At 30.1% G+C, this 72,089-nt stretch overlaps 4 protein-coding genes across 8 annotated transcripts; 3 read left to right on the forward strand and 1 right to left on the reverse strand.

The window, feature by feature from the left end:
* The first annotated feature begins 1,982 nt into the window (after positions 1 to 1,982).
* On the forward strand, positions 1,983 to 7,080 carry LOC108323898 (uncharacterized). 4 transcript variants are annotated; one of them, XR_008246626.1, is made up of 10 exons: positions 1,983 to 2,437; positions 2,550 to 2,736; positions 3,403 to 3,536; positions 3,631 to 3,743; positions 3,849 to 3,972; positions 4,733 to 4,882; positions 5,021 to 5,176; positions 5,814 to 5,897; positions 6,038 to 6,117; positions 6,233 to 6,284. XR_008246626.1 is itself a non-coding variant. In XM_017556712.2 (10 exons), the coding sequence occupies exons 1-10, from the start codon at positions 2,051 to 2,053 to the stop codon at positions 6,916 to 6,918; spliced, it is 1,521 nt and encodes a 506-aa protein (XP_017412201.1). In that variant the 5' UTR covers positions 1,984 to 2,050; the 3' UTR covers positions 6,919 to 7,080. The 4 variants fall into 4 exon arrangements, 3 of the variants coding, with proteins under 3 accessions (XP_052728053.1, XP_052728054.1, XP_017412201.1); XM_017556712.2 differs by lacking the exon at positions 5,814 to 5,897 and adding an exon at positions 6,779 to 7,080 and having other exon boundaries at positions 1,984 to 2,437; positions 6,233 to 6,282; XM_052872093.1 differs by lacking the exons at positions 3,631 to 3,743; positions 3,849 to 3,972; positions 5,814 to 5,897 and adding an exon at positions 6,779 to 7,080 and having other exon boundaries at positions 6,233 to 6,282.
* A 13,252-nt stretch (positions 7,081 to 20,332) lies between these two features.
* Positions 20,333 to 26,654, forward strand: LOC108346093 (protein CROWDED NUCLEI 4). 2 transcript variants are annotated; one of them, XM_052872095.1, is made up of 9 exons: positions 20,333 to 20,763; positions 22,037 to 22,246; positions 22,351 to 22,604; positions 23,115 to 23,385; positions 23,473 to 23,556; positions 23,648 to 25,443; positions 25,558 to 25,906; positions 26,056 to 26,133; positions 26,268 to 26,654. In XM_052872095.1, the coding sequence occupies exons 1-7, from the start codon at positions 20,578 to 20,580 to the stop codon at positions 25,898 to 25,900; spliced, it is 3,144 nt and encodes a 1,047-aa protein (XP_052728055.1). In that variant the 5' UTR covers positions 20,333 to 20,577; the 3' UTR covers positions 25,901 to 25,906; positions 26,056 to 26,133; positions 26,268 to 26,654. The 2 variants fall into 2 exon arrangements, with proteins under 2 accessions (XP_052728055.1, XP_017440561.1); XM_017585072.2 differs by having other exon boundaries at positions 25,558 to 26,133.
* Positions 26,655 to 35,059: 8,405 nt separating this feature from the next.
* LOC108340681 (transcription factor RAX3) lies at positions 35,060 to 36,671 on the forward strand. The gene is made up of 3 exons (XM_017578202.2): positions 35,060 to 35,348; positions 35,525 to 35,654; positions 35,826 to 36,671. Exons 1-3 carry the CDS (start codon positions 35,213 to 35,215, stop codon positions 36,520 to 36,522), a joined length of 963 nt encoding a protein of 320 aa, XP_017433691.1. The 5' UTR covers positions 35,060 to 35,212; the 3' UTR covers positions 36,523 to 36,671.
* A 19,329-nt stretch (positions 36,672 to 56,000) lies between these two features.
* On the reverse strand, positions 56,001 to 58,042 carry LOC108341300 (1-aminocyclopropane-1-carboxylate synthase CMA101). The gene is made up of 3 exons (XM_017579000.2): positions 57,777 to 58,042; positions 57,380 to 57,672; positions 56,001 to 57,258 (listed from the first exon to the last, which is right to left on the reverse strand). Exons 1-3 carry the CDS (start codon positions 57,921 to 57,923, stop codon positions 56,295 to 56,297), a joined length of 1,404 nt encoding a protein of 467 aa, XP_017434489.1. The 5' UTR covers positions 57,924 to 58,042; the 3' UTR covers positions 56,001 to 56,294.
* Positions 58,043 to 72,089: the final 14,047 nt, after the last annotated feature.

Consider the following 72,089-nt stretch of genomic DNA (forward strand, 5'->3'; position numbering starts at 1 on the left):
ATGTCAAATCTTTTGGCTCTCGCAAATTCCAAATTGAAACCCAATCAAATTGTATCAACTCAACCTTCTGATGGTATTTTTCTTTACGGTTTTTGTTTCTTAAATTTAGTGATTTGAGTGGCGTTATTCTTCAATCCTCAAAGTTTTATGAATCATTAACTTAAATATTATTTAAAAAATGACATTGACATCTCATATTAGAGAAAAAAAAATTCGAATTGCTTGATTGGAAATGACTTACTAAATGATGAAGAATAAAAGAAAAAACAAAAGTGTAAAATAGAAATAATGAATGGCCCAAAGCCCCTTAGGCTTTGTTCTTTTAGAGTGATTTGGGGGAGATGATTTGAATGGATTTGAGGGTAATTTTTTAGTTGTTGTTTTGAGTGGATTTGTGGGTAATTGAGAGTGGATTTGGAAGTAAAGTTTGTGAGAATTAGTTTAGAATTTGATTGATGTGATAAATTTTAAAAATTAGTTTAATTGGTAGAGATTAAAGATTACCAAAATGCCCCTAGTTATAAAAGTAATATAAAATGTTATATTTAATTGTAAAAATGTTTATAAAGAAAAAAAAATTATGAATAATTTATAAAATTAATGTTTAAAAATTATAAAAATTAAATAATCAACTTATTTTTAATAAATTAGAAAATATAATATACCTAATTTTATTAAAATTACATCTTTTTAAATTATAATATTAAAATAATTATAAAAAAAACTAAAAAATATATATTGCGTAACCGGTTACGCGTGTGCAAGCAAAAAATCATTCTTCTCTGTAACCGGTTACACTCTGCTGTAACCGGTTATTAATGTGCAGAATCGAGTAACTTCGTTATTTTTGGCTGATATTTTTTGCTGATGTATGGAAGCAAAGATGGGTATATCAGTCTTTCCCTCGTAAATCATCGCAAATCTTCCCATATTTGCGAGATGAGCTGAACAATGCAATCCCGCAAATCAGCGGATATCTGTCTCACCAAATCGGCGCAAATCCACCAAAACGAACAACGTTGCTTTTCGTAATCCATCGTTGCTAATTTACGTGAATAGTATTTTCCCTCCAAACAAACACAGCGTTAGAGCTTAGATAGTGTATCATTATTCTGCATCATATTAAAGAAAAAAAAGTAGAAAGAAGCAAAGGAAACTTAAAGAGATATAAATGATAACAAATTGCTTTAATCGGAAATGATTTGCATGATGTTCCTATCCCAAATATGATTAATTTTTTTTACAGGCTATCCCAAATATTAGAGCGGTTAAAATAGATCACAATCCACGAGTTTAAAAAAATTGTATTTTTTTTATGCGGATCAGATTTCAACCTGACTCATTTAAACCCGACTCATGCGGGTTGAACCCGTGATGGGCCGGTTAGCCCACCAACCCACCTACATTATTTTATTTTATTAAAATTTAATTTTAATTTTATAAAAAAATATTTATTATTTTGTTTTTGCTCAAAAAAATTATTTAAGTTCCTTATTTTTAAAATTAATTAAATACCTATGTTTGCAGTGAAATTTGTTTAGATTTGAATTATAGAAAGTTTGTAATTTTTTTATTTAAAAAAAATTATAATTAAGTGAGCGAGTAAGACAATCTGTTTACCCACCAACTCTTTGGTGGATCAAGTCGGATTCGAATTTTTCTGATTCGTTAATAAATGAGTCAGGTTGAGTTAGTTCACTAAATAACCAACCCGTGGTAGGCCGGGCCGAGTGATCGGTTATGACAGCTCTACTAAATATGATTAGCGCTGATAAAAATAATTCTCAAGTATGATTAAATTTTTGCTAAGGGTATTCTTGTTTTTCTGCACTCTCACTAGAAAAGGATATGGACATGAAGGGGTGCAAGAAGAATGAGCTCATGCACGTGCAAGGATTTTGGGTCCACAACAACTTTTGCATGGTTTCGAAAAAAAAAGGGTAATCCTAAGGCCCAAACTCAAACCAAGGTCCATACCCCGATTGTCTGGTCCTAGAGGATGTGACTTTGCAATTGACTGGGAGTGGCAAGCTGGTTGAGCTTGGCAACAATGGGAGAACACAGATTGAATTTGAGCACGCTTGTGTTCAGTGTTGCAGTCATCATCGTGGTCTCCCACTCAGCAGGATCACTGGCGTTGAAGCATTCCCCGCGATTCCTAAGAAAATCGGCAGCAACAGGAACCGATTTCGCGCCACCGCAATTTCACTACGAAACCAGGTACTTCCAACAGCGCCTCGACCACTTCAGTTTCTCGGACCTACCCACGTTCCCGCAGCGTTACCTCATCAGCACCGAACACTGGGTGGGCCCCCAGCGCTTGGGCCCAATTTTCTTGTACTGCGGCAACGAAGGAGACATCGAATGGTTCGCCCAGAACACTGGCTTCGTCTGGGAAATCGCCCCTCGATTCGGGGCCATGGTGGTTTTCCCCGAAGTAAGCCTTCCGCTTCCTTTGCGTAATAAATTATCCACCTTCATTTCAGTAATTGTTCCCAAACGAAATTTCTCGATTTTACAACTTGTTTCTACGCGTGTGAATGTGGCAGCATCGATATTACGGCGAGTCCACGCCTTTCGGAAGTGCTAAGGAAGCGTATAAGGATGCCACTACCTTGTCGTATCTCACCGCTGAACAGGCGCTCGCTGATTTTTCCGTTCTCATCACTGATCTGAAGCAAAATTTCTCCGCCAATGATTGCCCCGTTGTGTTGTTTGGAGGATCATATGGTGGAAGTAAGTAACACTATTACCGGAGATTTCAGGTTAGCTAGTGATATGGCGAGATAATTGAACTGCTAAATGAGTGGGGGCAACCCTCTGTTATGTTATGGAGCTGACTTTCGGTTTTCAGTATGTCTAAATTCAAATTCTAACGTGGTACTAGAGTCCAGTGGTTTCTGTTGGAAGTCTCCTAATTCTAAGTTGTCAATGAACTATTTGCAATGTTCAGTCATGGAAATTTCTTACTCGAGGTGTTCAATCCTCTTTGAGATTTCACATTAGTAATACCGTGTTGTATGGGGCATTACTACCAAGTCCATAAGTAAGTGGTATTTCTCACATCTAATCCTCTATAAGAACTACTAATAAACATGCAAAATGGACGTGTTTATCATATAGGGATTTGTTAGTCCACTTTATTTGAATAAGTAAAGTTACGTCTTTGTAGAAGTGGGAGTAACCTTTCTCTTCTGCAAGTCTACGGCATTCTAAAAAGCAAAAAATCTTATTAATATTAATAGGTAAAGAGATAGGAATTTATGAAACAAACTAACTGCTAGCTTTTTGGACATAGTTACAATCGAAGAGAAAATATATATATGATTTGAGCAAACCCAAACAGGTCATTGTGAATGGTGAATAGTTAGTTTTATAACCCTTTTGAACATTGTTTTGCAGTGTTGGCTGCTTGGATGAGACTCAAGTATCCTCATATTGCTGTTGGAGCACTTGCTTCTTCAGCTCCGATTCTTCAATTTGAAGACATCGTGCCACCGGAAACTTTCTATAACATTGTTTCAAATAGTTTTAAGGTAGGTCAACGCGTTACGCCATAGTTCAGGTATTTGTCAGTATTGTGATTAGTATACTATACTAACGGTTTTAGTCCATTGTTTATGTCCACAGCGTGAAAGTTTCACTTGCTTTAACTATATTAAACAATCTTGGAATGAAATAACATCTACGGGTCAAACATATAATGGTCTTGAGCGCCTGACCAAAACCTTCAACTTATGTCAGTAAGGCATTTAAAAATGTCTTTTTCTGCATGGCACGATTGTGAGTGGTGATATCCATGTTTTATTAGTCTTTTTGTTGTACTAATTTAGTTAAGCTAATTGAAGGAAATTGAAGAGTACTGGAGACCTGTATGACTGGTTGGATTCTGCATATAGTTATTTAGCGATGGTGAACTACCCATATCCTTCTGATTTTTTGATGACTTTGCCTGGACACCCTATCAGGGAGGTTAGTATGGTTTTTGATTTCAGAGTATGTGTAATCATATGGCTTACTAGTGACAAGTCTTTTAGTAATAGAAGACAATTAGGCATTGAAAGCTTTCATAATTTAAATATCCTTGCATCATCATAACCATATAATGAACTGCAACTTTGCCTAATAACACGAAGGAATCGTGATCGGCTTTGCTTTATATATTTAAATAATAAATGAACGATAATTGAAACAAGAACATAACATGAATAAAGGAAACAATATGAACTGAAAATGGAATAGAAAATGGCGTGAAATTTAAAGAACAATAACAAGTAATGTAAGTAATGAAACTACAAGAAATAGAAAAGCCGGAGAACTGAAAATGGAGAATACGTCACTTAAGATGAAACTCAAGATAAGTGTATTGGAGAATTCCTAGGATTTTAATATAATAGTCAAAGAAGATTATCACTTCCTCATGAGACAAAAGATAAAAAAACTCTGAAATTTCCATCCAATCCATTGTGCATTACAAATAAAGGAGACGGCTATATATAGTTATAGATGTTCTGAAAATTCAACTTTAAATCTAGAGTTTTCTCCAATGTGGCTGTCATCTAGGAGGTGTGATACATGCTTGGGTCATGCTTTCCGTGCTCCTTGAGACACCATCTTTTCCATGCTCACTTGAACTCTTCTCTCCTTTCACTTTGGCTTAGAACTTGAGGATACAATTGGGCTTGATTGAGTCTTCACCAATCAATATGATTATAAATATGGTGTTTTATAGGTTTGTAAGAGGATTGATGGGGCTCCTGCTGGAACTAATATTCTGGAGCGGATATATGAAGGAGTGAATGTCTACTACAATTATACTGGAAAAGAAAAATGTTTTGAACTGGATGATGATCCTCATGGCATGAGTGGTTGGGATTGGCAGGTTTACAAGAGTTACTTGTTTTTTCTCCTTTTAATTTCACTTGTTGCTGAATAAGCATTGAGGCCTAGTAGCACAAATGCTTGAGTAATGTGTCTTCTTTAATCCTAGTTTGTTCCATTTTTCTTTTTCATTGTGTAGGCTTGCACTGAAATGGTTATGCCAATGTCTAGCAACCAGGATTCAAGCATGTTTCCACCGTATGAGTATAATTACACTTCTGTTAAAGAGGAATGCTGGAATGATTTTGGAGTGAAGCCAAGGCCAAAATGGATTACTACAGAATTCGGGGGGCATGTAAGTAAATAATTACTGTTAAATTTTAGTTACATTTCCATTATTGAGACTAAAAAATTTTGCCATCATTTCAAATTCTGGTTTAGTTCATAATTCCCTCCCCCTCCCCCTCCCCCCTCCCAAGAAAAAAGTCAATTTTAAAAGTTTTAGGGCGTGTGGAAAGGCTGAGATAGTAGTTATTTATTTTTTGATTAAATATGTATTTGGTTCCTTAATTTTTAGTGAAAATTAAAATTAATCTTTCTTTAAAATTTTTTACTAAAAGTTAAGGAATCAAAAACATATTTATCTTTTTATTTTTCTAGTTGTGAAATAGTTTGGTGACATGGTATTAAATATGACTTGGACGAATAATTGATCGAGGAAAAGAGGAAAAATATAATGCTATGGAGCATAGTGTAGACAGTGATTTCGGGTGACCTAGTAAATAGTGTGCTAATATAGAAAATCTTGTCTATATGGTATAACATGCATTTTCTGTGACATTGTCACTCTGATAATAATGAGATTTCCTTCTCTATAGAAATGTACTCTTGCATGTATTAATGCACACGCTAATGTGTTAACCTGCAATATGATTAACGAGGTGACTGCAGGTCACTTTTTTTGTTCTTGCTTGACTACGTTGCGTTTGTAGATCTGCCTATATCAATTTTCTCAGAAGTTTCTTTCAACTTGCAACACGAATTCATTCTGCCAGAAAATGAATGAAAGATAGCTGGTAGTTTGAAATAAATGGTCCTATCCCTTGGTGATTTTATTCAAACAGATTGATTGCATGATGCATGATCAATTAAAACTAAAAAGCAGTATTCTGATAAAATGCTGTTTTAATCTAATATCTGAGCAACTTGTTTGAAGGATATCCATACCACCTTGAAGAAATTTGGAAGTAATATAATTTTCTCAAATGGTCTCTTGGATCCATGGAGTGGTGGAAGGTGATATATTATTTTATTCTGCAAGTATCTTGGCTACTATGTTTTATATTTTTTCCAAGAAATTATCTTTGAGAGATGTTATCAAGTTCCAACACGCAAATTGTTTCTGGTACAGCGTTTTGCAGAATATATCTGAAAGTGTTGTTTCACTTGTCACTGAAGAAGGTAAAGACATTTATTATTTGCAATTTGTTAATTTCCTGTTGTATGTATCCGAGTCTATTCTTTTGTTTATTTTTCCATACGTGTCACTGTTATAAGTTATAACTACTGTTATTTTGGTTTATTGATTAAACAATTACATGAAACTTCCTCATAAAACTTTTAAAAGATAGAGTGCTAGTGAGTTCCTGAGAGTTCTCAAGCTTGTTGATAACATTAAAACATGAAAAAAAATGTGTTTTTAGTTCTTATACTCTTAGTTAATCATTATCAAGGGCCTTTTACTGATGTTTGATTGGTTTAGGCTCTTCTAATAATAAATTCTCAGAGAATATGAACTAAAGCCAAATGTTTTTTAGAATTTGAGACCAAATTCATCAATATAGGAACGATATTTACGTTTGACCAAAAGCATAAGAACTAAAAAACATATTCTTTTCCTTGAATAATTTTTTGATATCAAAAGTTACTTATTTTTTTTTCTTAAACTGTTCCTCAGGTGCTCACCACATAGATTTACGCCCTTCGACTCAAAATGATCCTCGTTGGTTGGTAGAGCAGAGGGAGACTGAGATAAAGCTAATAGAAGGGTGGATCAGTGACTACCACCAGAAAAATAAAGCTGGTTTTGATATGTAACAGAATCTATCTACTGTTTGCTTCATAGCTATTCTGTATAGCCACGTTTTGTACACACACGTACATGTATGTATTTTCTAACTTCTTTTTTCGTTTCAACGTTATACATATTATTTTCCATACGTTATTATATAAAAGTTTATACTTTTAAGTGCACCCAAACGAACTAATTATTTTAAAATGGTGGTTTTAGTGATTTGTTTAATTAAAATTAATTATTATCAAATATAACCATGATAGATTTATTATTTTGAAATTAACATAATAGTTGCCTTAAGCATATACTTAGTATCTAGTTTTCAATCTAGAGTCATTGTGATTCCTCAAATCTAAGACTTAGGCCAGGGCTTGACGAGCTTTTCGGTAGTAACCCGAGATTCAGTCAATAGAACTTGGATTATTTATAACAATGAATCTCCTACTTTTCGGTAGTAACCCGAGATTCAGTCAATAGAACTTGTGTCGTTGGATTATTTATAACAATGAATCTCCTACGTGTCTATAAAAATAGAAAAAAGATAAAAAATCAAAAGTGTACCTTTAAACGCGATGTCTTGTTTCTTTTCAGTTCACTCAAGATCTTTTATCTATGAAAGTAATTATGTTTTACAAATGTTAGTGAGTTGAGTTTCCTGTTAAAATGACAAATAAATTTCTCGTATTGTTTAAATCCATTTTCGTTTTAACGGAAACTTTTGCATTAATCAGGTACGTGTATGTATATAAGTAATATTTATTTTTTTTCAATTAAGTATGAGAATAAGAATGATGTGCATTTTTATTGAGTTTTCATGTTTATAATTGTGTCAATATATATTTTGTTATTATCTTATTCTAATTTAAATTACTAAAATATTCATAACTTATTATATTTTATTATTATATTATTCTCGTTTAAATTATTAAAATATTCATAATTTATTAGATACTTATTTATATATATATATATATATATATATATATAATATTATTCTTTACATAATTTTTTTAATTGTTTGACTTATTTTACATTTACAAAATTGACACATATCTTCAAATATTTTTTTCTTATCACAATCTTAACTTTTTTCTTTTTGCGTAGTTATGTACAAAGTATGTATTATCAATTTCAGTAAATACAATAAATTTTAGGCTCCACATGTAATTATTCTTACTCTTTTTTTAATAATTTAATTATTTCAATAATTATTTCAGTAATTCTTACTCTTATAGATATTCTTTTTACAAGAAAAAAAAAACTTCAAAAACCAATAAAATGAGATGAATAAATAATCAAATAGTTAAGGTCAACAATGATTACAATAGAAAAATTTATCTGTCCTTGGGGAGAACATAAATTATGCAATAAACAAGGTTATAAAAGTGTTACAACTTCTAGAAGTATCATAAAATATATAGTGAAAGTTCTACTTTATGAAATTGATGCAACTAAAGACCCTAAATTGAGTACATTTAAGATTATGAGCACATGTGGAGCATAGAACTAATGATGATATACTTATTTTTTTTAATGCTATAATTTCTGGAACAATCATTAGAGTTTCATTCATCCTTCCATGTTTGGACATCAATAACGTTAATAAGTACTCAGTGTTTATTTGGCGATGTTTATTTGAATTATAGTACTTAGTGTAACAAAGCAAACTGTATTGTTTGCCTTAAATTTTGGTTTTAACAATTATAGGGATCCAAGTAAAGAGATTCAAACAACATCCTAACATACTGAGATAGGTTAGGTTAAGATAAGAGAGTTTGAAAGGAAAAACTAGAGTATTCAAATTGTTCTACAATTCATTCATATCAGCTACAACCCTGAAATGATTTTGGGTCAAAAGTGTCTTGGCAAACATATAATTATTGTATGCACTCATTAAATGAAAATTTTCATCCATTGGGTCTCTTGTACTGCCTCTTCAGCATCCTAATTGAATTAATCCATGTTGTACACTACAAAAAAGAAATTATTATTTTGTGGAAGTTATTTTTCAAAAGTTATAAAAAACCCTCATTGATTTAGAATGATTATACTGGACTATCTAACTAACAATAGTGAGGTTTTTAATTATTTCTAAAAAGAGGTTTATAACTTTTTCAAATAATAATATATCTTTTACATCTCTTCCTCCTCAAAATTTTACATTTAAAGTTTTTTTTTTACAAAATTACAAAGTTTTTATTTTCTAGTCATCTTTGCCTAAACATAGCCTTCTCAATTTTTCGACCCACCATCGTTCCCCCTAAATCCCTTCATTTCTTTCAAAATTTTAGACTGCGCACTTTGTCTCTTTCAAAGCATTCGTTTTTTCTCGTTCTTCTTTCTTCCATTTTCTCTTCTCATTCACTTCTTTGATTTTTCCTTTCGATCGTCCATTTTCCATTTCTCTCAATTTTTCAAAAGACCATCGTTTCCCCCAAATTTCTCTCTCTCAAAATTTTTGATTGCCTATGCTTTGTCCCTCTCAAAGCCATTGTCCTCTTCGGTTATTTTCTTTCATTCTTCCTTCTTCCATTCTTCCTTCATCCATTTCCTCTTCTCATTTACTTCTTTCATTTTCCATTTTTATTGTTCATCTTGTTAAGACAAGATCATCTATAAGACTAAATCGTCTAACATCCTTATATGTTTTTAAGTTTAACAAACAACAATAAATGAAATATGTATATGACAAAGTATTATCTAAAATAACTAGTGTTAAATCTTTTCCAACACTAGCGCGTTCAAAAAAAATTATATATATGAATAATTATGTTTAAAAAATAGATATATTTGACTCTTTATATTGATTACTTAATTGTAAATATGTTGTTATTTTTGTAGTAATTACACTTATATAACTATCTAATTTTTCACATAACATTGTAATTTTCATTAGTAGTTAATTATCCTTATAAACTACGCGTGATTTTATTCATTATATTACAAACTCAACAATGAAATGAACAACTTATTGTAAAGGTAAACTTTAAGTTATTTTCAAATATATTTGATTTTACATATGTATTGTATTTAATTAGAGTAATGATTGATACCAATATTTTGAGTAGAAGAGCTAGAACTAAGGTTGGGCATAATTAACTTAGTTACAGTAAATTATAGATAATCTATACTATTTTGTACTACAAAAACTGAACTGTTTTTATAAAAACTGAATTATGCTGTTTTTTAGTGCAGTTTAGAAAAACCAAACTTTTTCTATTAAGAGTATAGTTAACTGTTTTAAACTCTGAACTGTATTTTAGGTTTAATTTGAAACTTTTACTTCTTTGCTTTTCTTTTCAGCAACATAAAAAAATAAGAAACAAATATACATGTCCGAATTATCTCCGAATTATCTTTTAGATTATATATATATATAAAATATGGACAAATAAATATATAACTGTTTTTAAAGTTCTTTAAAAAGTTAACTATAATAATTATTATAATAAAATAATATTTCGAAATTTTGTTTAAAGTTCTTTAAAAAGTTCTTTAAAAAATTTTGTTTAATAAAACTTATTTCGAAAGGCTTCGTAATAAAGAAAACATATCATAAAAATTAAAATGGTCATTTCAAAAATTATAGAACAACAATTAATAATTATAGGGTGTAGTGAGCAAAAGTCTGACACTTATTACCATTCATAAACAATTTACAGAAAGATTTGGATCACTGTTGTTAATTTTGGGCGCAATGCTAATATTTAAGGACAGTGCCAAAACATTCTGTTAGTTTGAGTTAAAATAGTTTACTAAACTAAACTATAGTTAACTAAAAAAATACTTAATTCAATTCAGTTAACTAAACTATTTTTAAGTTCACTATAGTTTTCATAAACTAATTTATAGTTAATTATAAATTTGTATAGTGCAGTGAACTATAGGGCAGTTTGTCCACCCCTAGCTAGAACATTAAACTTCTATTCATAAACCAATTAGAGCATTTATAAAATTTTATAATAATTTTATGTGATTTAAATTTTATTTAATAAGTAAGATAATTAATTTCAATATGAATACTTCCTTACATTAAAGGAGGACCATTAATGGTCCAGGTAATACCAATTCCTAAATGGAGGTAAGGTAGATAATAAAGTTAAAACTTGATTCTCGTCATATTTGTACATCAATCTCAATTCGATCATTTTGTTTTAAATTATGTTAATTGGGTCCTCAATTTTGAAAATGTGATACAATTTAGCTCTTTTCGTTAATACAGACATTAACTCAATGTCACGTGTCAGTCCATTTTTTAATTTTTTTTTAAAAAGACTGTCACGTGTCAATTGAGGATCATGCCACATGACATAGATAGTGTGCCATGACAGCGACAGTAACATATGTCACAATTGGTAAAAATATCATGTGAACTGAATTTAGTTTTTTATTTGTATTATGTCTCACTTTAGTTCATTTTTTTTAAAATTAGAGAAATTTTGTCTTTCTTCAAATTAAGACTAAATTTAATTTTTGTATCCATATATAATGATATTTTCACTAAAATTAATATTTTTATTAAATATTTTGAACAATATTAAATTTATATTTTACATTGAACTTTATTTAAATTTTGATTCAAATATTAATATATTAATATATTAATAATTTTTATACAAATTTTAGAGTTGGTTTAAAAGTAAAATATTATAAATTTAAATATAAAATTCTAAAATAGTTTTAGAACAATTTAAAATAAATATATTTAAAATTTCAAAAAAATCAAAATAAAATTTAGTGTAAAATATTAATTTAAATAAACTTAATCTTATTAAAAATATTAATTAAAATATAAATTTTAATAAAAATATTATTATAACAATTATAACATTTGTTAGAGGTGGTAAAATTGGTCAATATGAAATATAAATTTAAATAAATTTAATATTATTAAAATTTTATATTTGAATTTATAATATTTTATTTTTAAACCAACTCTAGCCTTTGTATATAAATTATTAATACATAAATATTTGAAACAAAATTTAAATAAAGTTTAATGTAAAATATAAATTTAATATTGTTAAAAATATTTAATAAAAATATCAATTTTAAATAAAATATCATTATACATCTATATAAAAATTAAATTTTTTTGTATTTAGGAAAAAAATGAAATTTCTCCAATTTAAAAAAATTAAGATTGAGATGAGACAAAATACAAATAAAAAGCCTAAATTGAGATTTTTCACACACTATCTTTGTTACATGAGAGGATCCTCATTTAATACATGACAATTTCTTTTAGAAAAAAATTAAAAAATTAAAAAAATTAAATTAAAAAAATAAAAAATCACGAATTAACATATGATATTGAATCAACATCATCAATTCTATACTAACAGAAATTGTCATCACATTTTCAAAATTGAAGATAACTTAAAACGAACTAAATTAAAATTAGGTTTAAATGTTTACTTCGTCTTTATGTTAAGAGGTTAATTTCTGTTTAATTTCCGGTTTTAAAAGTGTAGAGATTAGATCCTAAAGTTGTTAAAATTGTATGAAGGAAGTCCTGTTCGATAGTAACCACGTTAACTTCCTCTGCACTTTCCCCCTCTCTCCTGTGCTCTTCCTAACACCCAACTTTTTCTCTCTTCTCTCTCTTCTCTCTCCTCTTCACCTTGTCACCATTCTCAGGCAGCACACCCTTTACAAGGTACCAAAAGCACCATGACCAATGACTGTATTAGCACTGAACCCCTTAGTGGCAAATTTCAGGCAACACACCCTTGTACACCGCCTAACAGCACACTCCTTCAACCGTTTTCCAAAACCGATCTAGCTGGTTGCCAAACATCTTACCGTGGAAACTGTTCTTGCCTTGTTATGTTGTTCTAGAGAAGTTCGTGGAATTGTTTCTTGTTGGACAGTGTGGGAAGCTTTCAGAAACCTGCTTTTGGTCCTGGTTATGTTTCATTGCCTAACTCTCTCGGTTCCACCTTTTTAAAACATCTTCCTCTCTTCTCTGATACGTTGCCACTCTAACAGTGGTATCAGAGCCAGGTTTCGAATCTGGGAGGTGTAGTCAAGTAAAGAAACTCTGCAGCAAAATAGATTTTACGCTGAAGAATGGCAGGGATGATCCAAAGTAACCTACCGTTATTTGACGGAAAGAATTTTAAAGATTGGTGCGTAAAGATGGATGCTATATTGGGTTTTCATGAGATCGATGAAATTGTCAAAGATGGGTTTAAAGATCCTGCAAAGAATGCTACAGATGAAGAAAAGAAAGCGTATAAAGAGAACAGAAAATTAGACTGCAAAGCACGCATGATCTTGCATCAATGCATCTCGTCGGCGATATTCCAAAAGGTGTCAAAGGCGACAACGACCAAAGAAACATGGGAGATCTTACAAGATGGGTATGGAACTGCTGGAAATATAAAGGAGATTAAGGTACAGTCACTACAGCGGCAGTATGAGCTCCTGAACATGGGGGAACAAGAAACCATTCAAGGGTACATCTGTAGGATCCAAGTAATTGTCAACGCAATGCGTGCATGCGACAAGGTTGTCAAGGACAAGAAGATAGTCCATAAGATCTTGCGTACGTTAACGCCCCAGTATGATCACATTGTTGTGGCGATTGTAGAAAGTAGAGATTTGGAGAAAATGAAAGTCGAGGAGTTGCAAAACTCACTTGAAGCTCACGAACAGAGACTGCTAGAAAGGAAAGTCGCAGAACAAGATGCAACACAGATCAGCCAAGCATTACAAGCCAAAATGCAAAAGGGTCGTGGATTTGGTAGAGGAAGAGGCAGAATGCGAGGTGGTCGTGGAGGCCGAAACGGAGGAAGGTCCGCTAATAACCAAGATCAGAACAAAGATGACATTAACTATGATCAAAAGGAAGGAAACTTCAGAGGAAGAGGTGGCAGAAACAGAGGAAGAGGTGGCAGAAGAAATGTCGACAAAAGAAACGTGCAATGTTTCACATGTAGTAAATTTGGCCATTATTCGTCTGAATGCTGGCATAATGAAAATGCCAAGAAAGAGAAGAATGACGAAGTTAACCTAGTGAAAGACGAACAAGAATCAGATTCTGATCACGTAGTGCTAATGACTGTTACAACGCAAGGAAGAAATACTTATGAGAGTCGTATTACTCAAAGAAAACAAGTACTTGAGACAAGCGAAGTTGAAGACAACTGTACAAAGAATGCTGCAGAAAGAGAATACGTGTCTCTTGTTGGGAAGACGAGCCATGCAAATGAGGAATCATCGTGATATTTGGATATAGGGTGTTCCAACCACATGACAGGAAATCGAAATTGGCTGATCGATCTTGATACTAGTGTTAAAAGCATAATACAATTCGCTGATAATAGTACCATAAGAGCTGAAGGCACGGGAAAGGTATTGATTGCGCGTAAAGATGGAAGGCCAGTATACATGCATAATGTTCTTTACGTACCCACCATGAGAAGCAACCTTCTGAGTCTTGGTCAGCTACACGAGAAAGGATACACCATGAAAATGGAACAAGGACACATCAAAGTGTTCGACGAAAAGCAACGAATGATACTCAAAGCTCCTATTGCTAGCAATCACACATTTCGTGTAGATCTGAATACAGCGGAGATACAATGCATGAAAGCAACAAGTGTTGAAGGAAATTGGCTGTGGCATTATCGTTACGAGCATCTAAACTTTAGAAGCTTGATGCAACTCAAAGAAAAGAAGCTTGTGAGTGGAATCTGTACAATTGAGGCACCTAAGAAAGTTTGTGAAAGTTGCACCATAGGAAAGCAAACAAGATCAGTATTCAAGAAACGTGTCTACAAGAGAGCGAGACAGCTGCTAGAAGTGGTGCATGCTGATGTATGTGGATCATTCGACGTGTCATCTCTGGGAGGTAACAGATACTTCCTACTTTTTGTGGATGAGCTTTCTAGAAAAATTTGGGTTTATTTGTTAAAAGGAAAAGGTGAAACTTACACTTACTTTGTTAATTTTTGCTCCATGGCCGAGAGGCAATCGGGCAAGCAGATCAAAATTCTCCGCACTGATGGAGGAGGTGAGTTCAACTCAGGAGAAATGTCGAAATTCTGCACTGAAAAAGGGATTATACACGAAGTCACAGCCCCCTACACTCCTCAACATAATGGATTGGCTGAGAGGAGGAATCGCATGCTTCTTGATATGGTCAGATGTATGATCAAAGGAAGGGGTCTTCCGCATCATCTGTGGGGAGAAGCAGTTTCAACTGCAGCATACTTACTGAATAGAAGCCCAACCAAAGCTTTGCCAACTAGCACACCGGAAGAAGCGTGGTCTGGAAACAAACCTGATGTGCGACACCTGAAGGTTTTTGGATCAGTCTGTTATAAGCATGTCCTAAGTGAATTGAGAAAGAAATTGGACGATAGAAGCGAAACTTTCGTTTTTGTTGGCTATCATCCAACTGGAGCATATAGACTCTATGATCCAGTGAAGTCAAGAATTGTGATATGTACGGACGTGATTGTTGATGAATCTACTGTCTTCAAGTGGGACACATGTGAGACTACCCCAGATGATCCACCCAGTACTGTGATTACTACGTTGTTTAAGGAGAGAAACCATGACCAAGACACTCCGACAGTTAATACAGAGGATGTAAATAATAGGCGGTCAAGAAGAACGTGTTTCCCATCGACAAGACTGGCAGATCACGAGCTATTCCGAGACAGTGACATTGCAGACACAGGTGATATATTGCATTATGCTTTACTTACAGGTACTGAAACCATAGCATGGGAGAAAGCTATCAAAGATGATAATTGGAAGGATGCTATGATTGAGGAGATTTCAGCTATCGAGAAGAATAAAACATGGACGTTGATGGACTTACCTGCCTACAAGAAAGCCATAGAGGTGAAGTGGATATTCAAAACTAAGTACAAACCCGATGGGAGTGTGGCAAAGTTAAAAGCTAGACTAGTTGCTAAAGGATTTCTGCAACAACCTGGGATCGATTTCACTGATGTGTACGCCCCTGTTGCAAGATTGGAGACAGTGAGGATCGTGGTGGCTATTGCCAATTCAAATAATTGGAGTATCAGCCAGATGGATGTCAAATCAGCATTTCTCAATGGGGTTCTCGAAGAAGAAGTCTACGTATGTCAACCGCCTGGTTTCATCAAGAAGGACAATGAACTGAAGGTTTATAAACTTAACAAAGCTCTCTACGGTCTTCGTCAGGCATCACGAGCATGGAACAAGCATATTGACTCGTTGCTCACCAGGTATGGATTTCAAAGATGTATTGTTGAATATGGAATATATGTCAAGTTCTATGATCAGCTAGGTACCTTGCTGATATGTCTGTACGTGGACGACCTACTGGTCACTGGGAGCTCAGTGCAAGAGATTGAAAAATTCAAAGTTATGATGAAGAATGATCTGGAGATGACAGACCTTGGCTTCTTGGGATACTTCCTTGGATTAGAGTTTATACAAACCAAAGAGGGAGTACATATGAATCAAAGGAAATATATTCTCGAAACTCTGGAGAGGTTCAAGTTAAAAGACTGCAACAGCGCATCAGTTCCTGTTATTGCCAACATGAAGCTCTCACTGCAGCTGGATGAAAGCAAAGTAGATGCAACGCTATACAGATAGATAGTCGGGACACTCCGCTACATCTGCAACAGCAGGCCAGACATAAGCTTTGGTGTGGGTCTCATCAGTCGATACATGCATGATCCCAGACAATCGCACATGACAGCTGCAAAACACATCCTTCGATACTTGAAAGGTACCTTAGACTACGGAATTTACTTTCCCAGGAAAATTGATAGCACTACCAACATCTTGGAGGTATGGTGTGACGCAGACTGGAGCGGTGATCTTGTAGACAGGAAGAGTACTTACGGGTATTTGTTCAAGCTTATGGGAGCCCCCATCTCATGGTGTTCTAAGAAGCAGACAGTCGTGGCACTCTCATCGTGTGAAGCCGAATACATCTCAGCAGCAGAGACTGCTTGTCAATGGACTTGGATAGAAGCCATTTTGCAAGAGCTAAAGATCAAGCGTCACGGACCAACATGCTTAAGGATAGACAACAAATCTGCTATTAATATAGCCAAAAACCCAATATCTCATGGACGGAGCAAGCACATCGAAACAAAATTTCACTATCTCAAAGAACGGGTCAACGAAGGAAAACTGGAACTGATCTACTGCAACACGGATGAACAGGAAGCTGATATATTCACGAAAGCTCTACAACAGAATAAATTTGAAAAGCTTAGAAGATCACTTGGAATTAGGTCTCTTAGTGATTTTAGATTTAAGAGGGAGTGTTAGGAATGTAAATCTAGAATCACAACTGATTTAACTGTCATTAGACAGTTTACATTTTGTACATATATACTGCTGACTTCAATAAGAAAATTAATCGTTTTCTCTAAATCTTTTGCATCTTTGTTTCATTGCCTAACTCTCTCGGTTCCACCTTTTTAAAACATCTTCCTCTCTTCTCTGATACGCTGCCACTCTAACAAAGGGTGCCCGAGTCTCCTTCAGATGGCTCAGAAGAGACCAATTTCTTGGAAAATTTAACCGGTATGTCAATCTGTTACAACTACAAGGACCTTGAAACTGCCACCAATAACTTTTTTGTGAAGCTTGGGCAAGGGGGTTTTGGGTCAGTGTATAAGGGAGTTCTAGCATATGGAACTCAAATAGCAGTGAAGAAATTGGAAAGTATTGGACAAGGAAAGAAAGAGTTCATGGCCGAAGTATATACAAACAATAAGTCTAAGCAGAATTGAGTTTGATATGATATGATCTCCAACATAAAAACTTGAGGTTTGAGATTTCTATTCCATGCAGAAGGCTTTAGAAGTATATACAATTTTTTACTTGAAGAACAAACAACTATTGAATAGACAATGATGCTGCTCATTGAATATGACTAAGAAAGACAAATTTGCAGAAAAAAATTACAAGCATACAGGTGTAGAGGTACTTATTTTATCTTGCCACCTCCATTCTATGCATTGCAAAATCAACAGGAATTCAGTATTATATTCTATAATATGCAGATTAGTTTTATTCAGTCTCAACTTTAGGAGCAGTTTCCTTCAATGCAAGCTTTCGTTTATTTTGAATTTGGTGGACAAATTCAGAAACTAATACATGTAACTTCACAGTAGACTTACGATTAGAAGGGATAGCATTCCCTAACCCCGCCCTTCTTAATGCACGAGCTAGAAACCTTTCACCGAATTGATTATGAGTGGGGCATGCAGGAGGAACCATGGTTTTCAGTACTGGCTTATTACAAAATGAAGGCCCTGTTGGCAAACTAAATAAAGAAAATATTTGTGTCAGTAAAGTTGTCTGCTCCAGACATTGGTACGTATTTCACAGAAAAAAATCTCAGAAATGTTTCATGCGTGTGGCAAATAATATATATAATTTAATAATAAAATGAAGGAACATTGCCCTATTAAAGACAAAAAGATGGGTTTTGAGAAGGACCTTACAAGTTTAATTGATTGTCAAAGGCAATAATATATATTGAAAAAAAACCATTAAGTCACTCCGTGTCTCTGCTTGGTTAAGTATGTATCTTGATTTCCATCAAGAAAGATATAAAAGGGAAAGAGATAAAACTTTAGTTGGAAGAGAGACAAAAAGTCGAATAGTATAGAGAAAAAGCTAACAACAGAGGAGAGAAATTAACACTGTTACGTTGAACTTAACACGAACATTACTTTATTTATACAATTTTCATGAATCCAATATCTTCATTTTTAAAATCGGATACAAAACAGAAATTTATCTCTTAACATAGAACAATCATTTTTAAAATCGGGTACAAAACAAAAATTTACCTCTTAACGACAAAGTAAACATTTAAGCCTTAAAATTAGCTATGACTATCCAAAATTTTTAATTTAAAACAAATTAATATTTACTTTTAGGATTACCAAGTACTAACATATTTACTTTTAGAATCTCAGCTCATTGTTTGAACTGAACATATATTTTCCAATTATTTGGTAGCCATGTTTTGGATTTTTTTATAATATTGAAATAATTTAGGTTAAAATAGACATTATTAGAATAAAATATAAGTAAATATTATAGATATCACATATACTTAAAAAGATAAGTAAATATTATAGATATTATATATAATTAATTTTTTAATTTTCAGAAATATTATATAAAATTGAATTAGACATAATTTTACCATCTTCATATTACATTAGCCATTATTAAATTATCTTTGTTTGATTTATTGTGGCCTTTTTACTTATTGAACCACTTATAAATATCCAATCTCATACACAAAATGTTTAGATTTCATTATCTTAATTAATTTTGTAATTATCAAAGCAGTTTTATTTATTTTAATGATGTTGTTGGATTTGTTTACATGTTTGAGTTAATTTCAAAATAAATAATATATTTTAAAAAACCTTAATTCTACTATAATTAAAATAAGAGATAAATATTTTATATCAGTTATGACGATAATTATAGTAAAAATGCGTTTAATGTTATACATGTTGTATGTTATAATTATAACTTACGCATAATAGATTATATATTCTAATTTATTTTTAACAATAATTGGTTTTAAAAATTAAACTTATCATTTCTAAAGTTAACGTAAACCTTTTTTTACACCATTATTGATTCAATAAAAAATGTTATGTAATTAAAATAATGAATGTAAAGAAATTATTTTGCCAAAGTGACAAAGAACCCAAATTGTTGTTATAAGATTTATCCAACTATTTTTCTTGTTCAATACACCTGAGTATCTATTTCTCACTGTCCACAATCAAATCAAGAGTACATTAGCAACCTTCTCATAAATTATTCAACCCTTTTTATCGACACTTTCTGAATTTAAGACGGAAGAACATTCATATCATAACCATAAATAATAATTTTTAATTTTATAGTTTTTAATGAGATTATTAATGATTCTATTATCGTATCCATCTAATAATTATAATTTTCATTGCCTGTTACCTATGATAAATAGTACTCATTATTCATATTAAAATTTAAATATATTATAATTAGAATGGTAAATAAATATTTGATTCTAAAGTATAATAATATTTCTAAAATATATTACATTAGGTAAAGTCAGTCCTAAAGTTGCACGTGTATTGAAAATAATAGTGATTCATAAACAATACTTGTTTTAATCAAATTACTTAGATTTATATTACTTATTCTTATTTATTTTAAATATATCATTAAATTTATAAACTTTACCGAGTGCCTACAAAAGTATCAAATGTAGAATGTTTTTGGGATGTACTAATTAGAAATTTATTCCTTCCAAAAATAATAAACCTCTTCGTGCCTTCCTTTTCCACCGAGAATCGCGACTCTGCAGTTTTAATTCAGACGTTTAAAAAATAAAAAATTATAAATATTAAAAGTCAAAACGAGGTCGTTTAGCTTCTGTCACGTCGCAAACACAACATCCACACTCACTCTCGAGAAAAAAAGTAGCGAACGAGCTTTATTGTGTGAGTGAGTGGTAAAGTACGTTTTCCTTCAACGTTCCAATCTGTCAAAGTCCCAGGGCGCACAAATTAAATTCCAAAGCCAAAGTAAAGAATAAGGAGCTGTGAACAGAGAAGACGCCACGATTAGTGAAGCGGAACGCAGATTGAGAAAGGGTTTTGCTTTTTGAAGAATCGCGTTCGGAGTCAGAGATGGAGTTATCGACTCCCAATTCCTCCAAACCCTTATCCATTACGCCTGGTTCTAGGGTTTTGAAAAGCCCTCTCACTGATGATCAGATCTGGAAGCGCCTTCGCAACGCTGGCTTCGACGAGGAATCAATTAAGCACAAGGACAAGGCTGCCCTCATAGCTTACATCGCTAAGCTCGAAGCTGAGGTTCGTAATTTTCTCCCTCTCTAACTTATTTTTAATTTTGAATTGTACTTTCATTGAATTAAATTGGCGGAACCGTTAATTGGACTATGCAATGCGATCGGATTAGTGAGGTAGTTTGTTAGGTTGGGAGATTTTATTTTTGAGTGGGTTTTTGATATTGTGTGCGTTTGGGTTATTTATTTAATACCCATAAATAGTCTTTTGAGATGACCAATCATTTATTTGGGTTCTTCTTTAAGATATACTTCAATGATGAATTTCACTGTCGACGTCGCTTCATATGGTATCTTGATTATTCGAGTGCGAGATCTTCTTTTTGTGTTATTACTTCTTTGGTGCAGTCCAACCTGCGTGATAATTATGGTGGATAGGTCCTCTGTTCATGTTCGTTAAACAAAATTGCTGGTGATTAGCAGCACCTGGTAATGTTATGATTGGATATAAAGCCAAAGCCCTTGTTCAGAATTCTGTACTATTGGTGTGAAACTGTGTATTCGGGCTATTTGTACTTTTGTAGAATGCTTTGAGTTGTGTATTTGAAGTGTGTAGTTAATTTTATATACATTGATAGTGTGTAGTGGATTGAATTCAATGTAAACTACCATTGATTTATTGCAGTGGAAGTGGAGTATGTAAATCCTAGAGTCTTCACTCCAAGAGGGCTTTTCCCTAAATACCTATTAAACACTTAAGAGTCCAAGGGGTTAGTTTCACAGCTATGAATGTGAAGATATCTTGTCGAAGACAACACAAATTTAAACTCTTTATTCAATTTGTTTCCTAATAGTTTATAAAGTTTCCTTGTCATCTGGGTGTTAATTCAGCTGAAATCATTTGGTTGCCCACCAATTAATATTACTCTGAAATTTCCATTGCTTTTGTCGATCTTTGTGCATGTATCACAAATAGCAAAGTTTTCTTTCTTTTATTGAGTATTGCATTCTTCCCTTTTGCATTGTTTTCCTTGTCATTTGAATAGTTTTCAATTAGTTTTTCTGCTTGATTGGGTGGTTAGCATCCATCACTTGCAAAGTCAAATGAGCAAATCGAGTTGATGCTTAATTTGCTAGTACTGTGAACTGGTTTTCTTTGCTATCACCTAAAGCAACACTTTACCCCTTTAATTGAATTGAATTTTCAAGTGAATGCTCCATGAGTGGTTTACGTTGTCTTTCATTTTCATTAGAGACAGTATTTATTTTTCTGCTGTTAGTGCTAACAAAATCTATCAGTCCTTTCTAACTTTCGTTTTGACCTGTATGATGTTGTGCAGATATACGATCACCAGCACCACATGGGTCTTCTCATATTGGAGAAAAAGGATTTGGCTTCAAAATATGAACAATTAAAAGCCTTGGCTGAATCATCCGAGTTAATGCATAAACATGATTCTGCAATGAATAAATCTGCATTAACTGAATCAAGGAAACGTGAAGAAAGTTTGAAGAAGACTGTAAGCATCAAAGATGCATGTATCGCTAGTGTAAGTTTATGGAATAGTTCTCCTTCTGTCAAAACCATACATGCTCACTTTTTCATATGTTTATTCTTCTCACACTTCTAGGGGGTATTTTTTGTCTTTTGTAGCTTGAGAAGGCCTTGCATGAGCTGCGTACAGAAAGTGCTGAAATAAAGGTTGCAGCCGAGAGTAAATTTGCTGAAGCAAGCCAATTGATAGATGAAGCGCAGAAAAAAATTACAGATGCTGAAGCAAAGGTGCGTGCTGCAGAATCTCTGCAGATGGAGGCTAACCGATATCATAACTCTGCAGAGAGGAAGCTTCGTGATGTTGAAGCCCGTGAAGATAATCTCAGGCGGCAGCTAATGTCTTTCAAGGCTGAGTATGTTACTTACTATCTTTGTGACTTTGAGCGTATTAAGAGTTTCCTCAACAAGCAGAAAATCTTATCTTTCAAGTCATAGTATGTTACTCATACTTGCAACAGTTGCATGAAGTTAGCCGGTTACTTATTATCTCCCTAGTTCATTTTTGTGATTTGGAGCACATAAGCAGATTAAGTTGTGCCTTGACATTGTATTATGTCGTTGGTGAATCAAATTATTTGTCTGCTTCAGGTTCCGTAGTTGAATATTCTTATACCTAATATAACCACTCAATTTTTAATTCAAACAATTGACAGGATTATGCATGACGCAACTAATTAAGTGTTAACGTACCTCCTTTTAACACTTAGCAACATGTTAGCTGAAATGTGATTAAGTTTTGTGGTTATAAGTTCTGCACCCTGTGTGTGATTATAATCTCTCTTTGATCATTGAAAATGTTGATAACTTCATGTTATTCTGAAAATTACCTTGATCTTTCTCCCTCTCCCCTTTTCTCTCCCCAGTTGTGATGAAAAAGATAAGGAGATGATTCTTGAGAGGCAATCCCTTTCTGAAAGGCAAAAGGCTTTGCAACAAGAACAGAAAAGATTACTTCAATCACAATCCTTGTTCAACCAGAGAGAGGAACAATTTTTGAGTAGATCCCAGGAACTAAATCGTCTTCAAAAAGAGATGGAGGACACAAAAGCAGAAGTTGAAAAAGAACGTGAAGCCCTACATGATGAGAAAACCACTCTAAAATTGAAGGAAGCCACTTTAATGCATCGCGAAGAGGTTTGTTAATATATCTCAGTTGACGATATTAGTATTAACAATTTTATCTGTCTTGTTCATGTGTGGATTTATGTTTTGTGAAAACAGGAACTTACTAAATGGAAAACTGAGCTGAGTAAGAAAGAACAAGAGTTACTTGAATTTCAAGCGAAACTTTCTAATATAGAATCTGTAAATTTTCTCACCATTGTTTACTTTCCATTTTAATTTCTGATCCTTTTCTCTATATCATTATTCTTTTATTGTTGTTGGGAAAATGTAGGATGAAACTCAGAAAGTTATTGCTGGTCAGGAAGCCGCACTGAAAACTAAAGAATATAATTTGGAAGTTGAGCTACAAATGAAGCGCAAAGTGGTTGAATATGATATTGAGACAAAGAGACGGGCTTGGGAGTTGAAGGAGGTTGATCTTAAACATTATAAGGATGAAATTCTGGAAAGGCAGCATGATTTGGAAGTTTTGTCAAGGTCACTGAGTGAGAAGGAGAAGGATCTGAAGGATCTGTCAAGTGCTCTTGAAGAAAAAGATCAAAGGTTGAGTGCTGCTGAGAAGGAGTTTGAGCTAAACAAAGTGCTTTTGCAAAAGGAGAAAGATAATATTGAACAAGCAAAGCAAGATCTGCAGAAGTCGTTGGCATCACTGGAAAAGAAAATAAGAGAAGTTGACATTGACAAGGAGAGACTTGAGGCTGTGAAAAGTGAAACTGGCGAGTTGTCAATTTTGGAAGTGAAACTAAAGGAAGAGATTGACCTTGTCAGATCTCAGAAGTTGGAGCTTTTGGCTGAGGCAGACAAGCTCAAAGCTGAGAAGGCAAAGTTTGAAGTTGAGTGGGAGCTTCTTGATGAAAAAAAGGAAGCGTTGCAGAAAGAAGCAGAATTCATAGCAAAGGAAAGGGAGGTGGTTTCCACTTTTATTAAGAATGAGCGTGACCAACTAAGAGAAGAGAAAGAAAATTTGCGTAATCAGTACACCCAAGACTTGGGGTTTCTTGCCAGTGAACGTGAAAACTTCATGAACAAGATGGCACATGAACATGCTGAGTTGTTTGGCAAGATGCAGCAAGAGCGGGCAGATTTCTTGCGGGACATTGAAATGCAAAAACAGGAGCTGAATAACCTCATTGAGAAGAGACGCGAAGAAGTTGAAAGTTATTTGAAGGAAAGAGAGAAGGCTTTTGAGGAAGAAAAGAACACTGAACTTCACCATATTAATGCTCGTAAGGAGAAATTGACAAAAGAGTTGGAACAGGTTTCCTTGGAAATGAAAAGGCTTCAAACTGAGCGGGCAGAAATAAATTTGGATCGCGAGAGGAGAAATAGGGAATGGGCTGAACTTACTAAGTGTATTGAGGAACTTGAGGTTCAAAGGGACAAGCTCCAAAAACAGAGAGAACTGTTGCATGCTGATAGAGTTGAAATTTTTGCTCAAACTGAAGAATTGAAAAAATTAGAAGATTTGAAAGCTGTCTCTGATGATAATGCTATCACTGAAATGCTTAAATCTGATATGGAGTCTAGCCAAAAGAAAATATCTTCAAGGAAGAACTCGAAGCGTCAGACACCTCTCACACATGGTGGTGATAAAATTAGCAATGGGTTTGATACTCCATTTGTGGAGAAGTCATCTGCTGGATCTCCTCCTAGCCCTGTTCGATTCTCATGGATAAAACGGTGCTCCGAGCTTATTTTCAGAAATGCTCCTGTGGTTTCTGATACAGATAATGGGAGCAGCAGGCAAAAGCAGTTGGAAAATGACAAACCACTTGGTATTGGCAAGGGACAACAAACTGGATTTTCTTTTGAAGAACCTAAAGTAATAGTTGAGGTACCCTCTCGAGATGATGCTAGAAGACGTGAGATTGAATCTGAAGCGAAAGATGTGAATGGAAAAAGTGCTCTCTTGTTTCCAGATGGACATCTTGTAGGCAGACGGAAAAGAGGGAGGGGAAACATGACTAGTAAAGTTGGTGATCCACTAGTTGATCTGGGGCAAAATAAGAAATCTAGAGCAGAAGAACAAACAACTGAAAATCCTATTGACCAGGGCACTACACGCGGGTACCACTTCTTTCCACCAAATCAATTTATTTCTGAACGTATAGTTTTTCTGTATTCACAAGTAATCTAAGTGCAGTGTATATTCAGGAACTTGTTTATTGATTTTATTTTCAGTGTTGTTTCAACCCAATCAGATGTCATGAAGGTCCAGCAGGTGTTAACATCATCAAATCAAACGCAGGGTAACACTGAAGAAACTCGTGTTGTAATGGTTGATAAGGTTATTCATGTGTCAGAAGTGACTTCTGAGAAAGTTGATGCTCCCCCTATCCACAGTCGAGATCCAAGAGATAATCCGCAAAATCCTGCATTGGGAGTAGATCAATATGGAGAGACAATTGATATAATAAATTCTAAAACTAAACAGAAAGATATTTTACCCCGTGTCTCAAGGGTATCGGGAAGCACCGAAGAAATATCCAAAAGAAACAATGAGCAGGTTTCTGAGAACTGCTAGTGTTAGGTAGTGGCGTACAGTCAGTTTTTTATTTTCATATTTACTAAGGTTTCGTATCTAGGCCAAGTCTTTTCAATGTATACTGCTTTCTTTTGTTTCGTTTCTGCATAAGTTTCGCTTATATGTTAATGCAGGTGTTGTTTGACTATGGATAGGGATTGCAGGTGATGGCTATGAGTACTAGTACTGGTAATTGGTGTGGTTAAGATAAGTATATATTGGGAGTGTATGAGGTGCGTCAATTAATCAAATTAAGCATGTTTAGCTGTAAATTCTTCTCAACTGTATCTCCTGTTCATTCTCATTACAGACAGCGTTGGTTCATGGAATATGCTATGTTCATTGAATTCATCCTCTTGAAATGCAGGATGTCATAGGGAATGGATTCTTCATTTGTTAGTGACTTGGAGATGTGTAGAGCTAACTAGGTGATGTCTTCTTTGTGTACACATTTAATGGATGCAGTTGCAGATTGCTATTAGGGTGGGGTAAATTGTTGATACCATAGAGTTCGGATAATAGGGATGTTATGTACTCCAAAGAGTAAAAGAAAGTGATAAAAAAAAGGAGAAAGGAGAAGTTAGAAGAGCCAAGGGTACGTTATTCTGGCATTGTTTTGTTTGTCGTGTTTAAGCCCTCCAGATTGAGTTTTTTTTACGCACGCTGAATGTCATCGTGTAGTTGTCAATAGTGATTTTGCTTGCGTCATCAAACACGGTGGTTAAAATCAGATATGCATCCGAAGCTTGTGTTAGGCTGGTTCTATATTTTTCTTTAGTACTATGTTGCATGCATGCCATTCAAACTTTTCGAGAGTTTGAACTTAATTACCCCACCAAATTACTTTTGTGAATAAATCATTTTTGTTTTTTTGGGTAAAAAACATGTATAACTGCTTTGGATGGCAGCATTATATCCGAATCTCACTCGAATAATTGATATTAAATTAACATAGTCAAAATGTTAATTATATTTCAAGATGCCTGCGCATTTGAAATTTTCAGCCGTAAGTTAAACTTCATACATGCGTATGTGAATACAATTGTCAGTTTTTAAATCAATTTTATGACATTTAGCTAGATATAAATGTACTTACATATAATGACTAGATTATATTGATAATGTCAAAACCAAACATTATCACTAGTCTAAAGTTCATAAAGTTTTTAATTGGTACCATTAAATTCAACTGTCTTAATTAGTTGCTATTAATGAGCATGATCCAAAATACATACCATACCACACATAATGTTGTACGATCAAATGTAAGATGTAAAAGAGTTGCAATTAACAACCATAATAACAAAAATAGTGAGTATTGGGAATGTACCGCATGTGGCGAGAAGTTAATTGTGCTTCAGGCTCTGTGTGCGGTTTTGCTACATGCTCTTCTAGGTTCAGCTTTTGTGTTATTTTCTTCATGCTCATCACCGATTTTAATATTTCCTTCAGCCTCACTAGTTGCAGGGGAAGGGATAGGACATGTTGGCCCTAAAAAGCATGATTGTTTCTGAGTTGTAAAAATAAAATATGTAACTGTTATATACTTAAGTAATATTAAATTAAGTATATGTTCATTTTTTATGAGAAAATTTATACTTGTTAACAATGAGTATGCACATAATGATGATGTCATCTCATTAAACAAAATGTCAAATAACAAATACTTCAAATAAAAATAATTTTTAAATAATAAATAAAATGGATTTTTTTATCAAGTATTACATAAATATAAAAACAAAACAAAAAAAGGACTGAGTAATAAAAACTTAACGAAAAGTGTATAATATAATAGAAGATGGACATTATAAAGGAGTAAATTTGGAATATGGTAGGATGGAAATCTATAATCATACTACCTCTAGTTTTGAGTAATGAAGTATTATTGAAATACTTCCATTTTGTTATAGAATTAAAATAAATAAAGTTTTATTTATTCATAATTTTGTTCTCCTTATTTTTCTTTTGGGAGATCGCACTAGAATTTGAAAGCATTCACCTAAACATAAACATTATTTATTAAAATATAGGAAGACTAGGCAGCTAAAAAAAAGTATTTGATCTCCTAAAAGTATTTGATATATGTTTGGAATTTGAGGTGGAGTAAAAGTAATTTCAGCAAGAAATAACTTCAGAACAAACAAGAAAAAGTGTTGGCAGACCTCATAATGATTAAGAGAAATACTCTCTTCCTCTCCTAATAAGGATATTTTTCTTAAAAAAAAAACTAATGAGATTAAGAAAACTTTTAAATCAAAAAGGATATTATATAATTGACAAAACTAATCTTATATAAAAAAACATAGAATCATAGTAACAACATTCTATGATATGTTATTAAAAGTATAACTAGAACAAAAATATTATTAAATTAAATTAAGAGTTATTTCGAAAGTCATGTTTTCTATTAGTACAGAATATTAAGGATAGAATATATTTTGATTAGAGAAAGCAGAGTTTTTGATTTGTAAACGTGAGACCTGAAACTTTGTTGTGTCCTTTTTGACCGTCTCCTCCATTTTTAACTCTACAAAAGTAACCAAGAAACAGCGTCTCTATGCAACTACTAGTTGGTGGATTCCTTTATCTACGACTTATACAACTACCTTTCTTCTTAGAATGGATACAATACTAGCACTCAACTATGCCCAAATTTCTTCACACACGCTTAGAACTCCATTAGATCGCCCACGCTCCACCCTTGTCATGCTTACATATATAACTTCACCCAAACCCCTGCCAACACAAATTACCCTTTCCCTTCCTTTCCAATGAAGTTCTTTAGAAATTGATTAAGTTAAACAAATGTTAATTAATAACTTTTATTATTTAAACATTACTTATATATATATATATATATATATATATATATATATATATATATATATATAACTTTTAAGAAAATATTTATGATTTGAATGAGATAGTATGTAAATGGTTGATATAATTTGAAAGGAAAAAAGTTTTATTTATGAGAATTAATCTTTCTTAAAAATAGATTAATCTCCTTAAATTATTAATGATTGGCTTCATGAGGATTAATGATAATATATATTTTAGTTAACAACACTAATATTAACGAGGGGAATCTATGTTTGATTAATGTAAAATACACCGTATTTTTTGAATAAAGTTCAGAAAATTTAGAAATGGTTATATTTTTAAAATAAAAAATTTATTCTTGATTATCTAGGCTAGAAACCGGACATCAATTTGTGATATAAATAAAGACAAAGGCCAAATTTTGTAAAAATAAATTAAATTTAAACTCAATTTTTAACATAATATATAGTCTATATCAATAAAGTTTGTTGAGATTATTGTATTGTTATCCATAAATATTTAGTTTTATACAATAGATATTTATGCTTAGGTCGTGATATACGTCAATTGTAAATAAAATGAATTTATAATACACAAATGATGCAAATAACACCTTCCACGTTGATTTTATATAATAAGTTAGAAAATGAAATTTAAGTGTGAATGAACTGTGTGGAAAAGAGTAATCTAATTTTGACAAGAGAAGCCAATGTTATAATTAATTCAGCTGGCATTCTAAAAGATTTTCCCATCTAAATCCGTGAAATTAAATTTGTTATAAAACCAGACAGCTGGAAAGTAGAAAATAAGAAGTGTGAAACATATGAAATGGTTTCTTGGAGCTGCTTGCGAAGCCTATGATTGACTTTGTTTACCAAGTTCAACACCTAATATATAATTAAAGCATAAAAAATAAGAATAGTTCTTCTTTAGAAGCTGTCCATTTGAAGCTTCCAGGAAATTTGTCATTAGGCTTTCACTGGGTCTTACTGTCGCTGTTGCTTTATCTCTCTCTACCAATACCTATTCCTTTTTTCTATGTTTCCGAACAATTTTCATCATTTTCAGATTTTTGACAAATTCATGTCTTTAATCTGGAGTTGATGTGACTGTTGACCACAAGCAAGGCCTTCAAATTGTCTTCGTCCAAAAGCACAAGACCATGTTCTAGAAACTTAATTGACAGAGACATTATGAAGCACTATTTCGTTTGAAGTTATCCCAAATATATGTGCACAGTAAGCAACAATCATTTAGTCCATACAATTATTTGAATTTCATTAGTTATCTCCTACTGCTTCATTTTTATTTAGGCTAACAACTTCTTTCTGTCTTATTATAGTTGAAGGTTTCTGCTAGCACAGGCTGAGACGGAACTCAAGCGATTCGTTTACTCAAATGTTACAAATCAAATACCATTTAGTTTAGTGATATTTAAGGCAAACCCTATATGTGGGATAGAACTGATTAGGCTTTGTGTAGAGGAGAGTGAGGATCTTCTATGTACCTTAATTTGATTTGGTTATAGCCAGGTTGTTGTCCCACTTTTATGTACAAAACAAATGTTTACAGTGGAAAATTTGTTTGGTATAACAAATACTAAGATTTGGGATACTCTACTTGTAATGTCTCTAATAGACTTTTGCTTTCTAAAATATACCTTATTAACTAATTTAGGTTTAGATAAACTAAGCAAGTACGTTTAACCTATAATGTGTCTATCCATCTATCCTTATATATCTATAACCTGTTATCCCTGTATGTTCTCATTTGACTTTCCATTACATTAGTTTTACTCTTTTACTCATATATATATATATATATATATATATATATATATATATATATATATATTGTATGGCACAAATCAATATCTAAATGTTTTCTTATGACACCCATCATTAGTTTTATATTCTACGCACATTGAGATCAATGTAAAAAATTGACTTTGCTAATAAATATTTTATATACACACCAACTTTTTTTTAAAGCTCACTTATTCTTTTATACACACCAATTTGAAAACAAAATCTTTAATCATATATTTAAATAGAAAATTTATTTATTAATCAATGTAAACTATATATATATATATATATATATATATATATATATATATATATATATATATATATATATATATATATATATATATATATATATATATCAAACAATTCAAATCATGCTCAGTGCACCTATTATTAATATTCATGAGTTAAGAGGAGTGGATTGGAGGTGAAAAGAATGAATGAAGTCAACTCAAGATGATAGCCTTGAGCTGTAATGGTTTGAATGTTAGAAGATTGGAGGTTGTCAAAAAAAGATGTTTTCAAACATGCTGGCTAGGTCCACGCAACACACACACAAAAATATGAAGAAAATCATTCACTAGATTCTTTCTTTCTTTCTATAATTTTTCTTGACGAAAAGGTTAATTATGAATATTGGAAAGACGGGAAAATTAAGAAGAGAAGGTGGCCTACCACCAAGACCATTTCTTCCCCTTGTTTAAACTATTATGAACTTTTTGTTTGTTACCCAACCTTTCTTTGTCTGCTTTCTATGCACATGATTTCTGTAGAAAACATGGTGAAAATTAACACTCCCTCGTGCTTTATAAATACTTTGTTTGACTTTCATTAATTCTTTTATGTCATTGGTAAGTTAGTCTTTTTTAAGTTTCTAATTTTGAATTTAATGGTATTATTTTTCAATAACATTTTCACATATTATTCACAATTTTTTTGTGAGAGGAACTCAATATTTGAAAATTATTAACTTTAATCGACAAGTATATAATTAAAGTATAGTTAAACACCTTATTTATTAATGGGTCTACAAAGGGACTATTTATTCACGAGAATTTATTGAGAAGATACAATTAATGAGATATGATTTTATGCACATGAAAATTAACATTGATTTTAATATAAAATCTTAAAATATTGAATTTGTGGGTCTTGATCCTTATATTTATTCAACTTTTTTATTTTTATCTAACTTAGGATTGAAAATCACTTAAATTTTCAACAATCTCTCCCTTAAAAATGAGTTCCTTCCACGTTGATACCTATTTGTTTTCAACAACGAAAACACAAAGATGATGACTTATAATGATTGTGTGAAAAACAAGAAAAAATTGAACACAATATTTTTTTTTAAGCTTTCTAGCCTCATAAGTAAAGAAAAGAGGAGAAAGTATTGGAAATCACCTTAATATAAATAACCTTCCAACTTTATGATGCTAACTATTTGATAATTGTACCAATTTCAAGAAATAAATAGAAGTTTCAAGTATTATTTCACATGATTGTCTAATTAGACCAAATTACTGATTACAACATTGATACAAATCATGGTTGAGTTCATAATTATAGAAAAAAAATATCAACAATGAAATTATAAAATTTGTGACGTGATTCAATAAAAACTTCATTAGGGTTGGATTTTATGAATAAATAATGCAAGTTCCTTGTACAATTTATCTTTAAGTTTTATTCAAACATTCACATCAAAGGCTTACTATTCCTAATTCCTTAGGAGCAAGTTTTAAATCTATATGTTAAATTACTATTTCCTAGTTCATTTAACATATAATTTTCATTGAATCCAAATGTCTAGAGTGATCAAAAGATTTGTGCTCTATCTATGTTTATGTTCTAATTTACTTTCCAATGATTAGATACATTCAAACATATGATATTCCATCATAGACAATAAAATTCAGATAAAACATATGGACAACAAAGATTTTATTTCATAGGAATTTTACATCAAATTGAAGTCATTACATAATGAAAAATGGAATTTAACTATTCCTCGTCCTCTAGAACATATAAGTTTGATGGAAATTGATGAATAAATAGAGTCTTAATGCCTTAAAATCGCTTCTAACTGAATTCATGATTTTAACTGTCCTTTCACAGTTAAAGCACCTTTTTTTTCTTTCATTCACAAATAAATAATCACTTTCAAATATTAATCACTCACTAAGCGAGAATCAACTTCAAATTCACCTTTTCTTGTTGAGTGAGCCAATATACTTGATGGATGAGTATCTTTCTTTCTAAATGAGTGAACATAATGTGGTTGAGTGAAAGGGCTTGACAGCAAACTCCAAAACTTTTGAAATCTCTATTTTCCCGCACAATAATCTACAAAAGACAAAAAACAATAAACTTGAAATAAGCAGAAAAGTATTTCATCTTCTCATAAGAAAAATACATAATATATCAATAAATACAAATTTAAGATTATAAACAAACATGAATAATAAGTATTAATCATTGTTATCACACAACATGACTTGTTGAAGAAAGAGAAAACAACAACCTTAAAAAAAAAATCAACCAATCGAAACTAAGCTTTTAGTGAAGAATACACAAAAAATCTCCAAAACTTTTGCAATACTGTTACTCATGTTTTATAACAACTACTGTATATGAGTTAAAATGACTAAAATAATTAGTTAGTGATTTGGAGTTACTAATTCTGAATGTGATGGTTTGTGATAATCAATCAACATTACATGTACTCAAAATCCATTTTTCATTAAAGAACAAAACATATTTTGAATTTGATTGTCATTTTGTTCAAAATGAAGTAACATCTAACATAATTTGTCCCTTATATAGTCCTACCAAAGTATAACTAGCAAACATTTGTACAATGGTATTGAGAAAAAAACAATTTAAATATCTTCTATGTAAATTAGACATTCAAGATTTTATGCTCCAAAAATTGAAAGGATATTGAGAAATTATCACCATAACTAGTTATTCTATTTTATTATTGATTAGGAGATATTCTTATGATAATTTTTCAAACATAAATTTATGGATGATTTTAGTGACTTTAATTTTATCTCATTTTTGGTAACTGAGTATTGTAACATATATTTATGTTATATATTTATGTTGATGAACAAAGGATGAGTTTTTTTTTTTTTTTTGTAAAACTTATCAATAGTAAAACAAATTTAAAGAAAAACAACACATTGAAATCTTTAAAATAAAATGAAAACTAAATTAAAATAAAAAGAATAAGAAGTCACATTGACTAAACATCTTTCGTAAAAAAAAGCTTACAGACGTTGAATTGATTGCATATTGAATGTTGAGAGACTTGAACTATAATCTACCTTGCTTTTTCTCTGATACGAAAATCCAAACCAGTGTTAAATTGGTAAGTATTTCGACGTAATTACTAACTAGTGGACATTAGGTCACCAACCATAACGAAATATATGCGCTGATATATATATATAATACAATTCTAATTTATAATTAAATATTAAGCAATTTGCCTGCTAGCTAGATCTTCATCATCAATCTAATTTCATCTTCTTTTTTCCCTATAATAAATGATAAAAATTAACTCTATCAGTCTCTTTTCCGTTACTCTTTTATAGTTTCCTTTGAGTGAAAGATTTCTGAAGCTCAGAACTGAACTTTAACCCTAATTAGCATCAGAGACGACTCTCCTAGGCCTCTATATAAAGCAGAATGATAGTTCGATAATCACATTAATCCATTAAATTTTTAAAAGTTTCATAAACTTAATTTTTATATGGATACGTAAAGTCGTAATATTTTCAAAAGCTCGTTAAATTTAGAGGGTTTGATCACTTTTCTACGTACTCGTGGTCCCACCCTTACATATTACACATGATTTTACGATCATCATCATCATCAACCATTTGTTAACATCGACAATAGTTATTTTGATAAAATAATAATACACGAGAAACCTATGTACATTATTTGAATGGAATATAAATAAATTAGTTATGTTATTTGTTTGCACCTATTTAACAACTTTATATAATATTTTTCTCTTCGTATCCATCGCTTTATCTTATATATATGTATGTGTTATGTCTTTCCATTTTTTTTTATAAAAAAAACTGTACAGACAATTTTTTTTTTTAAATAGATTCTGAAGAACGAAAGACATGGTTAAAAGACCAGCTCCGCTGTGTGTGGTTTCCAATTCTTCCACAAGTTTATGCTGCTTCAATTTTTAATTCATATTTTTAAGGACTCAAGTCTTCGGTTCTCTTCTTCACTTCAACTATACCTTTAAATAAAATATTACCAGCCATATTAGTTGACACTAGTGTACAAGGGTTTACCCCCTACCACTCTTTCAATATTAATTATTTCGCTAATAGAAAAAAGTAATTCACCAATAAATACAATTAAAATTGATCATCGTAAGATTTCCAATTTACATTTAACTTGTTATTTCCATTAAAGTAAATGATAATATTAAAAAATACATAAAATGAGGAAAGGAAATTGAATTCCTTTACCAAAAGTTGGAAGTTTTCTGTCCTTCTTGCTCGAGGCAATTACTCTCTCTTTCTCTCTACCTTCCTCCTTTATATAAACATAATTATTTTCATCATTCTTATAAACCTGCAATAAACATTGGCTTTACTTGAAACTGTGGTGAGTTAAACAGCAGAGAGAAGCATAGAAGGAAAACATGGGGAGAGCTCCTTGCTGTGACAAAGCCAACGTGAAGAGAGGTCCATGGTCGCCTGAAGAAGACGCCAAACTCAAATCTTACATCGAAGAGCACGGCACCGGTGGCAACTGGATAGCTTTGCCCCAGAAAATAGGTACCTCCAACTTAATTTTCATCAATCATCAATACAAATCAAACATATATATATCCACTTTTATTTTTTATTTTTTCTTTATTACTCCTGTAATAAACTTGGTTCTTAATTTAACAGTCTTTCCAAAACCCAAATTTCTTTATGTTGGAGTGTTGATTTTTTTTCTGCGTGTATAGGTCTGAAAAGGTGCGGCAAAAGTTGTCGTCTCAGATGGCTGAACTATCTTCGCCCAAACATCAAACACGGGGGTTTCTCAGAAGAAGAAGACAACATAATTTGCAGCCTCTATGTTAACATTGGAAGCAGGTAAATTCATTATTCATCTCCACGTAGTCAAATACCAACTCCGCTACCCATTTTTTTATGCCAAAATTCGACGTTCTTTACAAGAATCTGAGAGCACAATAACTGAGGATCAAACTCACAGAGACTATAATACCATATCATGAACTGAGTGATGCGTTTTGATATATGCAGGTGGTCAATTATAGCAGCGCAGTTACCAGGGCGCACGGATAATGACATAAAGAACTATTGGAACACCAAGCTGAAGAAGAAGATACTGGGGAAGCAAAGGAAGGAGCATCACGCTCAAGCTCGAAGAGTTGGTGGCCTAAAGCAAGAGATTAAAAGAGAGAGTGAAGATTTGATGTTACCTGTGGGAGTTATTAGCCGAACTCCTCATTGGCCACATGAACAGAATTCTTGGCCAATTCCAGTGGCAAATGCTTACTGTGATCTCAACAACCAAACATCACCGATCGTACACATCCCTGACACCACAGTCACTGCCACCATGAACTCACAATACTCATCATTTGACATTTCCTTAACACAAGACCAGCTATATCCCTCCACAGTGAACACGATCACAACGGACACGTGTCACACATCAAATGTGTTTCAAGGGTTTGGGAACTTCTCCAGTGATTTGGCCTGCGTGGACCCGCAGCATATAGATGGATCATCAGAACGGCTTTTTTATGGAATGGAATCAATGGAAATCGGCAATGGCAGCACAAACACGACTTCAACAGAAAGCACTAGTTGGGGAGATATAAGCTCTTTGGTTTACCCGCCTTTGGTTTCTCACTACGAATCTTGCCAACAAAGAATACTGCCTCAAGAAGTTACTTTCGACGGGTCTAGTTACTTCGCAATGCAAACGCAATAACAGCTCCGTACCAGGGGATTTTTCTATAAATTTTATCGCTATAGCTCAGAAAGAATGTATCCAACAAAACCCTAAACTTTTCACTTTAGCTAAGAAATTTTCTCTTTTGTTGTTTCTTGTTTTGTTCCAACTGCTTGTAACTTCTAATAGCCGCGTTAATTTATTATTTTTTTTAAATAAATTTCCCCCAAGTATTTCGTAGAAAAGGAAATAAGAAATATTTTTCGGTAAACTAAAGTTAATTATATACAGGTTTATATACTTATCCACTTTAATGAGTTTCTTCCATAAATAGTGAAGAAACTGTGTGTGGGAAAATTAAGTTGGCCTGAAAAACGTAGGAAATGGACAGGGCAGCAGGTTGAAAAAGTATTATGAGGTTTTGGCCATGACTTGCTCGGCTTTAGCAACTAAGTTATGAAAATGTGGCTTCATTCTTTTAATGTTTTCTTCGTGTCTGGCCTTATAAGGGGTACAAAACGTCATGTGAGTCCAACCAGCAACAACACAACATTTAAGTCTCTGTCCATCAAGTGGGATCCTCACATAGAATCTAGCTGATAATACCAACTTAACAAAGCACCCATATTTCAGCTTAACTAAAATGTTCTTTCAATAATTCCGAAAACTGAACCGCGTTACTTCATATGATATACATATGTATCTTTTACAAATTATTATTATTCATGCATTTGTTTCTTAAATTTAGTCTAAAATTATAATTTTGATATACTTTTACTTTTAAACTTAAAAACTAAATAAATAAAATCATTTTAATCCAACAATGTTTATTTTTTTTAAATATTAAACCGTGCTCTAAAATAAGATTTAACTTAATTAAAATGTATTAAATCGTATAAACTTTTTAAACGTCAATCTAAAATATCATAGATTAAAATAAGTATATTTATTTAAATTTAAAGTTTGATAATTAAACTGTATTAAAATTTGAAATAAAAATAAATTTTAATTTTTTTATCAAAATTTAATAACTAAAAGTATATTTATTTTTTTATTAAATTTTCTAATGTACTGGATCAATGATCTTCATATATCTATATAATACATTTACCCTTCTCTCTGTCACTTGTTGTTCTAAAACTTTTTCTTCTTATCACGTCACATTTGATTTTTCTCCTGGTTCATTTTCTTTTTCTATATGTAACTTTTTGTACACAAAAAAAAAAATACTGGATACATTCGATAATTTTTCAATACTTTTTTTTATTTTTGTAAGAGTGATAACACGAGTTGCGGCAAAATATATAGATCTACACAAAAAAAAAAAAAAAATCCAACCCCGATCCTGCCAAGCACAAAATAGTAAGATAGAACACCCCAATAATGTCCATCTTCGTACACCCACACCGATTAGACTTCCAATATATCATAGATTACTCATTATTATTGTTTTGTTTCACTGTTTTTCTTAAATATATCACGTTTTTTTACTATCGATATTTTCAATTATTTTTCGTTCAAAGTACACAATAAAGAATATGTTCAATTAATTAATTAATAAATTATGTTATATTAAATTAGTTCTTACCTAATTGCTTTTCATGGTTAAAGTTAAACTTTCATTCTTTTATGGTGTCTTTTGGACTAAAATTTGAATAGTTTTGTATAATTTTGAACTTGGTTATAATATTTAAATTTGGTTTTAATTCTGTATTTATTCATCTATATTTCTCCATCTCTCTATATAAAGATACTGATATCAGCGCTGCTGTTATGGCATTGCGTTTTTTGTGTGGGACACGTTTTTTCAATTTTAAGTGTCTTTCTATATGCGAATTTAATAATCTCAAAATTTATATTTTAAGTGTCACACAGTGTATATCTTTTAACTTTTTTTTTCATCGAAATTGATTAAACCCTACATATTTTAATTTTTATAAATCTCGAAAACAAAACATGAAAGAACTAAACGATCTCTAACATGAAATGAAAAACTAAACTGGTAAAGAAATATAAGCCATGGGACAGAAAAGCAACAAAAACACAGTTGGATAGAAACAAAGTTTCACATCAGATAAAATATAAAATACACGTATATTTATATACATATAAGATACCTTCTTTAATAAAAAATCTTTTAAAATGATACCAAAAATAAATTCATAAAAACTTAATCCATATCTTATTAGTACGGAGATCTATAAATATGTATATTGAACCTACACAACAAACAGAAGGATTTTATCCATAATCACAAATATAGGGGGAATGGGTAGGTGGTAACATCCAACAAGATGAGAACTTTAACAATAATGACCCGTCGTTCATCAAGCTACACATAGCAGTCCTATATGTATGCAAATAATTAAAAAAAAAAGTATATAAAGTGGCTAGGAATTAGGCGAATAAAACTCGTCGGCAAAGCAACCATTGCAGAAACATAGTGAAAGCATAGCAACAAAAGAGTTGAAATAGAGATTTTGGTGCAGATGGCTGATTAATATTCCGTCGAAATTACGATGACGATATATGCAAAGGATTAAATAAGTACAAAATGAGTGTTTGATTGAAGGGCTCTGAAGTCTGCCGAAGCCACGACAAATGAGAACGACGACCTTCTTTTGCAACCATTTCGTCTTTTTATGCGTGGAAGGAAAGCATTAGTAAACAAAGATAGGTATTCCCAATGCTTTCTTTATTTCGTGAAATTGACACTCACTACTCTCAATATATATACATTTTTAATCTAATTTATTCATTTAGTCAAAATACACAAATTCTTTTGTCCATTATCAACTTTCAAATCCTTTTCTTGTCCATTTTGGCTGTGGCAGGCTGAAGGATTAGAATGAAAATGACGTACACTCCATGGAATCATGTTCCACTTTTAATATCAACGCTGGGTAATATAAATGCATTTTAACTTTTATAAATTAATAGGTTAATAACCTCTACATGTTTTTCTTCAATTTGGATTACCTCATATGCTGTATTTAATGGTTTGGTGGTGGATATAATTAATCTCCAATGACTGGCTCAGATTTAATGTTTTTAGTCATTAATATTTTTACTCAAAATGTAATTAATCTCCAACTATTTAATATACACCCATTAATATTTTGTATGGTTGATTGTTTTTTTTCTCATTCAAGATAACTTTTTCTTAATAAGATGACGTACCTATATAATGTTTCTCAAGTTTGACATTTTAAAGTTGAGGCGAACAATATACATGCTCATAGATAAAAATAAAAAGTAGTATTTACAGGCACGATATCAGAAAATAGAACTAGTTATTAGTTTAAAAACATAACAAATGTGGTGTTGCTGTGGTCACAAATCCAATAAGAGAAGTCCAAACCCATGATCCACAAACTCAGTTGCAACACAAGACATCCATCTTTTCAGTTTTTTTTTATTCGTGATATTAAAATATTACGATGGAGAAAAATAATAAAATACCCCGATTAGTAAACAGCTGTCAATGATATCGGATAAGATAAATAATTTTTCAGGAATATGATTTTTAATTTCGTATATCTTCAATACTTTGGTAATTAAAACCTTTTATTCTTAATGATGAATCTTAATTTCATACGAGAGTCATTATATAGGCAATTATTAAAACAGAACAGTCTAAATCTCAATTTTTTATTACCAAACAAACTCGAAGAAGATCTCCATGGAAAACATAAGAACTTAAATTGTATAAAAATAAATATATTTAAAAAACTCAATTACCCAATATTTAATTTCATCATAACTTATTCATGCATTTATCCTAGATTCACGCCCAAGATGAACGAAAAAAAAAAAGAAACACTAGACAATAAAGTTTTCTTGGCCCGATCAGCCGAATTCTTTTCGGCCCGGCAATCTCAATATTACTTTTCTCTTAGGGCCCAATAATCCTATTAATGTTCCTGTAATGATTATTTACACCACATAGATTTATTAATATACATCTATTGTATCTTTTCTCTCTCAAAATACCCTTTTCAGAAAATATTTTTTGAACCGTTAAGAAGTTAATATTCCAAAAAGCATGTTTAAATTTTTTAATGAAAAGTAATTTTTAGAAGTATTAAAAGATTATTTTCCAAAAGCCAAAAACAAATTATTAATTTGAAAATTACTTTTCGGAAGTGTTAAAATAATTTGAAAAGATTTCCAGGATGTAATTTCCATGGTTATTTTTGAAAGTATTTTTTTGAAAATAAATTTAAACATAAATTATTATTTTACCTTCTATGTATTTGTAATGCATTGAAACGTAATTTTACACTGTAGTTTAATTGTTCCTTAAATTCTAATTTTGCACTCCCATGTTTTAATTACTCTTTAGGTTATGTTTATTTTTGTAATATTTTCTTCTATTTTTAAAATCCTTGTTCTTCCGAGGAATATTTTTCGGAATGAAAAAAATTCAAGATGCTAATAAAAGTGGTATTCATTGTTGCGAAAAGGATAAAAGAATTAGGGGGGAAAATGACATCATCTTTTCTTTGTACAATTATTTGACAAACTAATTTTTATAATAAAATAGTTAATTAAATCATAAATTAAATTATTTAATACAAAATTAATACAAGTAGTTTCAGATGATTGTATAGAAAGATATTACATATCACTGTTCAAAAATATTATATATCACCTGTGATGTACAAGCCATGAAAATACACACTGTATTTATAACATAAGAATTCGAGCGAAATATCACATTAATAACATTATGAAATCATGAAAAGAAAATATTACTATTGATGGAGTGCTAAGTAGAATATCAGAATATTCAAAACGAGATTTATAGAATAATAAAGATATAGTGTAGAATTAGTGAGTAAGTACATCACAAAGTTCTCTACAATACTTTTATGTAATTGAAGACTATCTTATTTAAAAAAAAATTAACTGAAGAGTAAACAGAATCTCTCTAAATCACATGTATATAAACAAACAAACTTTGTACAATGTAAAAGAATTTGGTATTCGATATTTAATAAAGTCGTGATATACTCAGTCGTCAAATAAGTCACATTAAAATAGTCTAAATTTATATGCATTGACCCATATACATAATACTCCAATAGGACTCTAATGAAATACCTAAACTTTTATGAATCATAGAAGAAAATCTTACCACTAGAGATTTCCATGATCAAAACACACTAGATTTCCATGGTTAAAACTTGCTTTTTGAAATTGAAATTTTATTTTTCCAAAAAATACTCTTTGGAGGAGAACTTTTATATGCTTTTAGAAATTCTTTTCATAACTAATAGTTTATATACATTTCTGAAAAGTAAGTTAGGGAAATTTAACAATTTTTCCAAGTTTTGGATAGTACATTTTAAAAAATGTTTTAGAAAAAAGGAGGAGGAATTGCACTAAATTTAAGAAGTGTAAATAAGAATTGCACAATGCTTTTGAGAGACAAATTGAACTGTTTCTTAAAGCACAATGTCTACAACATTAAATTTATAACACTAAGGTGCAATGTCTACATTAACGTGTATCTGCAACATTAAATCTATAACATAAATAAAAAAATATTCTTTTCTAGTGTATAAACTTTTACCAAATGTATCTTTTGAATGAGTTTTTTTTTTTCAAATTTAACTATTCCTTTTAAATTAAAATGAATATTTATAATAAATAAAATACCTATAAAAAATAATAGTTATTTCGAATAAAATTATAAAAATGATTTATATTCATTTTTATAATTCTAACTAGTGAAATTATAAATAAAAAATAATTATAATAATTTTATTATAAATATAAATCATATTTATAATCTTATTGCAAATAATTTTTCATGTATTTTATAGATATTTTTGTAAAATATTGTATTTAAAGGACAAAATTAAAAAAATAAATATCAACAATAAAAAGTAGAATAGAAATAAAGATAATAATGTAGTATTTTTTATTATATAAAAAATTAAATACATGTGATTCAACAATAATTAATAAAGAGAATTACTCTATACATCACCTCACATTTCTCTTTCACCCCACATTTTTTAAAATTTTAAAATTATCCCTATATTTCAAAAAACCCTTCATCTATTTTTTTTTTCTTCAACAAATATCGAGATCAGTTTAAGAATTTTCTAAGTCTTTAACGAATTTCGAAGTCCGTTGAAGTTTTTGAAAAAATCATGTAACATTCTGTTAGAAAGAAATTTTCTTCAACAGATTTTGACATTGAAGAATATAAAGATTTTTCGAAAACTTAAAATAAATTTTAAAATCCATTAAAGAAAGATATTCTTGGAACGTGGAAACCTACATGGAGTAATACTCATTAACAAAACATGTAGTGAATGTAAAGTTCCCAAGTTTTAGTTTTGTGATACCCTGTAAAACTTTTGGGCGTTTTGTAATAAAGATTGACTTCCCAAGAAAATAAATGATCATTTCCTTTTGTATTTCTATAATTTCAACGGAGTAAAATTTTATATTTCCCAATGAATAATTTAAAGTATAACATTCCAAAATTTAAAATAAAAAATATATTTAAAATATATAACTCAGAATATTAATATATTATAAATTATAAGTCTAAAATATAATTTTTTATATTCAGGCTATATTTTAAAATATAGAAATTCTATTTTAGATTATTTAATCTAAAATATAAAATAAAAAATTTTATAATGAATTTTACATATTGAAATACAAAATTTACATTTTATGTAATTCTAATAGAAAAGTTTATATGGTGCATGTTGAAATTACACAGGTGTAGGAAGAAATTGCTAAAAATAAATTATCCTTAAATTAAAACAAAAAAGGATGCAATAGTAGATATTTCAAAAACCAAAACTCAATAGCTGGTTTCAGGGTGTTGCTCCCTCCACCACCCCCAAGTGCTCCTGCACCTTTTCACTATTTTTTTTTAGTCCAAAAATATTCTATACCTCCCCACTATTTTCTATTATTCCAAAATTACCTTACACCTCCCCACTATATTCAATAATCTTTCTTTTTTCTCTCTCCACATTAATGGAACATTCACATGGTTCAGATTTAAATTTGTGATATATTGTAAAATTTTATTTACACTTTCCCTTAAATAAACTTGATTCAATCTTATTTTCACCGTTCAATATTTTTTTTTCTTCAAATCACTTAATAAATAGTGAAATTTTGTTTTAAATTTCTAGAAAAATGTTTATATATATATATGTGTGTTTTTTTTTAACATTTAATATCTATAATTTTTAACATTATATTATGTTTTAACTTACCGACATGTTTGACTCAAATAACTTGAATAAAGTATTTAATTTATTAGATAAATAATATAAAAATATTATTAAATACTTAAAATATAAAAGAAAAGTTATTTGTTAAAGATTTGGTATTTATTTAGTTCTTTCGTTATTAGTATATAATAATAATACTAATAATAATAATAATAATATATTATTTACTATTAATATTATTATGTTTATTGTTTTTGTATTTGCATCTAACCTTTAAGTTTATAAAATGGAAGTGGTAGAAGCACTAATATTGAAGTTTTCTCTCAATTTTATATTTTGCAATATATCACAAGTTTAAATTTAAGCTATATGAATATTCCATTAATGTAGAGAGAGAAAGAGAAAGATAATGCTCCATTAATGCAGAGAGAGAAAGAGAAAAATTGTTGAAGATAGTGAAAAGGTGTAGGGTATTTTTGAAATAAAAGAAAATAGTGGAGAGGTGTAAAATATTTTTAGAATAAAAAAAATAGTGGGGAGGTACAAAAGTACTTGGGGTGGTGGAGGAAGCAACACCCCTGGTTCCAATATGCTAAGCCCACAAATTTTCCAACTTTGATGACTAAACTGGATATTATTTTTTGTAGCTTATTAGAAAAAAAAACACACTTTAACTCATTCAGACCAAATAGACTATCAATAATGTGTTCAGTCCAGGCGTTTGTATTTAAATTCAATTGTTTATTTAAATAGTAAAAAAGTTACTTGTATAAAAATTCTTTTAAATAAGCTGTCACACTTCTTCCCATGAGAAATATTTGGCCTTCAAAATTGAATATTAAATTTTCCAGATAAACAAAAAAGGATTAAGGTGTGTTTGAAATATTACGTTTTACTGTAAATAAAGTAGTGGAAGGAAGTAAAACAGAAACGAGATAAGACAAAAGTACCAAATTTCTATCATTTACATGAGGAAAGAGATTAAGACGACGGAATTTATTTTAGAAACACTCATAAAAAATATAACTTTTTGTAAATATAGAATAAATTAAATTAACTAAAAGACTATAAAGTTTATTCATTTATTTACTTATTTAATTTTACTCACTCACTTATTAAAAAAAGTTAGGATTCTTATCTTTAAATTTTTTTTCCTTTCTATTTCTATCTATTAAATAATGCATCTTCTCTACAATATATTTTAACAAAATTATTTCTATCTTTCTGTTTTCTTTTCTTTAATCACACTCTTGTTTTTTTTTTATTTACATGCCACTTTTTTAATTAGAAAAACATTGAAGAAATTGATGGAAAAAAACACATCATCAAGAAGAACATTAACTTCTGAAAATAACCCTATTAATAGAAAAATAACATAAAAATCATCAATACAATAATATAATAATCTCAAAACGTCAAAAGCAAAGAAAAATCAAAATTGTTATCTAATGAGAATAAGAGAATAATACCATATAAAAAATTGTATAATAAACCACTCTTTTTTGTCTTTTAATCCTAAATACACTCATATTCTTCAAAATAAAAATTTAACTCAAACCACATAACACTTTATTACATATACTTATCTAGAGTCTTTGAGAAAAGTGACTCGAATTTTAACTGAACTATATCTTTTATTTAATTAAAAGGATTAATATATACTACAGCATATTCTAGCCTTAATTTCCACCCTTTTCTTTTCTTTAATAACAAGCAATTCAAGGTAGGTGACAACTTGTTAAAAAAAATGGCCTCCATAAAGAAACAAACTTCTTTTCCAAAAAAAACAAATCATTTAAGTACAAGTGTTCATGGAATATGTTTACCTTTCCCCAAACCAATTTGAAAGTTTTGATAGGACTGTCTGTTTATACCCAATCAAGAATTATAATGTATGACACAAGCATTATGTTTACTTGATTTTTCGTTATATAGATGTGAGTGTTAATATTTAAAAATAAATAGTACTCATGAACATGTTAGATAAATAACTACATTTAAATATATAGTTGTGTTCATTTCTATGTATCGATAACACTTGTAATTCAAACTTAATTTCTAACATGAGTTAGATCATTGAGACACAAAAGTGAAAAACCATAATATTAGGTTCAGGAAAAGGGTAGAAATTTATGTACTGCTTTCAGTTTATGAATAGTGGACAAGTTTCAATGGCAATTGATGCGTATCCTAGAAATGAAGAATATTTTCTGTAAAGGAAAGAAGAAAAACTGATAGGAGTTGATAGTTCACAGTATCGCCCTCCTAAAGTCCACGAAAAGATGAGCTCAAGTACAGACCAGACACTGACAAAAGCCAGCTTGGAGATAAAGAGAAAAATATTAAAATTTGTATGTGGTGCTTACTTTTGAATGTAAATGGAATCTATGGTGCATGGAAAATTAGAGACCATGGTACGTTAGGTGTAACTCTTACCAACTCATTAATAAAGAGAACATTAACTCCGACAAAAATCTTGCATGAAAGAAATGTTGGAGTGTTTCACTAGCTTTTGGAATTTGGGCACCGCCACATATCACTGCACATTTCTATTGGAGAAACTTGGAGCGGAATATAGGGGATATCTCCACCTCTTTTTGAACCATTAAAAAGCTTCTTCTATAAAAAGCAAAGCACTGACCAAAACATTGTCTCCAAAGTCTTACAACACACTCATCACACTCTGTTACACACTAGAATCCTGCCAACTTTCATGCATGGCGTCCGATCAAATTCAACCTTAATTTATAATTCATACTTTTCTTTTTCTTTACATATAAAAAAACATACATCCAAAACTTTAAACGCGAATCAAATCTTTTTTGGAATGCATGTGTTAATTACTTTCCCGACCATCAACAAAACATCATATTAATTAAGCGAACCAATTGATATCCTAAGAGGAAATTAACATCCATATGACAGTGTCCCACAGTTTTCCCTTTTCATTGTTGCATTTGGAAAAAATAATGGTTCATAGGGATAGAAATGCTGGAACACATAGGGTAATGTCTTGACCAAATCTCCCTTTCGATAAGGCAAAGTTAGATGAGAAGACCAAAATGGTTTCCGCAACTAGACTGGAGTATATAGTACGTCCATAATTCAAGTCATCGTCCTCCAACTTCAACTTTTTATTGTTCTTAGTCCAAGAAACATATATACTAATTCTTTCTATTGTTGATGGAACTGATGCATTGGGGTTGTCAAGGGACAGAATCTGCAGGACGCTGTGTGACTTAGAAAAACAGGTTCATGGATAACTGCAGAACTGCATGCGCATCAGCAAAGGTTAAATTAAATAATATACAGTGGAACCAACCAATCATATTTGACTAAATAACCACAAATTATTCAGAGATTATATACGTAAATTTTCCACATTGTTAAACTTACACCCATTGATAACCATTGGTTAACCAATCATATCTGTAGGACCGTAGAAGAAGAAAAAAGGTTAGCAATCAAGATTAGTAATTTATCAAATAAAACAAATTCTTCTCGTTTTGCTTTAACAATTTATTTTGTCAAAATAAAGTACGATTTAACATTTTCAGGTTAATAAGACTTTATTACAATTTTTCTTATCAGCAATCAAAAAACTTTGTGCATATGTTAAGAGCATCTCCATGAAATAGAAAAATTAAAAGTCAATTAATATTATTAAAAGAACATGCCGATAGAAAAGAAAAAATAAATAAAAGAACACTAATCCCAAAACTTGAATCCCTGGAAAGCGATACAACTTCCTTCATCACTTAAAAAATCTTCTTAATGCAATCTTTAACTTAGAGTACAGAGTGTTATTTGGAATAAGGTGATTCCATTTTATACTAAACAGAGAGATTCAAAATAAGGTGATTTTTTTTTTATTAAACATGAAAGAGAACAATCAGAATATATACGAGTCCAATTTATATATAAAATAATGAAATAATCTCTAATTTAAAATTTTAAGACAATAAATTTATAAACTTTTGTTTTTATATAATATTAATTTTTTTTAATTTTTATTTAATGTAAGACTTAAAGTTATATCTAAATTCCTAACCATGAATTCTTAGTATTGTGACTTCTTTTCCAAACTAATCTTAAGTAAATTTTCTTTGTATCATTGTTGACCTTAACGGAAACACGTTTTCCTTTGTCAAAATCAATTGAGAAAGTTAAAACATTATTATTTTATTAAATGTATAAAGAGGGTAAGAAAATTAAAGGGGTCGATGCAACATTTTGAACTACTATGAGCTAATGAATTAATTATTTGATATCGTGACATCCTTCCCACATCGTCACCCGGTCTGGAATGAGTCTTACAAGTAAGTCGAAAATGTTAGGTACACATACTCCGATCATAATCTCTTAGCCAAATTTTGTCTGATGAAAAATACCAGAAATTCCAAATTGTATCAAGAATATTCTGATGATGTTGAGTTGGTGTATTATTAGTATTATTATTATTTGAAAGGGTAAATGAATTATACTTGAAAAGGTGAGTGCAGCACAAGAAGTGCCTGAATAAGCCAAGACAGAAATACAAAGCGATCCCACTTGGTGAAGGCAACAGTAGATGATGGTGAAGATGCCGCGTATGGAAGTGACAAAAGCACGAAAGGACCTTGATCGCTTGCTTTCTGGTGTTGGAGTCTTATGCTTAAATTTCATGGTGATGAAACTAAATTGTTGTGAATATTTAAACATGATAGCTAGGTAGGTGTTAGAAGGTAATAAGCTGACACTGAAGATTTGTTATGAGAGAGTGTTTAGTGATTGATGAATGATTTAGTTGAGAAATTAGAGTGTGCATGGGACCCAGAATTAGAATACTAAAATTGTTGTATGGGTTATGGGTGGGTGAAAGAGCATTATTATGAGAAGCAAAAGGCCATGTTCATTTGACCCTTGGTGTCGCCATCAAGAAGGGAAGGCCCTTTATCTGCAGCTTTGTAGCTAGTAGCTCCTACCATGATCGAGGAACAAGGAAACCCTAACAGTCCCTCTCTCTCCCCGCCCCCCCACTTGCATTATTCAAATTGCGCAGGTGTTCTCTGTTCCCTAACATGTGCTACATCATGTGAAACCCACATGTCACCCATACCACGTAATCAAATTGTCACATCCTGCCCAAATATCTATGTCAAACCAACCAAGTAGGCACAACCAGCACACTTTTTTTTTTAATTTAATTATTTCCTCTTTACTTTTTCATTTAATAATTAACTCATTTATAATTAATTATTCATTTATTAAACAAATAATTTTTTATTTTTTTAATATTACAAAATGATAATAGTAATAATATATAAAATGCTGATTTAATAACTGTAAAATTATTTTTTATCATAAACTTGTTAGATAAATAATATATATTTATATTATTTAGTAGACTAAATAAAATTAATTCAATTCATAAAAAGCTGAATATATTGAGTTAAGTGCAACCCACTTACGACCTCTAGGTTAATTCCAAACATACTGTATACCTACTTTTATTTTGCCAACTTTTTGTCTTCATTCTTCTTATACACAACAACCCAAACAAGGATGGTTTACTGTATTGTCTACCGTTTCTCTTATAGTGGACTATTTTATTAATTATTTTTTATATACTAAAAAATGATTTTATGACGAATTTGAGTTTTAAATATTAGATCGCGTATTTTATATATAGATTTAGATAATATTTATTATTTCAATTTGATTCATTCACATATATGTAAGATTATGAGTTTTTAAATATATTATCCTTCATCAACATTTTGAAGGTTACACAATGATAAATTAACAATATATTAACCTTAACAATAGTTTCTTAGAACACTCTAACCTCCAAAAATTCTTATCAACTACTGTGGTTCACAAGATAATTATAGTTAAAATTGTAATCTCAAAGTTCATGTTACAGCTATACAAAAGAATAATGAATGGTGCACTAATATAGAAAATACTTTTTATATGGATTTAAAATATATATTTTTATACCAGTTCTATGACTGGTATAAAAGCAAAAGATATAGAAATTTTTTCTTTTGTTTTAAAATTGGTGTAAAAAGTTTATACCGATTAAACGCACAACAAGTATAAAATCGCATTTCAAACAACGAAACCTTTCTATTCTAATTATTCAAACGTCTATCATAAATATCAACACTTCGTAGGATTTCAAGCAAATAAGATATTCTCATATTTTTTTTAACATAAATAGCAACAAAATCCAAATTACCATAAAAACACAAACTCCGAAATAGATGAAAAAAAGAAACAAAATTTGTTCTGGAAAATTAGTAAGCAAAGAGACCCTTTAACACCTTTTTTATTAGACAAGCTGTGAAAAAGTAACTCCTACCAGAAGTATAAGTAGAGAGAAAAGAGACCGCAATAAGTATGCTAAATTTGAAAATGATACATTGGTTACTTGTAAGGCAGACATTAGAAACATAATGGTAATAATATATTAAGATGTTTTGAATTAGCATCAAGACTTAGAATGAATTTTCATAAAAGTAAAATATGAAGAATGGGTGTAGAGGAGAGTGAAATAAAGAGGTTTTTAGTTATTCTTAATTGTGGAATAATGTCCATACCATTCAAGTAGTTGGGAATGTATGTGAGAGACAATCCAAGAAAACTAAAACTTTGGCAGCCAGTGATTAAAAAAATAAAAATTAGACTAACAAACTGGGAAGGAAGATAGTTATCATATGTAGGAAGAATATGTCTAATTAAATTTGTTATAACTACATTACCTTTGTATTATATGTCACTGTTTAAGGTGTTAATGTGTGTGAAGAGATTATAAGAATACAAAGAAAATTCTTATAAGAATGAACGAACGAAGAATAGAAAGATATATAGTTTGGATTCAATAAAGAAAGTTGTGTCGAAAAAAGAAAAAAATGGTGGAGTATTGATTAAAGATATCAAGTTATATTGATATCTTATTTATCCTAAATTTATTAAATCTTAATCATGTTTAATTCGTGTTTAGGTCAATAATATTGACGTCCTTAAAAATTTAAATCAAATAAAAATACAATTATGTCAATTTACTTTCTGAACATTCTCATATTATATATAACAAATTATTAGTGTGAGAGTTTCATTTGATCCATCGTAAGAAGAAAATCTTTACGTAGTGGCCCCTTGGATGTGTGTATAACTAGATGATAATGCATATTTTTGGATTCTCCAAAATGCAATAGATACACTTCATGTTCTGCTACCATCCCAAATCCCAGACTCGTTCCACAAATCTTACCAGAAAACCGTGTTGACAATTTTTCTGTTTTGTGTTACAAGGGACGATAATTATTTTATTAGAACAACAATAATTTTAATACTTACTCTACCATCATGCTCAAACCTACCAGAAACGAACCTCATGATATGTTAGTTAGTTGTACCATAGAGCATTAATTGTTCAAAGTGAAGGCGAATATGTAGAAAAAAACAGATTATTTAGGTTTTCCGGCACATGCATGTAGTTGACAATAATCTTGAAATCGACCAAAATTCCCAAGCTTGAAATTTTATAAAATGTAATCATAATTTGTTAATATGAGTCTGCCATTGACAATTAATGAAGTCCTTGGAAAGCTTTTCTTCACATGTAAGGATGATGGTTGGTATATTATTAAGATGGTTAGCAAGTAAGAACACATTTTTAATTACTTGATTATTTATTACAATAGATGACAACAGAATAATTAAGAAAACAAAGACTTACATCTTTTATTGAGAAGTAATGAGATCCTATATATATTATTAGTTTAAGTGGTTCCCCAGTCACCATCTACAAGGTTGTATCCATGAGAGAGAATGGGATTGGTGCAAATTAAATTCGAAGTTTCTTTTGGTAACATCTTCATTATTGACATATGTTTACATGCGATCAAGATATTCAATTCACAAAATATATATATATGATAATGATAGTCCAATGTTGAATTCACAAGCATAAAATAAACAAACAAAACATTAACTTTTGCACTTTAAAGGGAATTTAGCTTTAGATTACTGTTGTTGCAAAAAGGACTTAATCTTCAGGGGAGGTTGAAATAAGTCTCCGTAAAATAAAATTCAATAAATTAAAGTTATTTTTTAATATATATTAAATTAATTAATTAACGTAAGAATTTAAAATAGTAAAAAATTAATAATTAATGAGAGATGAAAATGGCGTATTTGAAAGGTACTTTCATCAATTTAGCATATAGATCAATATTTTCTATAATTACTTCAAATATTAAACAAAAAAATGAATAATTTTTTAATAATTATTATATTGAATCCCAAACATTAATTATTAAAAAATAAATAGAATAACTTACTCATTACCTTACCAACATTTTTCTAAATTTAAATATTAATATAACGCTGCATTGCCACTTAAGGCACATATTTATGTTTAGTGATTACATTAAAATACTTCGTATTATGATTTAACAATTTTTTAAAAATAAAAAAACTAAAATTATACATACATACATACATACATATATATATATATATATAAATTCACCCTATCAAACAACAATTCATAATTGAATGTATCTTCTATCTTTATAACAAAATCGCATACTTGATTTACAATGACTCACAATACAAGATTATACGAATCTCAACATAAAGATAATTTATCATACTCAAAGTTTTTCAGAAAAATGACATTAAACTTGTTCACTAGAGACTAATACTTTATTTCAAATAAAGTTGTATTAGAAAGCATTATTAAAAAATTATTAAAAAGGAAAAATAAAATAAAATAATTCAAAACATGCATTACAAGAAAATTCATAAATAATGATGAATTTTAGAAACAAAAGATATGTTTACATGCTTATTAAAAGATCAATTTCTTAACTATAGACCAATTTCTTTAGTAGTTAAAACCTTCATAATTAATGTTAGTGACCAATTTAGATACACATTCATGATAGAAACTATTTTATACCAATTTCAAAAGCTATTATAATTTTTTATTTTATAATAAAAAATATTTTAGTTACCAATAATTTTTATTTTATAAATTGATCAATATATTTTAGTCATTGAGATTGGTCATAATTTAATAATTTTCTTGTAGTGATAGGAGACGACACCAAACTCATGATAAAAATACATTTCATGAAATATAAATAAACTATATTTATTATGAAAAAATAAAAATAAATACATAAAATTAAAATGTTAAACTACTTATATTATTATCTATAAATTAAAATTAAATTAACAAACTTTTTTATGTCAAAATGGATTCTTACATCATCACCGAGTTAGAATATCATATTTTTTCCTAACGGAAATGTATAGTTTGACTAGCTTAAGAACCCATACATATACAACATTATGTAAATATTCTAATATATGCATTCATAACTTTTATATATATATATATATACACACCAATTCATTTTAATTATGACTATAAAGAAAACTCAACTTAAGTTGAATTAGGGAAATAATTGAGTAAAATAAATTGCCAATAATACTTTAAGAAATACTAATCAAATTACATAAGATTTCATATACTCAACACATATAAATGAAAATAATTGATTAAGTAGAGATATTAGTTATCTTTTTCTAGAGACTGCTTGTTGTGCAAGAAAAACAACTTTCATAACCCAAAAGCTTCCAAAATGATATAAAACTTCCAAAGCTTCAACTTACAAACAATCAATATCTTTACTTGTTTAGAATACATTATTTTTCTTCAATTATTTCTAATAGAATAAGTTTAAAACTCTTTTATTAATTAAAAAAGTTAATAATGAAAAAAAAATTGAAATTAAATACATACTATTTTTCTAGTTTTCTATATTAAGATAGAAATAATTTCATTATGATTTGTTTCACATCTTAGAAATGAACAAGACAACAAGTGAAAATTATTGTTTTTTTTTTACTTACAAGGTTAAAATTATTGTTTTTAAGTCTTGATTTTGTTTTCGTCTTTTAAATTTGAAACCAATTTAATACAAACAAAAAACAGGGGAATTTTATTTTTAGATGTTATACTATATAAGAATGCACAAATAAACATTAAAATTATAAAATACCATTTAATCTTATTGTTATAAATATTTTAAAACTAATTTCTTTCAATGTTTGTTATAGTGAATTGTTTCAATTTTTTAAAATTTATTTTTCTAAACTTGAACAACGAAAAATATGAGAACTTGCGTAAAGATAAGTAACAATAATTTCAATTACATTTTTCTTTATTTTTTCACATACATAATTACACCTTGATACATTTTTGTGAATTATTTTATGTGTGATTTGAAATATTGCTCAATAAAAAATGTAAAATTTGTGATAGTTAAGACTTAGTTAATTCATTAAATTTTTCATTTGAAATGATTTATAATATCATGAAAAAGTATTTTACTTCATTTTAATTCTATATTCATATTTTGACTCTATTGTGACAAATATTTATTTCGTGTGTATAGAAAAGATTGCTTATTTAGTAAATTTAAAATATGTATATAATTAAAGTGAAGACATGATAAAAATAGATCACGTATATAAATTAATGGATTTAACACAATAATGATGAAGGTCGTTAGTAGATTCGATTTTGGATGGGAAGAGAATCACCCAAACCTTTCCATCCCATGTTCTTTTGTTATTATGCGAATTCAATTTGGTACACAGGAATATATACATTTTTCCATCAGTAATATATTTTTATAGGAATATTATTAGGAAATGTATAATAGGGAATATTATAACCTAGTTTCGTGATAGGTTGGTGCTTTAACTATTGTACATATATATTTATATTATTATATTATTCAAGTGTGAACGGACGACCTTATCTGAAGTTATGAAGGTGTTGTCTGCTGCTAACATGGGCATAGACAAGAAGATTAGGGATCTATATACTAATTTGATACAATACTTTATTATAAATAATAAAGATGTGTTATGGTTTTATATTATAGATGAATCTTTAAAAGTGGAAGATGACGTTGTTTTGGTGAGTACCAGAAAGTCTTGGAATTTTCCCAAGAGTCTGAAATATTTTTGATTGAATTAAGAATAATTTTTGTTTTGTTTTTCTTAGTATAAACTGAATCATGAAACATATAGGAGACTCTTGAACGGGGTTATTTATGGCGTGTGGAAGTGAGACATGTGATTGCATGCGTAATTTAGTGAACGTGTCATGTATGTGTGGGTGAACTGCGAATGTGATCAGGTAGTGTTTTCCTGGGCTTTCTTATGCTCTTCCAATTTCAAAACATCAATTCAAACAGCTTTATGTTTTATTGAGTCAAAAAGATAGCTTTATGCTTTCTTAATTCTTGAAAAGCGACTCAAAATACAATAGAGCTTGCGATTCGTGGAGGACGGCCAGCACATTCAAACGTACTCGTCACCGCAAAATCTGTTCCAGACAAAATAACTTTTTCACCAGTGATTCTTATGATTACTCCCAGAAAGTTCAACAAACCAAAAGTGTTCTCAACAGTTTAAAATACGCTTTCTTGCAAGAAACTCCACACTTTTTCTTTGCGTAGTTGGTTGCCAGATTTAAATAAACCTCTAATTCCATTGTTCAAACTTCAACGTCTCCCTCCACAGATTTCAGAGTTACATTATTTCTGTTGTATTTTATAATTTACTTTAATTATTTCTATCACATTATGCATCTTTATTCTACTTTCTTTTCCCTATTTTTCTGTTGTACGAAAAACGGGGACAAATACGCTAGCTCAATTTTTACAGCACAACGGGTAGCCCTTGGTAGAAGAGAAAATGGTGGAGCTCTCTACGTCCTTGTCTTAAAGAATAGCCCTTAAAACATATTATTATGAAATACCAAAATATGTTAATATATGAAGGCCTGCTGACTTTTTGGCCTCTGACCCACACTCTGCAAATACTCCATCTCATACGCCTAGAAAAATGTTATGGTTGAAAACGGTGAAATTGGCACGAAGGTCGGTTTGTTGAATAAGGGCCGTCAACATCGGCAGCCCAATCCATCGTCATCGGCCCTTTATCTCGCCGGTGCCGTAAATTACGTACAAGTAAGCTCTTGTAAGTAGTGTGTGCCCCGTTCAACACATGTCAAGGAACCTATAAGCACACATAACGATAAGATGGTTGAAGAACATCATGATATGTCGATCTTCACAATTTTAATGCAATATTCTATTAAAGTACTTCTACTATTATTTAAACTGGGATCACATTAACTAAATTATATATTATATAGTAATCAAATTTCTCAGTGATTATGCCAAGAAGATTTCCGTATGACATGTAACTAATGCAGTGGTAGTAAAAATAAACATTTCATTTATGATACTAATGAGATTTTGTAGGGAATTAATGACTGAGATATGGAACAACTTATACAAACAAGGCTGACTAGAAACCCAACCACTACACGTCCACATGGACCGAGTGCTTTTTTTTCTTTCTCTCTATACATTAATTTTATCACAAAAAAATGAAGAAAAATAATTGGGAATTTTTCGAACTACTCCGCCAAAAATATTGGGGAGGCAGAAAAAGGGAAAAGAAAAAGAAATTGAAATGAATTTATGCATGAGCGAACACGCATGGACTAAGACCAGGCTACCGTTCTTCCTGTTCACGATGGTCGCGAGACGATAACCGGAAAACCCACTTTGTGAGAGACTTTCTTTTCGAGGTTCCGTTGAACAGAGCACTCCTCTGAGTGCAGGTGGACTCAACGACGAAGTTCTTCAAGCGTTTCATGGCCAAGGCGAGAGTCTCCTCGGACATGTTAGCGAAACACACACGGAACCACCCTGGTTCGGTGCAATGGCACGACGACCCAGGGGAAATGTTTAACCCAACTTGGTACACTATTTTCTTCCACAGCTCCATCTCAGCTTCGAACGTGTTCGAATGCAAAAGGTGTCTCATGTCCACCCAGCAAAACAACCCGGCATTGCTCTCCAGGCAAGAAATACCAGCTTTTTGTAACCCCGAAACCATCATTCTCTGTCGTCGCTTAAGCCTCTTCTGATTCTCGACGATGTAGTTTCGGGTGAACTTCTTGTCACCCAGCATGGCAGAGAGGAGGTACTGCGTCTGCGAAGAGACCAACCCAAAGCTCGACATCTTCGTTGCGGCGGCAACCACGGTGTCGTTTTCCGAGTAGATAGCGCCGACGCGGAAACCCGGCAAACCCAAGTCTTTGGATAGACTGTAGACAACGTGAACTCTGTTCCAGATTTCGTCAGTATCGTTTCGCTCCTTGAGGATTTCCATGACACTGACGAAGCCTGGAGAGCTAAAAACCGTCCCGGAGTATATCTCGTCGCTTATCAAATGCGTGTCGCTTTTCTCTTTGATGAAGTCGACGAGAAGGTTCAATTCACTCCGAGACATGGTGGTGCCTAGCGGGTTTGACGGGTTTGTCACCAGAACGCCTTTCACTCTCAGGTTGCGCTTGCGGGCCTCCTCGTAAGCCTGTTTCAGAGCTGGCTCCGTAATTTGGAAGTTGTTAGAACTTGTGCATTGTATTGGAACAATCTCAGCACCGGTTCTCCACTTGAGGTCTCTGTCAAATCTGTATAGAATAAAGCAAGGTCAGGGGAATGCATAAAAAAATATAAAAATAAAGTCACGTAAAATTTTGTAGCATGAAGTGGAATATAAGCGATAAGATTAAGATAAAAAAATATACGCACCCTGGGTAATAAGGAGTCGGAAGGAGGAATGCGTCTCCTTGTTCGGCGAGACAGAACATTAAGGTTTCGTTTGCGGAAGTGGCACCGGCAGTGAGAACGATGTGGTTGGGGTCGAAAGTGACTTTGTTTCCTCTGATTTCAGACATGAAATCTACCAATGCCTTTTTGAAGGAAGGGAGACCGTGGTAGTCCTGGAAAAGAGCCAGTTCTCTAAATATGGATTTGCCATCTCGTTTGAAGCCGGCGACGTCAGGGTTCTTAGCCAGCCACGACTCTAGGAGGTCGAAAGAGAGCTGCAAATCAAAAGAAAAATTTTGTGAGTGAAACAAGTTTTGAAGTAAGTAATAGAATAAAGATAGTGGTTATTATTTTGAAAAAAGAAAAAAAAATGTCTAACCTGATTCTCCGCTAAACCCATCTGGATAATTCCTTTGGGGTTATGGAGTTCATCGTAAGGGTTTTTCTCGTATTCCTGCCATCCTAAAAAGTATGAAGAGTCTTGGCCGTGACTATTGCACGTTGCTATTGTGGACAAGAGCCTCATTTTGTATGTTTGTGTGTTTGGGATGGTAGGAAGGAATGAAGAGGTGATGGCAACTGAGTTGATGGGCGAAGGAAGGAGAAGAGAAGAATATTTGGAGTGGAATGTTGAAGAGAAATTGGTGTGTGAAAAGAGGAGTAAGGTTGGTTATATATTTATAGTGGAAGTCGAAAAGGGTAGAGAGCCAAGTGGCAAGGCTGAAACAGTTTGAGAATAAAAAATGTAGGCTTTCTCGAGAGAGAGAGAGAGAGAGAGAGAGAGAGAAAGAGAGAGTGAATAAATGGGTTTAATTTAAAAGCGCTTTTGTCCACCGTCCGAAGCATGTCACGAGAAGTCCAGGCTCCCTAGTCCCTAGTATCGCTGAATAAGTAGCAGAGACTAAAATGTTATTGACAGTATTTGTGGAAAGTGTCTCCCAGCGGGTATAATCTCGCGTGGGATTTTGAGTTTATACGAGTCAAAAAATAATGAATGTTTTTGTTGTGTTTGTTGTTTTTATTGGCATGAAGTAAGGTGGTATTAATTATGTCTAGGTTTGTTAGAACGTAATGTTAATTGTGTAGATGCAGATAATGAAGGGAGAGGTAAGTTAAGAGAAAGTTGATAGGGTATTTTTTGTTTGGGAACTTATTAGAGACGCAGAGAAATCTCATGGAAAGTGGGTCAGTGTGACCCAGGAGGTCCATCAAAAGGTTAAATATGGACCCTTGGGGATGGTCCATGTGCTTCCTTTTAGCCGAACCCAGCCCAAGTTATGTCGGTATTTGGTTCTAGTACCACATTTTAACCTCCCCAAACATGTCCCAATGTCTCGCCCTTGCCACTGCCTAGCAAACTAACAAATTTATTGATTTCGAGTCTCCACTATAGAATCTCAATTTTAACACAATATCACTCATACGTTTCTCCCCTTCCATATACCTTTTAATTATACTCTCTCACCCACACTTAGAGTTTGCATCACGTAAGCATATCAATTTCATTGGTCAAACTTTTCAATTTCTATATATTAACACACATATGATTATCGCCATCATCATAATTGCTATTCAACCATATACCACTCAAAACTATACAAGTAAAATCTTATATAACTGCAACTTGTCATGTGACATGTGTGTCTTCCGATGACAACATGTTAGGTCCAATACTGCCTATTCGTAACAAAAACAATAATTATTCCTTATTATTCTATTATTTATTTAAAAAAATATATGTCAATTTTTTAAAATTTATGAGTATTCGTAAATAGGTGTGAATCTTTAAAAAAAATATTTTATAAATTTTTGAAATAAAATTACAAAAATATATCAAATAAAATATAAATTAAATTTTAATCATAACTTTTTGCATTTTCAAATACAAATAATATAATAACACATCCAATCCATTAATGCCTCCTACTTCACCTAAAATACCTCTTTATTTTGTCCGCCTCATTCATACCATTGAAATGGAACAGGAGAAACATTTTTTGGGGTTCAACACTCTCATATACGTCAATTTTCTTTACTGCTAACTTAAATTATGTTCCAACTCTCTTTTAAAACTCTGAATTCCTTCAACCAATAAATAATCATACATGAGAAAACAAATAAGATAATTTAAAATCCAGGGTTTGATTTTCTTCTGTAACCACGATAATAATAGTTTGTTTTCTACGATTATAAAATCTCAATAACAAAGATTCTCAATCAGGTGAGGCCCACTCTAAAAGGAGATGATGCAACAATGTAATACTTTCTAGATATCTAAAACGGTTGAAGATTGGTGATTCTGTTCAGTGTTGGAGCTATAATATAAAATATACAACTCAAGATAAAAAAAAAATAACAAATTCAAACATAAATAATCACAAATTTAAGAAATTAGAGGAAGGCGACCCTTGGGCAGAGAATCAAATCTCTGGTCGTTATTACTTGTCTGTTTCCATGTCTCTCAAAAACATAGTCAGTTTTCCTTTTTATTTTACCATTTTATCAATCAGAGTAATTATTGACTTAATAACTGTATATTTTTTGTTAATAAAACGGTTACTTATTTTTAATAATCTCGTATTAATCATGCTTCTCTTGTTCAAAAAACTTAAATCTGATGTCTTGTTTGAAAGATTTAAGTCTGAAAAGGTCACTTTTAACTAACTTTTTCACATGACAGAAAAAAAAAGGAAAAAAAAAACTAATCAACAAAAGTTAGTTTCAACTGAAGGAAAATTTTATTTAATTTTTAACTTCTTATGTGTCTTCTTTAAAAGATTTTAGGAGAAGTCCATCAAAGTATTAAGTGATGAACATATTTGTTTTTATGTGTTAAGTAGTAAAGTGGGGTTTGCATTTATTTATATTGTAAATTGATCCATCTCTACTTGAGATGAGATTTATTAATAAAAATCTTTAATTTTGATAAAATTTATTATATGTTTTGTATTTTTTGAATTTATATATTGTTACTGGTATATCTTTAGTAATTTAAATGTATTAACTATTTCTATTTTCTTTGGTTTGCATTTAGATTTTCTTCCTTTCAATACTTTTCTCTTTTCGAAAAGGTTTAACCACTTACGCTGGTCTTTTGTTAGTTTGAACTGTTAAACGTTAAAATATTGAAGAGATTGAGAGGATATTTGTCTCTTTTAAAGTGAGAAAATATGCAAAGGAAAAAAAGAGAGAGTAAGTTAAATTTAATGAATATTTGAAATGAGAAAATAGGTTGTGTTTAAATTTTTTTATAAGTTGTTTTATTGAAAGAGGAAAAATGAAACAGAGAAAAGTCCTGAATGCAGTTTCGCCCCTAGGTTTTTGTATAAACAAGAGGCATGTGTGTATATAATTAGTAAAAGGAAAAAAAAAGAATGCATAAAAATGATGGGGAAGTTGGTGGCATGGGAAGAATTAAAAATAAAAAAGAATGGAAAAGGAAGCAATAATAAGTGGTGATGAGTTGGAAGGTGTGATCCGCCCTTAGTTTTTTTGAGCTACCTGATTTGGTGATAGTATTAAAATGGATAAATCAGATGCATTAGGTGAAGTGATAGGCTCACATAAGCCAAAACAACAATTCATCTATTTTTAGTTATATCCCTGTTATTAGGTCGTTGCTAAAATGATTCTAACTCATCACACTCACTTACTTTTACTGTACTCACTTTCACTTTCATTGCGCCACTCTACCCCCTCCCGCTCACTGATTTCCTTTCTCTTTTTTAACTATAAAACTAACCCTATATAATAAACTCATTTAAATATTTCTTATATTTAATCTACACCAAATGAAATTCAAATATTTTTTATTCATTTCTTAATTATAAGATATTTTTAAGAAATGAACTCTTGTTTTTCTAAATCTAGATTAGGGATAATATTGCTTAAGAATTAAGTGAAAAGTATTGGGTAAAACGTAAAACACACAATTTAGAGTGAGTATTGTCTTAGTTTGTATTTTTGCAACAAAAGAGATTATATATGTGATAGAGATAGAGTTTCTGTTTTAAAACAGAAAACTAACTGATTTGAGCTACTTGACTTATTTAAGTATTATCAAATACTAACACTCTCCCTTCAGTCAAGTCCTCTAAAGACACAATTCCAGCTTTCTTCCTTAAGACTTTAAGCCTCTCAATTTTCAAGGCTTTAGTCAGAAAATCAGATAATTGCATTTCTGTGTTGCAGTAACTCAGTGCAATTCTCTCCTTTATTCACCGAATCTTTGAGGAAATTATACCTTACTTATATACCTTTGCTTCTCGCATGAATTATTGGATTTTTTAATCAGTTTATGGTAGATACATTGTTTAAAACATTGATGTCAGGTATAAAAATGAAAAAAAAAATTTGTTCTAAAACTAAATCATCATTCTCCTTTATCCCGAAATAGAAAGTTTATTCTAATGTCAAATAATTCACATCACTTAAAACAAAAACACCTTTAATTTTTTATTTCATTAATTAGTTTGCTTTCATATGAAAATTTATATATAGTTTAAACTACTAAAAATTGAAGCTATCTAATTATTAAAAGAACTCAAATTTACTACTATATTAAAAAATGTTGATTCAACTCCTAAAAATATACATTCTAAACTTTAACTTTGTCTTAATTGATTCTTAAAATTTGTTAAATATAAATAATGTGATTTTTTCATAATTATTTTTTAAGATTTATTATTTTGTAAATAGATTCCTAGATTTTCAATTTATTTTAGTAACTCCTTAAAACATATGTTCTTATAACTATATTTTAAACAAGTTCAGGTTAAATTATTAACCTAATGTCCATAATTGCTTCTTTTTACTATTAATTTTATTTGAACATTACAATATGATTTATAAATAAAGAAATAATAAAAGAGGAATATTTTTAATATCATATTTTATTATGTTTTAATGTTATAAAAATAATACTAATAAATTATTGGGATTTAAAGAATGATAAATAGTTTAAATTTTGTTGTTGGTAGTTTATCCTCAGTTTAATATTACAAATATTTGAGTAAAGGGTAAATTAAAGTATTATTAAAATAAAATAAAATTTAAGATGCTTTTTTTGTAAAAAAGAATTTAAAGATTAATTAGTACAAATTAAATCTTCAAAATATTTATTTACTATCTACAATAGAGTTGAATTATAATTAAAAAAATCAGAGTTCAAATTTTAATTTTATAAACAAAATAATAGATATTAAATAATCTTTTATATCTGGAAAATATATTACTATGTTGATGGTTTTTCTCCCTTTGTTTTTAAGATTGTTGCCAAGAATTGTGAGAGCCAGCTAATGTTGCGTTTACACATATGGCGTTTGAAGGTTGAATTGAGGTGGGTTGCCTTCAAAACAACCACGTAATCACAGTAGCCCTGTCTAGCAGCTAAAAGCATATATTCTGATGCACGACAAAGATTCTTAATTTAATAAAACCAACTATCATGTTTTAATATTATTGTTTTGTTTTTTAAATTACGGTATTTCATATTTAGAAATATATTTTTTTTAAAGAATGATCAAATTATTCCAAGAGTAAATTTAAAATAATTATTCTTTTATTCAAATTCTTCATTTCTTTTATTATTATAATAATTATGTTCTTATTTATAGGAAAACAAAATGATACTTTTTAAAAATATAAACCGAATTTAGTTACTTTTATTTTATTAAAATAATCAAACTTTAATTCATGACTAACTTACTTTTTGTTTTAAAATAGAAAGAATATTAAAATATTAATAAATTTTAATATAGCTAATTGATTGTGTTAATTAATGCGAAATTAGTTTTCTTTTTTAATGAATGAGAATGGTGGCAGTAGCTAACAATAAATATTTTACATTTTAATTTAACTATTATATTAGGGTAAGATAAATTGTAGTTATGTGAAATGGCTTGATTTCTCATCTCAAGATTCACAGTTTACTTTTAGCATTGGTAAATATTATGAGAAATGAAAGTAGCCAGATAAGTTTGTTAAATATACGAGCCAAGCTAATTCCAACCAATGTGAGTTGGTCGAGTTAACTTGGATTATTTTGAGTTTAGTAATTTGAAAAATGAAAGGAATAAAATGACGATTTTTTTAAAATATATATATATATATATATATATCAAAGTTTAATTAAAATCGTGTTAGCAAGGTTATAACTTATTCTACCATCTTTAAATTTTATATATTTATTACATATAAACTTTTTCATTAATAATATAGTGGAAAAGTACATATAATTCCATTTTAATATCATACGTTTATATAAAGAGAGGTACAGATAGATAACAAGAACATTTTTTAAAATAAATAAAAAGTAAATATTTATTTATGATTTTTATTATAAATTATCAATCCATGCGTGAGTATGAAGTAACTATGCAAGAGAGCAACATAAGAAATTTTCACACCTTCTGTGCGTGTAAGGTTTTCAAGGCGTTGATGATTAGTTCCGACAATGTGTACCGATAAAAGTTAAAACAAATTAATTGTATAACTTATTTCTTAAAAAGTGATGACTTAAATAATCAAAGTGGATTTAAAAACTTTTAAACTTAATAAATTTTGAGTATAAATATATACTCAAATTTTCTTATCATATTTTTTTTTTTATAAAAAAAAATACTAAACATATCTTTAATATATGTTATTTTAGAAAGTATGTGTTTTAACTTATTGGAAGATTCAATAACTTATTTAATATTAGATGGAAATGAGTGATTTTGATTTTTTTTTTCTTTGGGATATGGTGACGTATGCATCAATACTAATTAATTAAATTTAATTTTAATATTTACTTGCTCATAATGGATTGCTGTATGCAAAGTAAAACTCGACATCGTAACTATAGACTTTAAGATAATTTTAATGTATTAAAAATTTTATTTGATTGTTTTTTTCTCACTATGCCATTAAAAATTTTAATGTATCTAACAAAATTTTCATGATATCTATAGTTTATAATAGGTTAAAACCTCATATCTCAATAAAATAATTGTTCAATTTAAGAATGCATAAAAATATTTAAATTTTGTTTTTGAAAATGTTTAAGTGCGTCAACTAGATATTTAATACACTCTCTTTTTGGTTTGTTGTAAAACCCTATTAATTTCAAATTGGATTTGGGATTATTGGACCATGAATTTCGTAACAAACCCTTTTAACCTCTAATGGATTCCTTATGATCACAATAGTTATAGATATCAAGATGTTTTTACTTTGCTCTCTTAAAACAGGTTGTTTGCTTTTATGAAATTGGTGATTAAATTACGTGGCTTTCCTAAAACTATGGTATTCAACAAAGATACCATTTTTACATGTCATTTATGACAACATCTTTTTAACTTCATTTGGACAACATTAACATTGGAATATTAGTATCACTTATCACTTTCAAACTAATGAACAATGATTATTTAATAATTGAAAAATATGTAGACAAGGATGATAAAGGCTTTAAATACTTATATTTAGAACATTTATCCTGTAATTATCTTACTTCAAGCTTTGTTTTAATCAAATTTGATGATAATTTAGTTAGTAAATAGGAGTAGGTTTAATACTTTATCTACTTGGACATATTATTATAAATTTATATTCCTTTTGTAGAAAAAGAGGAGGAATTGAAGAAATTGGTAAAAAAAGTCTTTGAAAGATGAAGTCAAGCTCATAATGAAAGCAAATTTTGAGTTTAAGAGTCAAATTTAGCCTTCTTAATTATTGTTATTTTGAAGTTTAGCGTGAGAATTCTGAAACTAAGTGTAATCAGATTGAGGGTGACAATTACTAGATTGAGCATGAGAAGTTTGATGTACTAAATGACTCATTTTGAAAGTGATTTTTAGGACCCATTCAAGAAATTCGTGCATTATAGAGTTCAGACCTAGGTTTTGGAAGAAATTAGCTTCTCACGTAGTAGGTGGGCAGTTGGAAGGTTTTCCCTGTGCTTCCATGAATCTTCAACCTACTTTCTTCATTTTTGTATAATTTCTTCTTCTTTTTTCATCCGTGAGTAGCTAAACTCTTTTTTTGGATTAGATGTAACAACACTAAACTCTCCTATATATATATATATATATATATATATATATATATATATATATATATATTGTGTATGTCTTCTTCTTTGTATTTCAACACTAGTGTTTTACTTCTATGTTTTATGCTTGTTGTGGATTTCTGTAATCTATTTAGGACTTTGTTTGTGATTCAAAAATATTTTCATTGTCTTAATTTGAGGTAAAACACCCAATGAATAATGTATCTAAGAATGGGTCATGGTTTTATTGGTAATCTTTTAATCATTAAATTGCTTTGTTAAGTTACACATGAAATTGGTGCTTACCAAAGGAATTTAGGTTCTTTACACCTAAAACATTAGGGTTTTGAATACATTTGATGAATTGATGTTAATGTTGAAAGCCAAAATATTTGATTGAATATTACATTGCAAGATAAATATGTTTAGTTAAGTCAGTCTAATCTCAACAGTTTCACTTATTTTTTGTATTCTGGTTTCATGACTTGATTAGGTTAGTGAGTACATATTTATGTCCTCATTTAATTTTTAATCTTGAATTCTTAACTAATTTTTTTGTTTTAAAAGATTTTTTTAATTATGATTTATTATAATTGGGCTTATTAAATATGAAATACTAAAACATGTTGAAATAGTTTTTTAGTTACATAAATGTTCTTTAAATATTTTTAGGTGTTAGTGTAAGTTGAACTCATAGAGGTATAAAACTAAATTGGTTAAAGTTTCATGACATCTTATAGATAAATTCAATAATAGAAAATAATCAAAACCACAAAAATTTAATCTAAACATTTTATAAAGAATGCAAGAAAAATATGAAAAGTAAAGAAATTTGATTAAGTAAAAAAGAATGAACAAACAACAAAAATTGAACTTTGTGATTTTATCTTTTTTATAAAATAGACTTTGGTAATTGATAAATTTTAGTGATAAAAGATAATTTGAAAAATATATATTTTAGATATTTTATTTATATTTTTATATAATTATTTTATTTAACTATATTAGTAAATATTAAAAGATTATATTAGTAAATATTAAAAGATAATATCTGTGAAATCTTTTTAAATCTAGTATATATTTTAAAGATAATGTTTGCTATTATATATTTTTTTATGGTCCTTTTACCTAAAATACTAACATTTGGCTCGTCTTGTTTATATTACTTTATTAATGTTCTTATACAATGGACACGATATAAACACTAACAAAATATGAAAATTTATAGTAAAATTTTACATTTTAACCATGCTCATATTTTGATTTGAGTCATGCAAAAGATCTTTCAGCATTTGCATTCCTATACATTACATCATTTCTATAGTTATATAGGTCCCAAATTACAGCTATTGAAACTCACACAAAATAATGTTCCTTTGTGATAATTTTTTAAATACTAGAATAGATGTATTATCTACTGTTTATAACCCATTCAAATTTTACTTAATGTAAAAAGGAGAGGAATTTGTGCATTAGTTCAAATACCAACAGGTGTAAAAATTCTTAAAATAAGACACCAACACAATTTTTTTCTTTAAAATTGTGTTACAACTCCTTTTTTCTACTTTACTACTCAACGATAGCGATAATTCTTCTCCTTCCCCTCTTTTATTTTCTCCACTGCACCTCACTCCACAAATTTAATTTTTTTACAACTTAGAATATACGAATATATACTACTTGACCTAGTTATACTTAGTAGAAGTATATATCACTTTCATTTTAACTCGAACAAGTTAGATTATGAAATACAGATTTTATTGTTCCATAGCATTTTGAAAAATATTATATATATATTGTGTGATTGTTATTGTAATTATAGGTGATAAAAAAGTATAAAATATTTTTTAAAATGTACCAGCGCATACTACATCAATTATCATCTTAATTAATTTGAAAATGAAACAACATACTGCATATGGTGATAACTAATTAATGTAAAAAAAGAAAACCACTTTTTTCATCAACAAAATCTATATCGACATCAGCAATATAATTAATTAATATAGAATTTCTAAAATAGTTAATGTTAAAGCTATTTACTATATTAGAGTAGAGGTACCCAAGAGTAAGAGAATGCTGATAGCTAATTCAGGTTGCGAGGATTTTGTTAGGGAACATGGTTAGAGGGGAGACAGTGGGGAAAGTAGTGTGCGTGATTCTTCCTCCTAAAGTTCTTGTTTGTAATTTTCCTTTCTGTGTACTGCTACTTCCCATGTACCACTCTCCATTGTCAGACAGTTATATTATATTAACAATACTTACAAGGAAGAAATTACAGTCTCTATATTCTTTCAGCAACATTTCCACGCGAGCCATGACATCCAAATACTATCGTTTTCTGCCACCAACCACAATTTTCACCATCTGGGCACCATGAGCATGAAAAAAAATATGAGCCTGGTTTCTCTCACTTCCATTTGAGATTTTACAAAAAAAAGTGTTTGTAGGAAGGAACAACACACACGTAAATCTCCACACTGATAAGATATTGTTCGCTTTGAGTCAAGTCTTTACGAATTTGATTTTGGTACCACTTCAAAATATCTCTTATCAATAAGAATATCTTATATGTATTTAAACTCACTATTCGATGTGAAACTTTGTTTTTACCCAATGCATTAATGCGATTAGGACTTGCTTGAAGACCTCTTTTAACCATTTGTGACTTGCTGGTAGTGTAGTGGCATGGCAACAACAACGGCAACACTGACAATGGTGGGACACAGACTAAGGTAGTTGTGGTTATGATGTTTCTTCCTTTATTTCTTTTTCTTTTTCATTATTTTTTTAGTTTACAGGTTTTTGGGGTTTTTGATTTTTCTTGGCTGGGCTTTCAAGTGTTGGTGGTTATTATGAACTGTGGTTTCTGCGTCGTTGACTTATTTCTTATTATAATGTCAAGCTGATTTTTTTCTTCATAAAAGTGTAAATCAAAATTATTACTCTGAAAAATATTTTGCTTAATTACCCAGTCTTAACTTGATTTTTAATCACATTTATGAAGATATTTGGTTAAGTGTATTAAAAAATTATTTACACGTTCATGTTAAGTTGAATAAAAAGTAAAAAGTTATTTCTACTCCAAACTTAAGTGCAATATTAATTATTAATTCTTTTGAATTAAGTCTTAACTTTATATTGTTTAAATAATTCTATTAGTAATTTTATTTCTATCTATAGATTATTCTCTTGTAATTTTAAAATGTTTTTTTCTTTATTTGAATTCTAGTTGTCCCATATCTCTACTATTTTTTATTTAGTTTTATTAGTTTTGTCTTGTTTATAAGAAACACATACAATAATGAAATAGCGCTAGTATAAATTTAGGAATCTAAAATTAATTTTGATAACTATCATTAAAAGATTATCACACAAGTTCAATATAGACCAATGTTTAATATTTTACAAAAATACGATAAGCTTGAGTGAATATGATGAAACAAATATTTGGATTTAGTTGTCCCCCACCTTGAAAGAATTAAATTAAGGTAATGAATTATTATAAATAAGTATATTTTAGATTTTTTTTACTAACACGATATTTTTTGTACCAACAACTCTTTAAATTTCAACTGAAACTTGAAATCTCAATTATTTTTTTGATATTAAGTCACTGCTGAGTTTTAACAAACTAATATTGCTTGTAAAAAACATTCTCTTCATGAACTTCAAATTACAAATATTTTGCTCAATAAATAATACAAATTATGGAACTTAAAATTTAGACACTATATATTATTTTCAAGTTATTGGACACTTAAATAATTTCAAAGAGATTGTTTGTTTAGAATATTTTCTATTAATTTATGTGTGTGTGTGTATTTTGTAGTTACATTAACAAACTTAATGTTCGTTATAAATAAACAAAACATTTTTCTCTTTGAAGGCCATTTTGTAAGAAAAATAACTTTTGAGGATGTTATATGTGATTCTCATTCTAATATAAATTATGTTCAGAGCTTAGTAATTCTTGTTCTTATATATTGAAGTCTGAGTTTAGGCTACTATGTTAATTTGTTTTGATCAAACTATATCGGATAATTAGAAACAAAAGGAAGAATGTACAAACTAGAAAACAAGAACATTTACATTTATAATGCCATATAAGCAGTCCTTAGATAATAAAACTAGCAGTCACGTAAAAAATTATAGTTAAGTTTAGTTATAATTGAGTTTCATCTTTAGTATTATTAATGGTCTCGTATAAGAAATCACAAAACCTAATTAACATCATCGCTTTCTTGATTGCATTATTATTCTATTATTTAAGAAATTTGAGTTGGGACAGATGGGTCTCAGTTTACGCTACCATTGGCAGTGTAGGGTCGTTTAAAATGAATAAAGTAATTATATTTTTTATTCCCGAAATTTAAGTGATTTATTTTCTTGCTGGAATTGAGATGGATTGATTATTATAACAGTATTTTGATTTTGAAAATGAATAGTTAATCTAATCGAAATTTACGTTAACAATTTAATGCACAATATTTAAGGTCATTGTCTACAGAACTTTTTTTAGTAGTTTTAATTTGTACATGTTCTATCGTGCCATGGAAAGCGACTCTTTTTGGCTGTTTGGTGGATCATAAGTCCAAAAACTAGGGCTAATGTTTTTTTATTTAATATATATTCTAGTCAAAACAGTCCGTTCTCGTCATAAATTTTCACTTTATTTTTTATTCGTTTCATATGTTTTCTCTTTTCGTACAAAAGTTAGGTAAAAATAACATTACAAGTAGCGATGCAAGATAACGGAAGACAAGTTGATAGAGCAGTTTGCTTAAATTCAAAGGAAATACTTTTTAAAATAATCAATTTTAAAAAATTATTTATTCAAAAATTAGATAGATTTTATTACTCATTAAAATAAACAATTTTCTTTTTAAATGAGTAGCCAGATAAATACATAGAAAATCCAAAATTGTTTAATTTATTAAAAATATTCTAAAAAATAAATGCAAACAAATTAGGCTCAATATTAGTATGCATAATCGGCAGTTATTTGACGAATATGAAAATTAAGGAATAAAAATAACTTTTCCAATGGAAAAAGTTAGCCATTGAGTATTTGGAATAGAATAAAGGTGATATCTTAAAAATGGTTTTGGAGTAAATTTAATAAGCCTACAAATTATGTATTACTATTTACCGTTAGTTGGTACCCGTCTATTTTTTTTTTATCATTGAAATGATTGTTCTAAATTAATATATATAGATGAATATGTATCTATTTTCTTTAATGCCTATAAATATGATGCTTATTACTTAACTCTAAAAAAATGTAGCATTAGACTCTTTAAAATTTAAAAAAATTACAAGTTTAACAATTGGAAAAAATTATTAAAGTCGATTTATAATCACAATGTGCACAAACTTATACAAGTTATTATTGAACTCTTTTCTGGATAAGAGAGGTATAGACGGTGCTTTTTGATGAAAGATATTTCTACAGTAATAGTTAGGTGAATATATCATCAAGTGTGAATGTGTGAGAAAGTTGAATATGATTCTAGGATTTCTTTACTATTCTTCTTATTTTTTTATAATTTATTTTTGTATATAATTTGAAGTATTCCAATCTTACGTTTATACATTATTTGTTACTGATAATAGCTTGTAGTTTTCAGAATCCATCAATTACAAATGCTAACATTAATATTAAAAAAAAAGGTCAATAATAAATTATTCTTATTCGGGAAAGGATAAAATCTTATTATGCCAAACATATAGCTGACATAATTTAAGACATGTTTGGTATAACTTATTTTAGGAAAATAATTTATTTTGCCTAAATTATTTAATATTGAACCGAAATCGAGTGATTCAAACATATGATATTTTTATTAAAAAAATTATGCCGATAATTAAACATCCATAACAACTATTTTATTAAAAAAATTAATAATACATAATTGGATGACGCCATCCGTATATAAAAATGAAATCCATATATTTGCACTTAACCGATAGTAACGGTAATTGATTTGACATTTCGATAATGAGTCCCACTTACGTTAATAAGTGTACATGTAATGTGTGTCAAACTAATCTTACTAGCTGGCCAAGTACGGTGTATAGAAACTTCTACGAATTAAATATTTTTTTATTAGTATCTGTTTTATTTTCTCTCTATCCTTATATTACATATTTAGCTTTTTTTTTCTTTTTTAAAAAGAGTTCAATGTGTAGTAAGTTTTAGTCGGGAAATTAATAATAAATTGTGTATAGATAGAGAAGAACATTTAGAAAACGGTCCCATTACATAATGGATAGCAAAGGAAAGTAACGATTTGACGGGGTTGATTAATACAGAGGGTGTTCAGCGTTATGGCCATGGATCCCCAACACCCTTTAATTTCCCATGAATGGTAGGAAGATATTCTAAAGAAAATTTAGAATTATTATAATTAAAAGTTAATTTAATAATAATAAGTAATTTAGGGAGTTAAAAGAAAAGTGTGGGAATGAATAAGGGCATGAGAAAAACGCATGGAGAAGAGAGTAATGAAGGAAGAGGCGAATAAAACAAAAGAGCACGTGGTTTGTAGTAATGGAAGGTTATTAGGTCATGTGAAAGGGTGGGTTAAATGCCCCCATAGGGACCATTAGAAACCTAGCTACTCCGCCATGACAACTAACATGAACCTCACGTTC

The sequence above is a fragment of the Vigna angularis genome, chromosome 1, assembly GCF_016808095.1.
Source record: "Vigna angularis cultivar LongXiaoDou No.4 chromosome 1, ASM1680809v1, whole genome shotgun sequence".
Taxonomy (NCBI): Eukaryota; Viridiplantae; Streptophyta; class Magnoliopsida; order Fabales; family Fabaceae; genus Vigna; species Vigna angularis.

Coding starts and splice junctions, on each gene's coding strand:
- LOC108340681 (XM_017578202.2), top strand. CDS start 35,213: ATGGGGAGAGCTCCTTGCTGTGACAAAGCCAACGTGAAGAGAGGTCCA. Junction 35,349..35,524: donor AGCTTTGCCCCAGAAAATAG/GTACCTCCAACT, acceptor CTGCGTGTATAG/GTCTGAAAAGGTGCGGCAAA. Junction 35,655..35,825: donor TATGTTAACATTGGAAGCAG/GTAAATTCATTA, acceptor TGATATATGCAG/GTGGTCAATTATAGCAGCGC.
- LOC108323898 (XM_017556712.2), top strand. CDS start 2,051: ATGGGAGAACACAGATTGAATTTGAGCACGCTTGTGTTCAGTGTTGCA. Junction 2,737..3,402: donor TGGAGGATCATATGGTGGAA/GTAAGTAACACT, acceptor ATTGTTTTGCAG/TGTTGGCTGCTTGGATGAGA. Junction 5,177..6,037: donor CTACAGAATTCGGGGGGCAT/GTAAGTAAATAA, acceptor ACTTGTTTGAAG/GATATCCATACCACCTTGAA.
- LOC108346093 (XM_017585072.2), top strand. CDS start 20,578: ATGGAGTTATCGACTCCCAATTCCTCCAAACCCTTATCCATTACGCCT. Junction 22,605..23,114: donor CTAATGTCTTTCAAGGCTGA/GTATGTTACTTA, acceptor TTCTCTCCCCAG/TTGTGATGAAAAAGATAAGG. Junction 23,557..23,647: donor AACTTTCTAATATAGAATCT/GTAAATTTTCTC, acceptor GGGAAAATGTAG/GATGAAACTCAGAAAGTTAT.
- LOC108341300 (XM_017579000.2), bottom strand. CDS start 57,923: ATGAGGCTCTTGTCCACAATAGCAACGTGCAATAGTCACGGCCAAGAC. Junction 57,673..57,776: donor TGGGTTTAGCGGAGAATCAG/GTTAGACATTTT, acceptor TTTGATTTGCAG/CTCTCTTTCGACCTCCTAGA. Junction 57,259..57,379: donor CCGACTCCTTATTACCCAGG/GTGCGTATATTT, acceptor TATTCTATACAG/ATTTGACAGAGACCTCAAGT.